Source organism: Chlamydotis macqueenii, chromosome 22 (genome assembly GCF_036417535.1).
Source record: "Chlamydotis macqueenii isolate bChlMac1 chromosome 22, bChlMac1.mat, whole genome shotgun sequence".
Classification (NCBI taxonomy): Eukaryota; Metazoa; Chordata; class Aves; order Otidiformes; family Otididae; genus Chlamydotis; species Chlamydotis macqueenii.
The window spans coordinates 3,626,178-3,691,697 of record NC_141577.1 but is presented as its reverse complement, the minus strand read 5'-3'; the positions used below and the strand labels follow the sequence as shown (position 1 = coordinate 3,691,697).

General features: G+C 55.7%; 1 protein-coding gene across 1 annotated transcript; it reads left to right on the top strand.

The window, feature by feature from the left end:
* The first annotated feature begins 14,658 nt into the window (after nt 1-14,658).
* EPHA10 (EPH receptor A10) lies at nt 14,659-54,181 on the top strand. Its single transcript, XM_086765263.1, has 17 exons — nt 14,659-14,758; nt 15,756-15,820; nt 17,126-17,795; nt 34,425-34,580; nt 35,385-35,726; nt 42,876-43,000; nt 44,597-44,759; nt 45,975-46,083; nt 46,330-46,385; nt 47,803-47,928; nt 49,667-49,852; nt 50,619-50,680; nt 50,781-50,984; nt 52,753-52,902; nt 53,092-53,285; nt 53,382-53,546; nt 54,067-54,181. Exons 1-17 carry the CDS (start codon nt 14,659-14,661, stop codon nt 54,179-54,181), a joined length of 2,988 nt encoding a protein of 995 aa, XP_086621389.1.
* The last annotated feature ends 11,339 nt before the right edge of the window (nt 54,182-65,520 follow it).

Genomic DNA, 65,520 nt, shown 5'->3' with positions numbered 1-65,520 from the left:
TACGGTCATTACTGAGGTAAGCAGAACGTAACGCGCGTCCGGGGCTCGCTTAGGACGTTCTCAGTCAATACTTAATTACTTTACCGCTCTCTGAAGTCTACGTGGCATCTGGCCACTCCGCTCGTGCTCCCCGTCCCGAGACACCGTCAAGTGCTGTGATTCACCTGCAGCTGCTCCTGCAGCGGCTGGCGCGTGAGTGGGACGCCAGGGCAGGGGGACGCGTCTCACAGGGCTGATGTGGCGCGGTGGCTCGCAGCCGGCTCTCGGTCCGTGCCTGTGGTGCGCTGGACCTGCTCCGTGCGTGGCCAGGCTCGTCCGTCCCATGGGTGGCTCTGGGCTCCTCCGGCCATGGACCTGCTGGGTGCTTCCTCCCAGCCCTGCGAAACTCCTTGGGGTTTCTGCTGTTGCTCTGTTCTGCAGGGAGGCGAACACCTGCCCGGTCTGGGCGTTACAGGGTGTGGGTCTGTGCTGGCCGCTGGCAAAGCTTCCCGGCCCCGTGCATGCCTGGCGTGCCCCGCTGAGACCCTTTGCTTCTCCAGCTTGCCGTGATTGAGCGTAATTCCCGGCATCGCGCAGTCCTTACGGTAACACAGAGGAAAAATGTATTTAGCAAGACTTGAGGTCAGGTTTTGAGAGTTAACAGTTACAAGGTCAGGAACAAAGAGTTGTATGAGAAAACAAAACGCAAACCGCAGTCCTACGCTGAGCGCAAGGGCCAGGCTGCTTCCTTGGCTCCGGTCCCGGTGGCACGCGGCGGCACGAGGACGTGCAGCGTCCCGCTCCCTGCCTGGGGCTCTCTGCGCCCGTGTTAACTACACTGCCAGTGTGAAAACCAAGGCAACGTTCCTCGTGCCTTCCCACGGGACCGGGATGGACGGGGAAGTCATCTCAGACCCAGCTGCCACATTTCCTTATGGGGATGTTTGGTGGGGCCAAACCTTTCCGCAGGCGTGTAAACAACCCCGGCGCGCTGCCAGCATTGACCGCGGCCAGCCTGGGGACGTGACGGCAGGCTGACAGCTGATGTGAGCTTAATGACTGGCAGTCAACGGGACCCGCTGTGTGGGGAAACTGGAGGTTGACACAAAGCCAGAGGTGTCTGGTCGGAAAATTCTGGCTTGTTTGAGAAAGGCCACGGCGATGCCACAACACTCCAGCTAGCTGGATTATGGACAGCTCCAAAAAAACAAAACCCAGTGGTGAACGGGAAGTGGGATAAGATGTCCTGCGGGCTCCTCAGCACGTGCTCCGGGCGGGCTGTCCTGTGCGGTGTGGCATGGCGGGCGTCTGTGCGGTTACTTGCCGGAGAACGGGAGCGCAGGAGATCTGACTGCATACGTTGCAGCCACATGTGAGACAAACTGTTGGCTTTTCCAGCAGGCGCACAGTGGTCTCGCAGGGCTGCGCAGCGGGGCTCGAGCATCGCGCCTCGCGTCGCAGGGGCCCGTTTGTCCTCTGACCCTTCGGGCTTGCTGCAGGCGGAGGGCTCGGTCGCGGGCACGGCCGTGGCCAGGAGCGCGTGTCGGAAGGTTGGTGCCAGGAGAGACCCGTCTGCTGCTGAGGGTGGTGGGGGCCGCGGTCCCGCTGGCATCTGCTCCACCTCTGTAGCGGGAGGTGGAGCTGCCTCCGCCCCGTCAAAGGCAAAAACGCTAATTTCTGTCTGAGCAAGAAGAGCCACTAATTGTGTGCAGGCCCCTTCCGTGGTGCCTGATTTGTGCTTCACGCAGCACTCCTGCCAAGGGTTTGACGGAGGATGAAAGCCCTCTTTTAGGAAGAGAGCCTGTATGATTAAGCAGCTCTCTTCCTCTTTGCTCAAGTGCTGCGCTGGCTGGCAGCTGCTCTGAGCCCGCGATAATTATGTCAAAGCCCGAGGTGCCATCGAGGGTCCCCGACCATCTGCGAGCGCAGAGCTGCTTTCCAATGACTCGCGCTGGCATCCCCTGCCCGCTTCGGTCCGAGCTGGTGTTTGCTGAAGGATACTGGAAGAATCAGTAGACGTATTTCTCTCTCATCCTGTCCCAAGCGACAGCAAAATCAAACTACGAAGCCCCAGATCACGTGCTGTTGTTTTAGGAAGTAGCCCAGTGGTGTTAACGAAGGATTTTATCATTCTGGGGGCTGCACTGATTTAGAGAATGAAATAGGTAGCAAAGCTGGATGAATTAAAAGCTTGACAACATGGAGAAGTGTTACAGCACCACAAATTCTTCTGGAACTTGTCTGGGCTATCCCACTCCTCCTCGAGACCGGTGTTCGTCCAGCCAGCGTTACCTTTCCCTGGGGTTGTTCCTGGCTTTCCTCTCCGGGAAGGAGGCTTTAGGGGAAGGCAGGCTGTGGCCGTGCTGCCGCTCACCCCGTTCCACGCAGGCGGCAGCGGCCTGGCTGCCACGACCCGTCGGGCGCGGGGATGGGACCTGCCCGTCCCCTCTGCACGCGCGGAATGGCGAGGGCTTGCACGTTGTGTTTGGTGTATTTGGCAGGGACGCAGCGTGGTGGGGCTGCTGGGGGGGATCAGAAAGCCGGGAGGCCATTTGTCACTGTCTGTGTTTTGGCTTATATTTGATGAGCCAAATAATATAAATAAATGGACTGTATTTGCAAAGGTGATGCTTCTGCGGTTCTGACGGGCGTGAACAAGCAGCTTGAGGAAGAATAGCAGGGCGTGGATGTTTCTGAGAATCTTCTTCAATCGTTGCTCTTCTTTCCTGGCAATATCAGCGAGCTCTCAAGCACCTCTGCTCTCTAATCTAATCAGTCCTAGGGAAACAGGATTTGCCGCAGTGTCTGACCACGGAGGTACCCACCGGCAGAGTAAACACCAGATGTGATTTGTGAGAACGGCCAGAAGCTACCCCAGCACCTTTCAGCGCAGAGGCAGGGTCTCCGCAACCTGGACCTCTCCCTGCTTTGTGCTGCTGCTCCACATTCCACCGCCGCTGGCTTTGAGCGAGACCCTGGCAGGCAGGTTCGTCGACACCGAGGAGGATACGTAGGCGGGGAGCTCCAGTGTTGGGAGGTGATGACCGTCCTCTCTCAAGCCCGCAGGTGAAGAGCTGTGCTCCAGACGCCCGCCTGCTCCAGCTGTGTTTCCCGTTTCTGTGGCTGGAGCTGATGAGGAGGTCACGTGCATCCCTTGTCCTCAGCCCGTGCCGCAGCTGCTGTGTCTGAGCTGGCCACGGAGGTTTCTGAGGGCTGTGGGGAAAAGGGCTCTCCCTGGGACGCGGAGCGGTCGGATGAATCGGAGCAGGGGGTGCGCAGCCCCTTCCTCCCCACAAGCCAGGGGAGCGGCTGGGTGTGGGGCAATGGGCAGCTGTGCCGAGGGGTGGGGACGAGAGGCAGGGGCTGCTCGGCCAGAACCGGCTGGTCCAACTCTGGCTTCCACGTGGCAGGGAGAGCCCGTGATGACCACGGAATTACCACTCCATTTCTTACAGTCCAAATGCCTCTTTCCTGACTACATCACACGTGTTTTCCAAGCAGCGGCCAGACTGGGTGGTAAGGCAGAGGAGATTTGATTAGTCCTGTCGATGCTCCGCTGTCAAAGCTCAAGTGATGGGAGGTAATGGTCCCACGAGGCCCGTCTAGCTGGGCAGCGCGAACCTGGCAAAGCTCCGGCTCTGGGTCCAGCCCCTCGTCCCAGAGGCAGGAGAGGGGCTTCTGCCGGATGCTCGGCTCCACCGGGCCGGGTGGGCTGGTCCGGGCAGGGCAATGCCGCAGTGTCGCGGGGCACTGCGACACACAGCCAGCATCCATCCCAGCACCACGCATCCCAAGAGCTCTGCTCTCCGACGAGGAACTACCTGGCAGGGATAGGCTACTCTTAGGGATTGTCATGTTGAACTGTCTGGCAGATGCCTCGGCCTCATGGATGTGTCGGTGGGGTCGGCCGGCTGGGATGGCACAGGAGCTGCATCACCGGAGCCATCGCCGCTGCGCCGTGCTGCAAGCTGCAGTGCTGGGGTTTCCCTGGGGATGCCTGAGGGGATTTATGGGTGTCTTCCAAGGTTTTCTCCTTTATGATTCTTGATTAGTAGATAAAAGGCCTATTTCTTCTTTTAATGGAGTCTCTGATGTTAATGGCCTCCCTCAGTCAGATTAAGGTGCTTTGGCCTGTTTTACTCTAATGGAGGATGATTGAGAAGCGTCTGGCTGGGTCGCAGTTGGCTTCTTCATGCGTCTTGCTGTGCTGTGCCGCTGCCACCCCTGCGATGAGAAGCTTCCTGGAAATCAAAAAAATCCCCTCCCTTCTCAGGAGCTCCAGCAGTCCCTCCTCCTGGCCTCTCCCTCACTGCGGACACATCTCGGGACCGTCCCAGGGAGTGCGTGGCCGCGGGATGGGAGAGGGGAAAGGGCTGCTCCCACCCTGCTGAGCTCCTGGGGCAGCTGGTGCCGCAGCGACTGCCCCGGCGTGCGGTGGGAGCAGCACTGCCCACCCTGCCAGCCTCTGCCCCCCGCCGCCCTCCAAGGGCAAAGCCAAGCTCCGGAATCTGCGGGATAATCGGAGCTATTAGAGGCGCTCAGTGTGCAAGAGGGTGTGAAATGCAGATGGATGGAGGGCCCTGGGGAGCGGGAGAGAACAAGGCGGGACGTGCCCGTATCCCTGCCGGGGCCAAGGGGAGCGCAGGCTGTGGGAGCCGGCATGGGGGTCGCGGCATCCCTCACGGCCACGGGCATCTCCGAACCAGCACAGAGAGCTCCCCAAGCCGCAGTCTCGTATCAGCAAGGCACCGTTCCTGCATTTTAAGCGCGTGCTGCTTGGTGTTGTCCTGCCTCTAAATGATCCTGGAAATGTATCGTCTACTTAACTACCTTTTAATTAAAAGTCAGGGATATTAGAAAAGAGAAATCAATTCCTGTCACAATTACGACTTGGTTTGAACAATTGCGGTGTGTTTCAGTGAAGGATCCTCTCTGGACTTATTGATCTGTATTGTCATAATGCCTGCTTTATTACCGCGGCTCAGACGCTCTTAAATGAATATTTTGCCTGAATTATGCGTGTCGGCTGGCAGGCGGAGGAGGCTGCCTGCTGCCAGTCAGAGTCTGCAGGGCTTCTGGGCCCCCGCGCCTGCCAGCAGGGATTGGGATTGGGATTGGGATTGGGGCTGGGGCGAGCGGCCTCGTCCCCTACGGTGTAGGGCTTGTCTAAGGGCATGATGCTTGCACTGAGGGACCAGTGCCCGCTGGACCGAGCCAGGGAGTCTCAGCCCCAGGAACCGGCTCAAAGCCTGGAGGCAGCCGTGGCGAGTGGTACTGGGGGCGCAGGAATCATCCACCGGCAGCACCCGCCGGAGCATCCCCGCCAGAGTGGGACGGGGACCGGGAGGCCAGGCTGGCACCGAGGCTGGAGCCTTCCTCCAGCGAAGCCCTCCTCTCCCTCTGCAGAGAGGGGCTGCCGGGAGGTCTCCAGCGCTCTCCCCTGTGGAAGTGATGGGAGAGCAGAAGGCTGATTAATCGAAATCTAACATGATGAAGGACCTTTTTAAAGGTAGAAGATGTCCCGGTTATGGTTTCTCTGCCCTTTAAAAGTTCTTGAAAACTAGGGGGTCTTGGAGGAAAGGAAATTGATTTCTCATGGTTTCTTCTGTACCTCGGGGCAGAAAGTAAATTCAAAGGGGCCCTGACATGAAAGGTCAGTCTCTGTTGCTGCAGCTGATAATGAGATCTCTCGCAGATAAATCAAAACACCTGGATTTCACCACAGAGGAGCTACTGGTTTAACCCAAAACACTGGGATTAGGAAGAAGAGAGAGCATGTGCTGAAGTCTTGTCTGCTGTGGAAGCAGACTTGGCAGCGGGAACGCCGCAGCCCCGGTTATCCCGGGGTCAGGGCCGCATCCCGCTGCCCGGTGATGCCTGGCGTGCCCCGTGCTGCCCGCGGTTTGTGCAGCCTCCGCCAGCTTGCCTCTCGCCCCGCCGCCGCTCTCCCTCTCACCGTGGCCCACGGGCAGCGGCTCCTGTAGCTGCAGCCTGCTAGATACCACTTGCTTCGTGATAAATAGGATTCACATCATAATTTCTGACTCTTATTAATGCTTTTAATCTGCAGACCTCGGGAGCACTCGGGCAAGGAGAGGTGAGCCAGAGAAAACCAGGAAAGATGCTCAGAAGAAAAAAAAAGGAAAGACGCAGAGAAAAGTGAGTAGGATGAACTCTTTACCTCTCTATCCTATTAGCACATTCACTGCAGATTGCAAAATCCTGTGAGGAGCAGGCAGCTGGCAGAGCTGGAAGGCGCTCGGTTCCCGCTGGCCGGCAGCTTCGGCGGTGCCTGGGCTCTCCCCGCTCGCCGGGGTGTCGGGGCTGGCTCCAGCTTTGGGCTTTCCCCCTCTTCTTTGCGGGTTCAGTGGCTCTCAGGCTCTGCGTTGGTGCCTTTGGTGTACGACTAATTGGAGAAGCGTCTAATCTTGTCCCGCACCAATGTTACACGGCCTGTGATTAAACACGCTGTCAGCCGCTGCTGCTTACAGATAATAATGCTGCTTTCTCTCTGTTCCTTCACTGTCAGCCTCGTTAGGACAGTTTACGGATAAATTAGTTTGCGATTGAACAATGTCTCCAATGCATCACTCGCTCTGGTGACCCTGAACTGCAGTGCGGGGCAGAGACCCGGCCCCACACCGGGGTGACCCCCAGCTCCGCAGCCGAACCGCTGTCCCCACGTTGGCTCTCTTCACGGAGACCCTTCCAGGGGTGCAGCCCCCGCTTCTGCTGCTAGACTGGAGACAGCAGCGTCTGGGTTGATAACGTTCTCGCTGATGCTTCATTACAGCAGAATCTGCAATACACGCAAAAAAAAAGATGCTCTTTTTCCACTCTGGCTGAGTGCAACAGCCATACATTTCCAGAGAAAGCTCCTGGTACAGACGGTGCACGGCCGTCCAGATACGGTAGGAACAAACTGCAGCTGCAGATGGGAACAGGTTTTTTTCTGCCATTTGTTATTCTTTCCCCTAATTATAACGCAGATTGGACCCTCTCTCCAGCATTTCCTCCCTTTCTGTTCATTTAAGCAGTATTTTTGTGAACCTACATGGCCATCTTGCCCAGGGATGCCAGCGCACCGTTATAAGGAAACCAAATTTGTCGCTTCCCTGAGCTGCAGGGCTTTTCCCCAGCGCCCCTTCCACCGGCGCCCACGCCGAGCCGGTGGCTGGGAGCAGGGCTGGGACACACCGGCCGGGGAGGATCCCTCTCTCCATCATCGGGATGGAGCCGGCAGGACCCCCATGGCGGTCCCTCTCCGGGGGGCCGCATCCAGCCCCGGCGCGGTGGCAGGCGGAGCAGAGGCACCGCAGGCGCGGGAAGCCGTCCAGCGCTGCACCGCGCAGCGAGCGCTCTGTAATTACCGGAGAGCTTTAATGGGGCTGGACACACCGTGCTGGTGCCTTATTTAGAGTCTGCCCAAGCGCCGAGTCCTGGAGTGCAAAATGCATCTAGGAATTAGCCCCAGCTGGAGTAAATTGCTAATTATCATTTGCAAAGTATATTACCCTCTTTTATCACGGACAAATGGAAAAGACTCGCTCAGCACGACCTCCCTGTCACCCTCAGCCGTGACTAAGGGATAATTGGTGAGTGGCTTGTGGTGATTGAGTTACGCTGAGCGCGTCCCGACGTGTCCTTCTCCATCAGTGCGCCACGCAACTGGCATCTGCGATCGCCTAACGAACAGGAGCCAGAGCAGCGTTCACCCCGAGGAAATCGCCGTAGCTCAGTGCCCTTGTTCTTACGGGACGTTTACCGCTCCTGTATGGAGGGGCCGATGAAGCTGTGCCAAGAATTAAAGGTAAAAAAGCTCTTAAATAGAGGAAACGCTGAAACGGGGAAGTGCACACCTGAGGTGGGCTGGCGCTTCGGGGTCCCTCCTTGGGGGTGCGCGGGGACGCACGCGCAGAGCTGTGGGTGCCCTGGGGAGCAGCGCCTGCTTAGGCACTTCCTCAGTTTTCTGATTTAGGAAGGTTCGGGCAGCAAATTCAGCACAGAGCTGCTTGGAGCAGGCAAGGGAGGTGTGGGAAGGGCACAGGCTGCGGGAAGAGCTCGACACCGGGGCAGGCGCCGGCCTCTGCCGTAGCCGCTCTGGAGCGTCCTTCCCCGGCTCTTGAGGCCGGACCCGCGTCTCCGTGGCCGTACGACGAGCAGGACCACTCTGTCTGAAACACCTCTGACCACGAGTGATGGCCACACGCTGCAGGTCCCTTTGTAAAACATAAAGAGCCTGCTGTGAAATTATTTCCGATGCCACTGGAAATGAAAATCCTAATGACAGCACTTCAAACAGAACGCCTGCAAATGTCTGTAAGTGATTTTAATGAAACCATCCAGGAATACAAGGAGAGCAAATCAAAGCTGGGACAACTCCTTTGTTCAAATTACACGTAATTGGTATAAAAATTACCATAATGGTTGTTTGCACCATTATACTTGAGGTCTATCATCATTTCTATCGCAGACCTCGGCTCTCAGAGGCTCAGTCTGCAATTCTGCCTTTCAGCCCGAGGAAGACGCGGCAGAGGGGCTGTTGGAGTTGGAGAAGCCATCTGTGCAAAGACCGGAGCGCCCAAGTCCTGCCCCGCGTTCGGCACCACCGGCAAAGCGTTCCGGCAGGGCAGGATCGGCCTGGGCGGGAGCTGGGGTGTCTGCTGGTCGGGAACCCCCGGCAGCCCGGTGACGACTGCGCTGTGCGCGCCGCCACGGCGAGGGCCTGCGCTCGAAGGGGCCGCCACGGAGGCTGGCCGGGCAGCGCGGCTCCGGGAGGCTCCGCAGTCCAGCCGGGATGGCGTTGGCCCGGCACGTGTGTGCGCCGGCTGTGGGAGCCCAGGAGGTCGGGGTTTCTGGTCCTCTTGCTCAGAAGGGATAGAATGGGTGGAGACAGGACACAGTCCCAAATTCAATATTACTTTAAGTAACTGGACATTAATTAGCACGAAATTACAACTGGATTCCTCTGGAGCTCTAAATGAGTTTTCCAATGGCACCAAATGGTTTTCTGTTGATACAACGGCACCCAGGTGAGTGTCAGAGCCGTGGTCAGTCCCTGTCAGTGGTGACCACCACGACATTCCGGGGACGTCCCCGTTCCCTGGCGTGCGCAGGACGTTCGGGGAGGAGCGGTGCTGTGGCCGACGGAGGGCAGGGTCCGCGCAGGGTAGCAGGCTGGTGGCTGTGCCGGCCACCACGACCGCTGTGAGAGGAGCTCCCCTGCCCCTCTGCTGGCGACCAGCAAACCCCCACCACTCCGCGCGAGATGCCGGAGCTGCTGGGATGCCAGGATGGTTTTGCTGCAGTCTTCCCGCATTTTTTTGCAGGTGATGCTGGGTCTCTGAGCCTCCGTGCCGCCTTTTCTGTGCGCTGGCCAAGCAACGCCTGGGCTGGAGCGACCTTTGGGAACAGAGCCAGGAGCACCAGTTTACCCAGCAAGGAGCAAAACGGACCGAACCTTCGCCACGCTGGGACAGAGCTGAGCAAACGCAAACCATCGTTTTCTCCGGGGAAAAGAAAAAGTAATTCTTTCTGCTCTCTGCGTTCCAGTCCCGTGTCGGCCCCACGCGAGGCTCTGAGCGCCAGTGTGGGCTGGGATGGGATCGGATTTGTCTGGCTTTGTTACAGCCGGGGCTCGCTCAGCTCTCCGGCCTCAGTAATTTATCTGCCATGTGCGACTCTGACTAAAACCTCCTATCAGATAATTGATTCCCTTTGTTTGTTTGTAATCCTTTGATATCTCCTTTCTGATACTAATTACCTGTCCGGGGCCCTTGCCGGGCATCAGCCCCTCTCTGCAGGTGGGTTTCTGCCTTGCCCCCCCATGCCAAGCCCCCTTACTGGGGAGCCTGGGCAGACCCTCGGGAGCTGCCGGGCTGTGGCTGCCCCGGATGCCGCTGAAGGGGAGCCCAAGGTGCTGGGCTCGCCTCCCCTGGCAGCCCGTGGCTTCGCTGGCCTCCTGCTCCTGCCCTGCCGTGCACGCCCGTCCCTGCACAGCCCCGACACCGAGGCGTGAGGGTGTGGGGCTGAGTTCCCTGGGAACAGCACAGGGAGTCTAATTAATGCATGTAATGAATCTGCAGAATTAGATGACCCATCTGCACTTGTGCATCCGTTGATTCCTCCTCCACAGAGATAATTATATCAGACAGCTCTTAAAAGAGGTGCTTTCTGCTTTACAGGGGTTTTGCGGCTGCGGCTGACGGCGGCACGAGGACTCGCGCGCAGCCTGGGCTGGGGCGCCCCGGGACGGCCGGGTGCTGGGAGCGCGGCTGGGCGGGCACGGCATGGCTGTGGGCCCTTCGTGACCCCTCAACGTTGGAAGAGCTGAGACAGCCTGCCGCTGCGAGACGGGCCCCCGCGCTGCTCATCCCTGAAGCGAGCGGGTGCTCGGCGCCTGGCTTTTCGCAGCGGGGCTGGGCAGGTGGGTGGCTTTGGTCAGCAGCAAGTCCTGAGGAGCAGCTGTGCCGCTCCCACCGCATCTGCCAAAGCCACCGGTGCAACCGGGAACGGAGGCAGCAGGGCACTGCTGCCTGCCGCCTCCCGGTGCGCCGGGGCGGTGGATGGAGCACGAGGAGAGCTGTTGCACACAGATGCAAGGTGACAGCAAGAGAAAGCATGAGAGTTTTGCCCAGGGACCATTTGCTTGCTGTTGTTAACTGGCCGGCGTTGCGTTCCTGTGGGGTTTTGGGCTTCGCCAGCTCCTGCTGCTCCCCAAGTGCCATTCGGGGAGGCAAGAGGGTGACGTTTTCCACGCACAGCTCCTGAGCTCCGAAAATGCCTTGGCTTGCCCTTCAGATTCTGTCACCAGATTGCAGTGCCTGGATCCCTCCTGTCTGGCTCTAATTAATAGCGTGCGATAATTTGTCTCCGGTCGCGTTGGAAATTAACGCTGAACGGATCCTCGCCCTCAGTGAAGGGCTGGGTTTCATACTGATGATGACAGAACGGAGTATCGCTTGTGTGGTGTAATGATCTTATGCTGCCTGGAGCGCTGGGTTTTCTCAGTATATGACGAATGTGAGGCATTTAAAAAAAATTAGACACTTACTATATTTTACACTATTTTCTAGAGCAGGGATCTCTCCGTGGGCTGCCTAGAAATCCATTAGCAAGAAATGTAAAGATGCTTAAAGGCATTTACCCAGATTAGCTGCCTTTATGTAGTCAAGGATCTTTTATGTGATTACCTTAAAAGCTGCTGCAAAGCATTTATAGTACAGACATCCTGAAGCAAAGAGTACGCATCAGGCAGAAAAATTAAGCCGTTAAAAACAAATGCCTTGTTCTGGTTGCTTTTATTTTCAGACAAACAGCATGGAAGGTAAAAGGAGTTCACACACAGAGTGTTTTCCTTCGGCAGGCCACGATGCAGGGCTGTGCAGCCCTGATCGTGAGATTTACAGGGAATCTTTACATATTAACTTTTATTTTCGCTGCAATTTCTACCAGTTAGCAGCGAGGAGATGGTGCAGGGACGAGACGGCGCTGCGGGCAGCAGGCTATGCAGGCACTGGCTGCGACGGAGCCCGCTCCTCCTGGGAAGCGGTGTCTGAGCCCCGGGATCAGCCGGGGACGGCGGATCGGCGAGGTGCGGCGGGTACCCGGGGTGGGTCGTCTGAGCCGCGCTGGCTCTGCTGCTTTCCAGTGTGGGATATTTACCTGATGCCAGCTCCACGTCACCTGCTCGGCTCCGGTTCCAGCCTCGTCACAGCAGAAGCAGCAAAACTCACCCTGGAGCATGCTTTGTGACGTGCCCGAAACAGCACAAAATTGCACAAATGCCTTGTTTTCTGTTGTAAGGAAATCCTTTCAAGTGTGGAAGAGGAAGGAGAGGGGCAATAGCTCCTGTGAGGCGTCTGCCTGCTCCTTCTTTCTTCAAGGGCAGCTCTCAGCCACATGCCAAGGCCCCCATCCTCCTCACTCCTTTGTCCTTCAGCATAAAAAGTCATTTGTCAGCAAAAGAAACCAAGTTTTGTTTTTCAGTCCAAATCTGGCTGTCCTCCCACTGAGACTTTCAACTCTTTATCTCAGGAATTGATGGTCTCGGATTCTGATCCTCTTTCCTTGGTGTTTGCATCGATTTTTTTTTTTTTTTTTCCAGGAGGGTAATTTTCACTGTGGTTTCAAAACTATCTTTCTGTCTCCACTTACAGCAGGTAATAGCTCAGCTCGGAGAATTACATGTTTTCTGGGCCGCGCTGGCCCCAGCTCTTTGCAGAGGTTCCCTTGGCAAGCTGGAGATGGGATAACTGGGAGAGAGCTGGTGTGCTGTGCCATCCTGGGGACAGCATCCCGCACCGCGCTCGCCGGCCTCGTGGGGCCGGTGCCCGTCCGTGGGGCTCGGCTGTGCCTGGTCACGAATAAACCCAGGTCTCAGCCTAAAAGGCTGCTCCGTTTCCTTCACCCCAGCGACAGCTTTTAGTCATCCAGTCTTGCCCAAGAAAAATTCAGGAGATCATTTCCCCAAAACACCACGATACTTCAAAGTCGTAATTAAAATACCTCTGGCTGTTCTAATATTAAGCTTTTGCAAGTGCTTGGAATAATATTTCAGATAAATGGAAAAGCTTTGTACTCTGTTAGCGTGACACACCCTTCTAGTGAAACCTCTCAGAGAGCAAATCCTCCCCGTACGTTGGAAATACCCTTCCCTGCTCCGTCCCTCGAGGACGTGACGGTGTGCGGCTCCCGTGGGTCTCGGCGGTGAGCGGAGCTGTCCCAGGGGTCCGCGTCGATTTGCTTCCCGACGTTAATACCTCCCAACGCGCCAGCTGCCGGGTGTGTGCCCCGGGGGCCGGCAGGCAAGATCCCATACATTACACCGTGTGAGTGGTGTGTCGTATTAGAGCAATCTGGTTTTAAAGGGCATCTTTCAGGCGCAAACTAGCTTTTTCCCACACTTGACTGATCACACAAATAACTGTGATTAAAGGTCAAGTGCTTGGGTTTTTCTATTTTACTCCTTAAAAATTTATATGCGAAAGAAAACCTGGAAGTTAACATAGCATGAAATTGTTATGCAGTTATGAGCCTTTAACAGCAACTAAATATCACTTTTCTTCCTGGGTGGCTTGAAAAATCTCCACTAATAATGGGTCAATTCTTCTGGTTTCCACTGCAGGAAGATTATAAATAAACCCTGCCTCCTGCTTCCCTGCCCTGTAATGTGACGGAGGGGGACTTTTTCTCCCATGAACTCATGAGCCCGGTCACCGAGCTGTACCCCCGGGGTCGCCGGGCTGTACCCCCGGGGTCACCGAGCTGTACCCCCGGGGTCGCCGGGCTGTACCCCCGGGCTCGCCGGGAGTTCCCGGGCTGTAGGCGCGGGGCGGGAGCGTCGGCCGGGCTCGAAGCAATGGTGCGCTGTGGCAGTGATGCGCCGGCTGACGCTGAGCTCTCCCAGTGCAAAGGGCATTGATAAATGGATGGGGATTTTTTCGCTGGTCAAGATAACATGAAGAAAAGGCAGTAGCCGTGTTTCCAGAGGGGCTGAGAAATGGAAGGAGAGCTGGAAACAGCCTCTGGCTTTGGGCATCCGGCTGGGCTGTCTGTGTCCCCTTAGGGGTCCCTGCCCCGGGCTGTGCGCAGGGTGCCACGGCCCAGCCAGGCTGCGGTAGATGGAGGCTCAGTATTTTTATTCCAGACTTGCAATGTTTTACATTTGGCAGCACATAATCGCAGCGAAGGGAACATCCCACAGGAACAAGTGCTGCTACACAAGCAAGCTTTGGCATCACGGTATCAGCCGCCAGGTGGGAAACTGGCGGGCGTTCAGCCGGACTAAATTTTGCAGGGACCTGCAACACCTACAATTAGCGATAATCAAAGCTCGTCGCGTTCCTCCCCCGGTGCAGGAGGCTGTGGGCTTGGCGGCACACACCTCGCCTACAGCGTGCTGGGAATGCGTCCCCCAGCCCAGCCGGCGTCCCCGCAGCTTCCCCGTGCGGCGCTTGCCACCGCAGCACTGCCCTTTGCGTGGATCTGTCAGGGCCTGTGGCCGGGGCTGCCCGTGCCCGGGATTTCTGCTTGGCCGCTCTGACTTCTACGGTAGCCACTGGACTTGGAGGAGCTTGGGACGTGGCTGGGAATCAGATTTCAGCCCAGAAAGGCAGGAGAGAGGGTTGACATAAAACTGGCACTCCTGGGCATGGCTGGCAGGCGAGGACAGTAATGAGTCCCCGGGCCGGGGTACAGGACTCAGGCTCTGACTCACCACTGGCTGCCTGTTAGTGGCAGCAGGGAGCAAATATTATCGGGGTGGGGGCGGGGCTGTTAATTATGGCTGTGAGCACGAGCCCTGGTGTCTCGACATCAGCAAGGGCTGTCCTTGCCCCAGCAGTCCCTCGGCTTCCACAGCCGGCAGCATTCCCTGCCCTCGGCAGCGGTACCAGGCATCCGAAATCTCTGCCCCGCTGCGCTTAGCCCGTTCCAGCAGGAGCCTGCCCCACAGACCGCGCAACGAGCCACAGCTGGTCAGCAATCGGCTTGCAGCTGCCGTCATTAGGCTTCAGAGTGAACAGCGCCCTCGCCCCGCCCTTTCCCAGCGGCCGCCGCGGATTCGCCGTGCCGGCCCTGGGCCACGCCCCGGCGGCGGCGGTTGGCGGGGCGGGGCGGGGGCGGGGCCCGGCGGCCGGAGCTCGGCGGCGGCGCGGGGCGCGCGGAGTCGGGGGCGCCATGGCGACAGCGCACGGCGGCGGCGGTGGCGGTGGCTTCCCCCGGGCGCTGCCGCTGCTGCTGCTGCCGGTGCTGCTGCCCCGCGCCGCCGCCGAGCAGGGTGAGCCGGGCCGGGGGCTGGACGGACGGGGCTCCGGTACCTCCGGCATCCCCATGCCCCGGACCCGTGGCGGGTCCGGCCGCGCGTTGCGGTGCCCGGCGCCGCCGGGAGAGGCTGGCGGGTCCGCTCCGCTCCAGCGCCGACGGGGCGGGCGGGCTTCCCCGCCCTGCTCCCGGGGTTCCCCCGCGGTAGCTCGGCGGGATGGACGTGCCGCTGCTCGCCGGGGCGCGGGGACCCGCGGCGCGGCCGGGCCAGCCCGGGGGTCCCGGAGCGAGGGGGGCTCCGGTGCCCGCCGTCAGCAGAGGCGTTCAGAGGGCCGAGGCGGTACCGGTACCGTCCCGGGCCGCCCGGGGGTCCCACGGGGAGGGGAGGGGAGGGGCGGGGTTGTGCTCTCCGGTCCCCGGTGTCATCTGGCGTGGCCGGTCTGGGGGAGCCGGTTTGTGAGGGCTTGCTTCTTCCTGGCGGCTGTGGAAGGATCGTGGAACTGTGAATCTGGGGGAAATCCCGCTTCCTGAGGAACGGAGAACTAGCAGTTTTGTGGAAAAGGGATGTACTCCTTCAAGGAAATGCGTGTTTGGAAGCGGCCGCTGGTGCCGTTCGGTTCCAGGAGATGCGGGCACGGCGTGGCCGCGGTGTTGGCCGGTGGTGTTGGAGGGACTGTCCTGCGGAGTCCCTCGGGAAGGACAGCAGCCTTCCCCGGGATGTCATCGTTGTCAGGTTAAGGTGCTAATGCCGAACTGTGAGGTCGGCTCTGGATTGCAGCCGGGAGCTCTGCAGCGCGAGTCCTGCTCGGCGCGGTGCTCCTGGTGATGAGCCGGTGACGCGATGGCCGGTGGGGCTGGGGTGCGAGCTGCTCCCCGTGCTCCACGACCTGACTCAACGCTCGGGCGGGCAGGGGCGCGCGGCTTTAGGCGTCCCAACGGGCGGGCCACGTGGACGTTTCCTGGCGTTTCCTGGGTTGGTGAGTTTGCTTTCTAACACGCTGTCTTCCCTGCAGTTGTCCTGCTGGACTCGAAGGAATCGCAAGCGGAACTGGGCTGGACCTCGCACCCGTCGAACGGGGTGAGTGTGGGACTGGGCTGTCCCTCTGCGTGCTGGAGGGGGTCTGCCTGTTGGCGCTCAGCGGTGGTTGAAGTCCATGCGTGGAGCGGTGGAGGGGGCCGGCGGCCGCGGGGTCTCTTTGAGCTGCGGCGAGCGGGCAGCCTGGCATACGGGCAGTCGTGTTGGTCAGCGCTGGGCAGCCCGGGGAGCGGAGCGAGAGGTGAAGCACTGGTTGCGTGAGGGGTGCGACCAACGTGGAGCGCTTCCTCAAAATGAATTTTACACTCCTGTAATAAGCAGATGAACAGCAGCCAGTGGAGGCCCTGTGTTGTAGTCTGCGTGCCGGCGTGAGCTCCTGGCTCTCGGCTCAGCGCTTGGAAGAGGGCTGTGGCTGGGCTGGGATCGTCAGCTCTGCATCTCACGGGGTTTGTTTGATCGGGTCCGTGCTTTGCTGCCAGGGTCAGTCTATGGCCGCTTCCAGGAGAGCGTGTTGGGACAGTCAGAGTTGTGTTAATTGCTGCTTTGGGTTCATTTTCCAGAATGGAAACAAAGCATTCAGAGGGAATAGTGACAGATTTTGGAGTCATCTGCGTTGCCCAGCTGTTAGTCTGCAGAAGAAACTCTGTTTTGGGTACATTTGGCAGTCTTGCATAAATTTACCCCCAGAAAGTATTGCTTTGGGAAGCTGCCAGGTCATCCTTAGGGCTGTGAGGGCTGGATCATCGTTTCACTAATCAGAATCTCTGCTGGTAACTTTGAGGGAATACCGTTTCACTTGCAGTCAGAGGATTTGTCCTCTTCCAGCTAAAACTTCTCCTGACAGAGGAGCTGCTGCTGCTGTCCATGAAGATATTTGTCCTTGTGTGATGATGTGACTGGCCTCGCATCTCCTCAGCCGTCTTTGACTCCTCAGGGTAGCCCAGCCCCATCTGGCATTGCGCTGTGTGGTAACACCGTGCAGATTCACCTTCCCAGGGACAGAAGATCCGAGGCGCGTGTGGGAGATAAAGGCCCTGGCTGGACAGATGGTGTGTCCGGTTTTGTACTAGACTTTGTTTTAGAAGGTCTGATGCCGGTACCTTCTTTCTGGTTTTATCTCCCCGTTTGCACCACTGCAAAGGGCTCAGGTGTTAGGTGGTCCAGCAGCACCGCTGTGTTACTCTACAGCTGTGGTTTTGGTGGGCTAAGGACTTCTCGTGCCTGTGACATAATGGCCTGTGGGTGGAGAGGCTTGTGGCGGTGATATTTATACGGATCGCTGTGTTTCTGCCAGGCAGGCTGATGGCAGCTCTCACACTCTTACAGCCCTTTGTGTTCTTTCCCCAGTGGGAAGAAATCAGCGGCGTGGATGAGAATTACAAGCCGATACGTACGTACCAGGTCTGCAACGTCATGGAGCCAAACCAGAACAATTGGCTGCAGACGGGCTGGATTGCCAGGCGCGACGGCCAGCGGATCTTCATCGAGCTGAAGTTCACCTTGCGGGACTGCAACAGCATCCCTGGTGTGACGGGCACCTGCAAGGAGACTTTCAATCTGTACTACGTCGAATCTGACTCCGACCTGGGCCGTAGCGTCCACGAGAGCAAGCTCACCAAGATCGACACCATTGCTGCTGATGAGAGCTTCACGCAGGGGGACCTAGGTGAGCGTAAGATGAAACTGAACACTGAGCTGAGGGAGATTGGGCACCTGAGCAAGAGAGGCTTCCACCTGGGCTTCCAGGACGTGGGCGCCTGCGTGGCGCTGGTCTCCGTGCGGGTCTATTACAAGAAGTGCCTCGCCACCGTGCAGAACCTGGCCGTGTTTCCGGACACGGTGGCGGAGACGGCCTTTGCGACTCTGGTGGAAGTTAAGGGCACTTGCGTTGCTCACGCCGAAGTGGACGTGGATAATCCCCCCAGGATGCACTGCAGCGCGGAGGGCGAGTGGCTGGTCCCCATAGGGAAGTGCACGTGTGGTCCCGGCTTTGAGGAGAAGGACGAGGGATGCAGAGGTAAAAGCGGCCGTCGGTGTCCTCTGGCAGTTTTTTGTCTCTGTCGGTCTGTGTTGCTGCCAGCCTGCTCCAGTCTGCCTGGTGGAATTGCCTGTTGTCAGCAATACGATTCTCTTAGTTGATTGCGGCTCCCCAGCTCGCAGCCAAACCTTAATTCGAAGGGTGGCAATTGGGTAAATGGAGCGTGTTGCCGGTGGCCGCTCTGCGGCGTTGACCGGGCAGATGTGCCAAAGCTCTGAACGCAGCCAGGCGCTTCCCACAGCTTTATCTGTAACTACAGAATTACTCTAGAACATTAATATGCCCATTGTCATGCCTTAGACACAGCTTAATAATTTGATGACTTTACAGCTCGCAAGGTTATGTTTAATGACGGCTGTAAAAACAGATATAACCTCTACCTTAATGAGTATCCCTCTAACGAATTGGGTGCTGTGACTGCTCGGATCTGGCTTTCAAAGGCAGGATCAGCCCTGAGAGCGCGGGATACGGGCTGCTGTGCTGCTCCTCCTCAGAGCGCGTGAGCCTCTGAAAGGAGAGGGCTGCTGGGTTAATTCCTCCTCCCGGGCGCCTTCCTGCTTCGGGCCACGGTCAGGACCTGGTCCCAGCTCAGCGTGGTCTCAACCGCCTCTGTGCCGAGTCGGGCGCCAGTGTGAGCCTGTGGTGGTCCCGGGCGAGTGGAGGCTGCTCTGTGTGCGGCGCGGGGCGACGGGTGTGCATCTCCTACCCCAGGTAGGGGGTCCGTCAGCAGCCAGGGGCTTTTCCTCTCTGGAAGGTGTAATTGGCTGTCAGTTGTTAACTGGCAGTGAGCGTGGCTGCCCCGTGAGCAGAGCCCCTCTGGGGCGGAGGGGAGGTCAGACCACCGGCTGGGATGTGTGAGAGGAGATACTCCCTTCAGTAAGATGTGCCTGAGAAGACCCTCCAGTGCCTGAGCCTGATGTCCACGTGATACCTTGGACCTTCACGTTTTCACCTGGTAGAAAATGGATTGAGAGGAAAATAGCTGAATAAATCCCAAGCGGGTACGGTTCCCCCGTGTGTGAGGTGTACGGTACGGAAGGAGAGTGAGCTTCTCCTGAGGAATCAGGTCTGGCCTTCAGGAGCTGCTCGAGGCTTTCCAGAGTTAAACTGTGCCAACTGTGCCACCTTCCTCCAGGAGGTGGGAAGCCTTTCCCGGTGCTCCGGGTGGTGGCTATTCTCTTGGTGCCCTTCTTAAGAAGACCTTATGAAAACTATCAAATTGAAATCTCAGCGCTGTTCATTGCTTCCGTGGCTGTGTGGCAGCTCGCCATGCTTTCCCCATCTGTTTGGAGTGGGAATTTACATAGCGAGTCCCAGAAGGCTTTTGCTAATGTTTCAGGTTTCTCTGTGTTGAGTTTAAATAATTCATATTCTCTAAGGAAAAATATTTGAAGTAATTTAATGGACATAATTAAGTTTTTTCCCCCCTCTCACAGAAAGCAGGTCATTAGTCACTCTCTGTGGAACAGCGTCTGATGTCTGGTCAAATATCAGAAAATAGTTTTTAAGAGTTGAAAGTTTTTTGGTTTTTTTTTTTTGAGAGACTTGCATTAGCATAGCGCTAAGTGAATAACTTTAAAAGATTTCTGATGAAAGCATCTGGGGCTGCGGAAATTCTTCAACAAGGACAAAAGCCCTCAAGCTGGAGGCAGGTAAATATGGTGGGAGTTCGGGGATGTTAAAGCAGCCAGGGGATGGCACAGCAAATGTGGCTCTGCTGCCGTGGCCCTGTGGCGGTGGCTTTGGAGGGCTCAGCAGGTGTGAGTCTGCCGGATCCTCCTTGCCCGTGAAACTTCTTGGCCACGGTCTCCGTCGCAGCTGTTGTGGCTGTAAGAGGTTGGATCCCGAGTTTAAGGGCTGCTCTGGGAGTAGGGACAGCGGAGAGGGCCAACCTCCTGTCCCGTGCGAGGGGGCGGCTGGCAATTCTCCAGGATGTCTCAGGTGCCACTTCCCATCTTTGGGTCCTCTCCCTTATCCTTTGATCTTCTCCAAGGACTTTCTGGCCGCGCCTGCAGCGTGCGACGTGCTGGTGTCTGAAGTCAGTCGCCCGTTCACCCCGCTGACTGCCAGGGTGGCTGCGTATCCGGTGACACCATGAGGCCTGGCCAGCGGCTGGATCCGGTACGGATCCAAGGTGGGACTTAGGGCCAAGTGTGCGGCGTGGCTTCTTGGGTGTGTATCACAAGGAAATCAGACAGCAGACGTGAAGGAGAAGTTTCTCCAGGCCATCTCATGGCTGGGTACAACCCTCGGAAGCTGGGGCGCCCAGCCATGTCCTCCGCGGGGACTGGCCGGTGCCCTGGGGCCACGCTTGCCAGGCAGAGGGGCCGTTGGAGGCCCTCGGCCAGTCTGACCCCAGCCCAGCTGGCTGGGGGCGTGGGGGGCTTCGCGTTGCTGGCACCCTTGGTGTGGGGCTGGGGTCGGCGCCGCGGGCGGCAGCGGGCAGCGCTGGCGTGGGAGGCGCAGGCTTTTCTGCAGGATGAACGAGCTTTGTTTCTCGCTGAACTGGTGAAGCTACTTGAACTAAATCACAAAGCTACTGTCCTTGTAACCCTGATTTAAGTGCTGAAATCATCCTGCTGCTGAGAGAACATTTGTATCCTCTCACTGAAATTAGGACTAATGGGATTTACGGTACTGCTAATTACTGCTGCAAGAAAAGCCGAGCCTTTTTACTGTCCGTCTTCCACCGCTTCTCTGAAGAGACCCCGGCGCACTGACAGGCTTCCGTGGGTTTGCACGTTTCTGATGAATCATTTCGGTGACGGTTGAAATGCAGCCATCTCTAGGGTGGAACCCAGCATCTTTAGCATCTGTTTAACATCCACTCCCAAATAAGAGGAGAGATTCTGTCACTGGAAATGCGTTCAGACTGTTTCTGGTCTAATATATATCCACAGCCAGATGCTGCTCTGTGCTTACTCTGATCTTAAAACCGAGCTCCGGCAGATGCGCGGCGGGCAAGTGAGGAGTCCTGCTGCGCTGCGGATGATCACCTGTCCATCCCTGTTTTGTTTTCAGTAGGCTCCTCGGCACCATGGCTTTTCACCCTTAATTTTACCGGGCTTGAGCTGTGGCCCCTTCACGCCGTTTACTTTGCGGTGTATTGCGATAGCTTTTGTGTAAATGAAACCGTGATGTGGAGGATCTGCCTGACATTTGCTGTAAAGTTGTCTCTTTCTGCTTCGTCTTTTCCATCCAATCCCTTGTAATAGCTGCAAGGAGAATTTCAACAAAGCCCAAGGTTAATATTTACCAGCCAGATCTGTTGCAAATGAGACAACTTCAACCAGACATTGAATTAATATGATGGAGGCCAGTTTCCAAAAATAGCCGTCAGCCAGTCTTCTTTGACAGAAACGTAAATTTGTGCTGTAGCTGAGTTTCCTTCTCAATTTGTTTCCCTCTATTTCTGACAGCAGGAGCCAGCTGCGCGCTGCTGTTGTGCTGGAAGTGCCCCGTGCTCTGCTCGTGTTCACCGACATCGCCCGCGCAGGGCGGTCTGGCACCGCGCTCGTTCCGGTAGATGATGGTCTAATTAGCAGGTTGTATCCCTTGCCTATGTAGGGATGACGTTACCGAAACCAGTTTTAGGGATGAAATAGTTTCTAGTGCTTTGTCAAGATTTAAAAAATGCATTTTAAAGTGAATTTGATGTGGGGAGCTGCTGTTTGTGGCAGCCCGTGGGCGTGAGGAGCTGCTGCCAATGTCTACAGTGGCTGTTTGAAAAGGGGAATTAAGGAAATTCCCCTCTTTTCTGCATCACTGAATGGATTTTTGAGCATTGTGTTGGATTCAGCATGCCATGGACTGGATACGAGGAAGATTTACTGTATCTCACTTAGGGAGAAAGCTGGAGGAAATAATAGCCATTAGACTCATTTTTTTTCATAGAATCAATTAGGTTAGAAAAGATCATCGAGTCCAACCGTAGAACTGTTTTGCACCTTTGCTTGCAAAGCATTTTGGTCTTCTGATCTCTCCTGAAGAAAAGCTTCAAGGAGAGAGAGGGGAAAGGTGCTGCTGTTGTGGGATTTCTCCTTTTCCTACCCGCTTCACGCACACCGGTGATAAACCAGCGTGAGTTGCCAGGCTTGGCCAGGTGGATTTGAACCCTTTGTCCCAGCGTGTCAGGTATTCCTCTACATTTCTCTTGCACAGCTAACCTTTCAGCCGTCCTGCCTGTGCGCTTACATGGAAATGGGGCTTTCTGGGGAAATGGGGCTTTCTGAGGTCTGAAGGCACGGCCGAGGCACGCTCCGTGGAAGACCCCGGCGCACTGGGATGCTGCTGTGAGCCTGCGCCTGGGCTGTTTTTCCCCGGCTGCAGCCTGTGCTGGGCTCATCCCTGGCCGAAGGTACTGTGAGGGCTTTTCGAGGCGAGCTGGCGCGGCTGCGGGTCTCAACGTAGGGACGAGGTGAAAGGCACAGGTCAAGGCTCGTTAGAAGAAAGCAATCTGTGCTAATAGTAACTGCTAGTGACGCAAAACGTGGAGCACGCTCAACGCCGCGCAGTCGGCGGGAAATAACTTCTCTGATCCACTGTGGGATTTGTCAGACTGCTGAAAAACGGGGGATGCCAGACGGCAAGTCTGCTCTGCTCATCAGGTTGGGGTGCGTTATTAATCACTGTGATTGCCTGATGAATCTAACACTGTGTGTAGCATAATTATGCTTTATGGCAGCTTATAGTTGTTGCTGTTAATGAGGAGGCAAGATTTGTGACAGCACAGGCTGCATTCTAACTGCCCTCAACTGTTGCTGGTTTCTTAACCCGTTTTCAGCCCCCTGCCAGTAATTCCTTAGGGAGCTGTGCCTGTCCAAGCCGGCCGGGCTGCTTCCTTCTCCTCTGCCCGTTCTTCCTTCTGAAGTTCTCCCTGGAATTGGCTCTGGTGGGTGTTCTCCTCCTCTCACAGCCTCCGACGATGGCTTTGCTGTCCGGCTGGGCAGTCTCAGCGATTGCTTTCCTTGCGTCCTGCCGCGGATAGTATGTCGGGAAAGGCAGCGTTCTCTCTCCTGTGCTTGGCTTCTGGAGCGGTAGGGGAACAAGCAGATAAGCGAAGCATTTGGGAAGATGACCCTGCTTCTTGTGCTTAGTAGGTTTGTGGATAAAATCACAGCTATAAATGCTGTGAAATAGAGTCGTTTCTTCGTTGCTGCCAGGCGTTACTTGGATGTAAACTTGGTCAAGGTTATGGGTGAATATAAAAGGAAGTTCTGTAAAAAAAGAGGATTTGGATAAAGTCCTTGATTTTTCTTTTCCAAAGGGAAGTGCTACCATAGAGAAAGTGCTTGCTTTTTAAAAAAATAGTCTTTCAATTTGTGTCCTGTGGTAACTCTCCTGTTAGTGCTCACCTTTTTGCTGCTGAGCATCACAAGCTGAATGTGGGCAGCGAGTTTTCTTTGGTGTTGGACCCCTGCGTTTTGCCCTCGTCCACTGAGACTTCCCCAGTGAGCATAATTGCCTGGCTGCTGGCGTCGGATGGCAGTGCCTGTCTCTACTTGGGAGAGAGAAATACACTCGTCCGGTCCCCGTGCCCGCGGTGGGGAGGTGAGCAGGGATGCAGGTAGAGAGGGGGCTACACCAACGGCGGGAACCCCAGGCCGCTTTGGCAGAGGAGCACGTGCCCATGTGTCCTGGGCCGAACTTCTGCTTCGGGAGCCGGCAGCGCGTGGGCTGGGGTCCCGTGGGGCCGTGGGCAGCGGCCGTGCGTTGTCCTTGCTTCTGCCGATGAATTGCAGAGATCAACTTGAAAGAAAGAAGCCCCACAGCGGTGACCTGGCCCTGAGAGCTCCTGACACCATCTTTCTCTTAACGACAGCTGTGAGCGGGGCTCGTGTCCTTGTGCATCTCAAGGGCTGCGTCGCCGCCTGGCGCATCAGCAGCTCTGCGGCTGGTGATGCTCCGCTGTGGCTGGCGGCTCGGCGGGGCCGCGTGAGAGCGGTCTCTGGGTGCAGGCAAAGGCTGTGCTCCCTGCGGTCCAGGGATGCCCTCAGGGGTGGAAACGCGATGCCCTGCACCACCCCGAGTCCCTCCTGTTCTGGGAATCGGCCACTTCGCTTGCCTGGTCGCAGGGACGGGAAGGAGAGCATCTGAAGACCATATGAGCCGGACACCTCTCGAGCAGGCCATCTCTTTCTGGAAGTCGAGTGCGTGTGGGCTCTGCCTGGCTAAGGCTCGCTCTTGCCGAGCGCGAGTTTTGGGTGGGAAGTGGTGTTGGTAGGATGCTTTCCTGCTCATTGCATGTATGAAGGCATCATGTCACTACGCTGTCCTTAGATGGAAAATAAATAGTTCAATTGAAAGTCAGAGAAATTTAGAGTATTAAATTACAGTATTTTGTTATTTACTGCAACAATACCTCCTGAAGCCTAAGGTCTGCTTTTGTTTAAATACAAAAAGATGGATCCAAAGTACAGCGCTTGGGGCTTTGGATTTGTTTCATCTTTTATACATTAGCTTACAAACCTGTATGTGCTTCTGGAATTTATTTTATCTTCTGACTGATGCTTGAGTATTACGCATAATGAGTTTATTTTTTCTCCTGGGAGAAAGTAAGTTGCACAAAGCACCAGGTTTTACTTTCATGGCTGGTGCAGCCACCTGCATCCTGCGCAGATGCGCGCTGCGCTTGCGGGACGGTGCTGGTGCATCAGCGCTGGTCAGGGCTGGAGCCAGCCACTCCATGGCGGTAGCGGGATGGAAAAAGGGGGCTACACGTCAAGCGGGGGCTGCAGGAGTAAATCCATGCCTGCTGCTGAAGGAGTAATCGCTGAGGAAATTTATACTTCAGTTTCCTTTCTGACTTATGGTTTGGCTTTCTCCTCCTTGTCTTCTGGCAGGACATGGCTGGAGCACCTCTGTGACTGGGCAAAGTGGCAGTTTGAAGGCGTGGAGAGCTTTGTACTGAATGTACTTGGAGCGTCCGCCTCTGTCCGCGCGCTAGCAGGCTCCCTGGTAGCCGTTAACGCCTTACGGTAGACGCTGCTTTCCATCAGTCGTGCAAATGAGACGCCCATGTAAAATATGCTTTCTCTTCAGTCTCTTTGTGGAGTGATGATCAAGCTTGGAGATATTTATGATTCGGTATTGCATATTATATTGCTGGTTTACGGTGTGTCTGAAATAATTATGGCTATGGAAATTGTGGCAGAGCCAGACACAATTTACTCTATGACACTTAATTTTAGAGCAAACTACTCAGAAAATTACAAGCATCACAATTCGTTTGCAGAGTTCTTGTCTGGCTTAAGGTTACAGATCCCTGGCTGCTGGATGGGCTTGCTGGTTATCCTGTGGAAATACAGGGGGAAACGTATCCTGCCCGTGGCTAGGGGAGTTGGCGTGGGTTAAAGCACTTGGCAGGAGTAGGGTGCGATGGGGGTGCGGGTCGGTCAGCCCTTTGCAGGGAATAATTTGGTAGATACATTAGGGAACTGGAAGAGACCACAGTAAATTGCAGTTGGCTCCATGGATGAGCCTACTTTTGTGTGTCCTTGAGGAACGTTCCTGCATAAATAGCAGTGAGGCTCCATTCACTACTGCCAGAGCACTGAATTCAAGCAAATTATTTCTTTTGGATATTTCAAGACCGTCTTACTGAATATTCTCGGGTATTTAATTTACTTCTGGGCTAAATCACTGAATTTAATTTTGGTTGTTAAGAGCTCATTGTTGGAGATGCACAAACATCTAGCCTCTGGACACAGGTTTTCATTTCAGTGATCTTCAAATTGTTTAACAAGGACAAAAATTATAGAGTGTCCTAAAGGTTTCAGAGATGCTGGGAACATATTGGACTGTAAGCTGCTGAAAAGTATTATTGAAAACCAGGTTTTTTTTTTTTATATATGTTTGTGGAAGACAAGCTGCTTTTGAATTCTCTCGAGTGGCGCAGCCTGAAATACCCACCCTGGCAGGGAAGGCAGCGAGGTGAGAGGAGCTGGAGACGCGATCCAGTGCTCGTATCGATCGCTCCCTCGCACTGACTTTGTCCCTCTTGTACAGGCGCGGAGATTGGACACGATTTCTTTCCCTTCCTCACAGCGGAGCTCTGTAACGGCATCGCTCTCTGCCTGCAAGGTATTGATTACAGTTTTTGCAATAAGACAAGGCAAGATTGAAAACCCAGCAGGCAAGGGGGAGACAGGAGCCTCTCTATTACCCAAGGAGGTTTGTTGACAAGGCTCTTTCACCAGCTCAATACACCGCTGAAGCTTTATTCTGTCAGTGTGTTTGGCACAAGGTGCCCTGGTTGGTTTTGGGTGACTTGTCCTTGTCAGCTGACCCTCTGGGCTACCTGCTCCGATGCTGTTCTTTCCGTTCCTCCTTGGGACCGGCTGCCCTGTCCCTCCGGCTCCTCCTACGCGTCGATGAAACGTTTGGAGTGTAATAAACAGTGACTTCCTCGGCTTGATAATGGAATTTAGATGGAGGCTGGATGTGCCAGCCTGGCCTGGGAGGGGTCAGCAGTAGCTCCCGTGAGAGATGTGTTGAGAACAACTTTATATTTGATACGACTGATGGTAACAGAGGGTTTGTAGAGACACCAGAAATGGATGTCGGTGCGTCGCGTGTGCTGTTTACTGGTGGCCCGTGTCACGGGGAGCAGGGGACTTCTTCCCCTTGGCGCTGGAAGGGGCTGGTGCGGACCTGTGGTGTGCCTCGAGCTGCACGAGTCGCAGGAGCAGACACGTTTGTTCTCTGTGCTCCCGGGGTAAGCCCCACGTGCTCCAGGCAGAGGCCTGCCCCGCTGGAGGTGGGGGGCTCTGGCGGGGGGACTGGTGGGGAATTAACATTTCTCGAGTAAAACCCGACTGCCGTGCGGGAAGGACGGACCCCAGAAAGAGTGACTCCAAGACCCGGAGGGAGACCCCGGCAGAAGCCCAGGGCTGATGTGAGTGCAGAGGGGCTCGGAAGAGCGATGCTCCGGATCCCGCCCGTGTTGGGTGGAGGGGCGGACAGACCTGCCTGCGGGAAGCTCTCGGAGAAGCCGCTCTGCCCGGAGAGGGGTGGTTTCCAGTGTGGACACCAGCGCAGCAGAGACCCTGTTAAGTGTGATGTAGAGTTTTTTATTGTGGTTTTTTTTCACCCCATCCTATTTGGATGGTTCCAATTGCAAGTTTGACCATTGCTAGGTGTGGGCTGGATGCCAACCCAAGAGCTGGGGGGACCCGGTGCTCCGAGCCTGTCCTTCTCTGGGAGGGACTTTGGGGTGCCTCGAGCCCCGGGTGCTGTGCTGGTTCTCGCTGTGGCACCCCCTCGGCGCTGGCTGCTTGTTTTCCCTGGCTGATGTCTTTCCTAAATGGCGTTTTTATGAATGCCTACTTCAGCAGAGAAAATTAACACACGTTAAAAACAGATGAACTTTGTCAAATACAATTTCATGACAAAAAATGGAAAGGAATTGATTTTGGAAGACAACTGAGTTGTAGTGTTAATTATAAATGACTGTATAGGCGTTTTGGGTGAAACTGCGGGCGTTATTGATTCATGCTGGCACGCACGCGGCTCTGCCGCTCTCTGCAGGAGCTCAGCAACGTGAAAGAGTTCAATAGTGCTAACGCAGGCGGTGTCCTTCATGGCTTTTTTTCCTTTCTTCGAAGATTTCTGCAAGGTTTGTGGGTCAACAAGCTGACCTGAGACAGTTTGAGGAGAGGAAAAAAAAAAAAAGGCGGAACCCATCAAAAGCATTCAGACTAAATGCTGAGGAGGGTGCAAGGAAACCAACAAAGTCCAATATGAAGAAAATGGTACCAGCAACAGACACGGCCTTGCTGGAGCTCGCTGCTGAGACAGTGAACGCTTTCCATGGCCAGCGCGGGGTTTAGTCCTGCTCGTGCCCGGAGGAGCCGACCCAAGGCCGTGGCCTTCACCAGGCGCTGACGCTAGCGTGGACGTGCTTGTGCAGAGCTGTGACTGCGCTGTGTGCCCCTTCCCGTGCCCTCTGCCTGCAGCCAGGTCGCTGCTGGACCCTTCGCCCGGCTGCCCCGGGCTGGGTGTTGTGTCTCAGCGTGGTCACTCAACGGAACCTGCGCTGGTACATCCAGAATCGTTAACAGCACTTTCGTTAGGAATCGTGTGTCGTGGCGGTCCGTGTTCACATCCAGGTCTGGGAGGGGAATGGGGGGGGTCATGGCCGAAGGCGAGAGGAGGCCGTGCTGACGTCTGTCACTGGTTTTGTGCTGCTGTGCTGAGAAGCATCTCCCCAGCGTGGCACCCAAAATGGTCCGTAAAGCGTCCTCCTGATCTGCACTCCCGTGAGTCCTCTGTAGCGTAGCACAGCGTGACTGGAGAAGCAGGGAAGGGAGCACACCCGTGCACACATGTTTTTTTCAGCTATGGAGACGGGCAGGAAGTATGTTTGGTAGGTTTTGCCTGATTTTTGTGTTAACATCGAGATGAAGTTGTCTGGGTTAAGTAGCTTTATTCCAAGATCCGTGTTATGAAGCAATTTCAGCCTAGTATTTAATCTTCCATCTGCGCTCATCCTCTTAATATTTTATGCTAAGCCTCAGTATTTGCTTAAGTCTCAACCCCTTCCTCTCTGCAAAATGAAGATTTTTTTTTTAATTAGAAGAGACTTGTAAGCTGCAGGAAATGGATTTTTGGTTTTACTGGACCCTGCAATGTGTCAGGGGCAGTTTTGGTGAACGCTCCGATACTTCTGCTCGCATTTGTCTGTTAAAACCTGCCGGATAATTTACGGAACGTTTTGCAGCTGTGTTGTGCAGAGGAGCCGGACGCTCGCACAAGCCTGGGGAAGGACAAACAGCTTCAGGGCGTGAGCCGGCAGCGGGCCCAGCGGATCGACACCCTGCGTGGGTGCAGGAAAGTCACGTTGGAGGAGCAGTGATGGCCGAACGGCTGAGGGTCACGTAGCCAGGATGGAGCTGCAGAGCCTCTGCTCTGGCTTCCACCGTGGAAGCAGAATTTGCGTCTGCAGTGTGACCATCACAGGCTTCTCCCCAGAGCAGGCACTGGGGGGATGCTGCCCTTCCTCCCACAGCTGACGATGTCTGCAGCATCTCCTCCTGGGGCACAGCCACAGCTGCGTGGCCACCTGGTCCCCAGAGTGGGTGGCAAAGAAAGGGGAATTTCCTGTTAAACTTGCACAGTTACAGGATTGCACCTTTGCTTGCTCACCCAGGCTGTCTGCTCTTCTAAGGAAGATTGTCTTTTCCCCAGGAGGATTGTTGCTGGCAATGCAATTACGGTCAGAGGCGCGCTGCTCAGCCCTGCTCGCGATAAGATTGCACGTGGAAGCCATGGCTCTGTGGGAAGGGGAGATGCTCTCTGGACAGAAGCTTTGCGTTGAGCTTAGCTGCTCTGTGGGAGAACGCTAGTGGAGCAGCACCTGCCTGAGAGGCTGCAGGAAAAGGATTCGGTCTGCTCTCCCTTAGTTAAAAGCCAATTTTGTGTGTATGTGTGTGTAAACCTCAGAGCATTTGCAGAGGAAAGCTGTGAATCCTTAAGGGTCAACCGTGGTGATAGGACGAGGGGTAATGGTTTTAAAATAGAGGGAGGGAGATTCAGACTGGATATAAGGAAGAAATTTTTTACACTGAGGGTGGTGGAGCACTGGAACAGGTTGCCCAGAGAGGCGGTGGATGCCCCATCCCTGGAAACATTCCAGGCCAGGTTGGCCGGGGCTCTGAGCGACCTGATCTGGTTGGAGATGTCCCTGCTCATTGCAGGGGGGTTGGGCTGGGTGGGCTTTGAAGGTCCCTTCCAACCCAAACCATTCTGTGGTTCTAACTTCTGTCTCTGAGCAATCAGTGTGGTGGCTGGATCTCCAGAGACCCAAGCCCTGTTCTTGCTCCTGTTTGTCTTTTATGACTTTGTGCAAATCACACAGTTGTTCTGTCCCAGTTGCCTGCTTGTCAGTGTGGTTAATGTTTCTGTACTTCAAAAGGAAAACAAAGGTTAGCTTAATTGTTTGAGGTAGTCAACTGTTGCAGTGATGGGTATGGAAGTGCACAATGTAAAAGGCTGCTGACCAGCTGGTAAATACTGCCAGGGTGATTAATAACTGCATTTTACTGCTGCGTGCAAAATCTTGGCCATGCTTCACTTGAACAGTGACTGTGATCAACCCTGGAGCTTCCACAGCCTGTGTCCTGCGGGCAGGTTGTCCTGCTTGATGCACATAGCAAGTCACTTTTAGTTGCTGTTACCAATTAACAGACAAAGCTGCTCAAAATCTGGTGCCCTTTTGCTGGTTAATCAGGATTTCAGCCAGGGAGCTCTTCTGCCATTTTTAAGCCAAAACTTGTATTTTCAGCTAGCTGCAGCTTAGGAAATGTTGAGATCCTTGCTGGTGAAGGAGCAGCTTCAGCATCCTTGGAGCTGTGACTCCCAGTCCCTGGCTGGAGCGGAAGGTTGTGGCTAGGAGCTGGTGGAAAAACCTCATGGTGCCGTGGGATGGAGGTGTCTGAACTGCCTGCTGGGGAGGGAGAACTAAAGCTGTCCTGTGCTGGTTGAGTAGGAAACCATGCGTTTTTCAGCTCTGCATCCTCAGTTACCTCCGCTCTCCCTATGGCAAAGGCTGAGCCTGAGAGAGGATGTTGCACCTTTCGACAGAGCCGCCCGCTCTTGTCCGAGGAGCGGTGGCAGATGAGTCGGGAAGAGGAGCCCTTCTCGTGGGTGCATCGTGCCGGGTGATCCGCCGAGCTGCAGCACCCGTCAGTGTTGCTGCTTCTGCTGCTAGTCTGATCGCGTGTGCGTGCGGTGTTATATCAGGGAGGGAACACGTGCGCTCCGTCAGTGAAACGAGTGCGGCAGGCCTGGTGAACAGGGAGTAGCTTGTGTGGGCAGCGATGGTGGAGCTGGAGAGAGGCGGTTGATCCGTCTGACCCATCCAGCTGCTTCTCTTCGGCTCGAGGAGAATGCATCACTGAATTTTATTATTTAATAATTCCGTTGTGGTAGTATCAGAGGACAAGCAATAGGATAGAAAATAATGTACAAAAAAAAAAGAGAAGTTCATTCTGTAAATTGGTGGCCTGATCTTTCGAGAGCTGTCACATACCCACTGCAAAAACAAGCGCTGTGAAATGACAGGGACACCTAAACCAGCTGGGGACCAAGAGGAACACTTGTAGGATGAGGTGGAAGAGGGTGGGAGTTTATCTGAGAAAAGAACGGAGGTGCACACGGGATGCGTCATATGTTCTGGTCCAGTTTTGGTGTTCTCAAGTAAGATTCAGACAACCAAGGAACAAAATTAACAAGTAAGCCCACCGCCTGAGCTGCGCCCGGGCTCCTCGTGGGACGTGCTCACGCAGGCTTAGGCTGCCTGCGTCTCTGGGAAATGCAAATTGAGGTATTTTGTACAGTTATTAACTGACGTACCCTATAAACTTCTAGCTATTACAAAATGGGGAGGAACAGCCTGAATGATGCCTCTCATTGGAAACACTCAATTTCCTACGACGAGATGTCAAGTCTGTGTGCCTGTCGTGCTCGCCCCTAAATCAGAGCTGTGGCGGCAGCGTGCTCTGGGTTTAGTGCTCAAGTCCCATGAAGTTTGTAAACAAGATTGATTTTTCTGTTCTGCCTGACAGAGGGTGCGCGCAGGAGTCTCACGCCAGCGTTCAGGCTTTGATGCCGTAACGAGGTAGGCTTCTCCCCGCGGGGAGGGATGAGCTGGAGCTGGGGCGGCCGCAGGCGGAGGCTGCAGGCGACGTGCAGCACCCAGCCGTGAGCCCCCGTCCCGCTCTGCTCCCGGGGTGCGCGTCTGCCCGTGCCCTCCGGCCATGGGGAGAAGGGCTGGAGCTGTGGCCATGTGAGCCCCAGCTCACTTGGGTCTCTGCGGAGCTGGAAGGAAACGCTCGAGCGTTCGGGGAGGTGCAAACCGTGTCCCCCGCGTGCGGGGACTGTGGGATGTGGGGGTCTACCCAGTCTCTGCCTCTTCGCGGTGGTGCAGCAGGCGTTCAGCTCGCTGTTGGTGGCTCCTTCAGCAGTGACCTCCACGTGCTCGACGCTCGTGCTGGGTTTCTCTGTTCTGCTGGGATGTGCTCTCAGGCATCCGCTCCCTGGAAGCGGCCCTGCGCTGTGCGTGCGGGGCGTTGGGATCTCGAGCGGGCCGCTGGTGATGTTTCTGCCCTGTACTGTGGTCAGTGCTGCCTAACTGAAGGAAAAAGCAAACTATGTCTCCGTTATATGAATGTGACGCTAGTTTTGGTGTGGTTTCTCAGATATAAGGGGGAGCTGGAAGTTTTGGGAGTACTTTAAACATTTGCTAGGTTTTCCTGTTTTATCTAGCACCCTAGGTAGGGAATGCTATTTACTGTCCATCGTGGCTGACTGGCTTAATCTTACCTCTCTGTTGTGTTTTGTCAAGTCTGTGCTTTCAGCGGTTTTATTTATCGTGCAGACTGTGAGATGGGAGAGGAGAACGCAGAACCACAAGCTCTCTAGTCCCATGCTAACAGCAGCTGTTGCTGAGAGCTTGCAAGATCAAGGAGCAAACGTCAATTCTTCTTCCTAGAAACATACCGTTTCCTAGAAATCCCGTCTCCAGCACCTGTCAGGAGAGGATGCTCCAGCGCTCCGGCGGGCACTGACAGCCGGTGAAGGTGTCTGGGCCGCCCTTGCAGCCAGCGAGAGCAACGGGGACTTTTGGCACGCAGACTGTGCGAATGTCGCAGGCAGGCTGGGCAGACAAACGCCTGCGTGTCTCCGGTGACCGCTGCGGGGTCCCGGTGTCCAACTCGTCACCAGCTCGGCTGGCCGGAGCCCGCCGATAAGGCTGCGTTTTGTGTCTGGATGACCGCAGCATGTGCTAAAATGCTTTGTCTTGACTGGTTCAGCTAGGACAACCAGGAGCTGCCCAGGAATAATCTGCTGATTTTGGTTCTCTCATTTTCTAGAAAGTTTTGAGTTTTTAATTCTCCATTTTAACAATTTAACCTTTCTGTTTTGCTGTAGAAATGTAACACTGAGTCCACATCAGTTGGAAAGTTGCAATTTCCGTTCCAGATACGAGGAAGCCTCTTTTCCTTACGTGGGCATGACTGGAATGGAGGCCGCATCGGTTGCTTTTTGCGGGCTCTGCTTGCGCTGGGTGACACGACAGCTCCTTGTCTGGCAAGGAGCAAGGCTTTTAGGCAGCTCTTGAAAGGCTGTATCTGTTGGGTAGGAAAAGCAAGAATGTCTCATGTGCGTTGCTGCTCCCGGCTCTGCCAAGCCGCTGTCTGGGCAGGGGGATGAAGGGACGGCTGGGAGTACAAACCTCGGCCGCGGAGCTGCTGTCTCTCCCCACGTGTGACGGCAGGGCGCTGAATTTCTAAAGACCTTCTGGTAGATGAAATCACCTTCCCTGAAAAGTTCACCCGTTTTCAGCGTCCCGGGAAAGGATCCGCTCTGCCCCGTGCGGTGTCTAGTGCTTGTCCTCAGATCACAGCCGTAGCTGCCAGTTTTATATCATGCTAAAAAATAATGAACCGGAGCGAACTGGAATAATCTGCTTTAAAAGGAGCAGTCTCAGCAGCCAGCTCCTTAAAAATGATAAGAGAGGGGACTGCATTAGCGGAGCGTTCATCTCGGGATTTTACAAGTGCTTCAGTTTAAATATTCAGGGAGCTGCTGAAGGAGTAGCAGGCAGCAGCACCACGCTGAGAAGATGAAGAAGCTGAGCAAAACATGAGTGCTTCTCTTTGGCTTGAAACCCAGCTGAGCCAAACTACTGCCCCACGGGGTCACCGCTCGGCGCGGAGGGGCTGCCAGCCTGGGGCACCCCTGCGCGGGCGGGAGGTGTGCAGGGGCACCCAGCAGTGACAGACACACATTTGTTTGCTGGCTGCTTCCTTTTCAGATGTTTTAGGACCTTTGTTGTTGCTGTAAGGTAATAAGTCTTTCACGCAGAGCTGGGTGTCCTGCTCGGGGCATTGCTTGTAGGCTGCCTGCTGCTTGTCCTAAAGATCAAGCAAATCCTTGACCAGCAAGTGAGTTATGTGTTTGTGTATCAAAGGTACTTTTTAAAGGATAAGGGAAGCCTGTGCGTGACCTATAAAAACAAATTTATACTACTGTTCAACTTCAGTCCGTACCTCGCTGCCCGCAGTGATAAAGCCGTAGCTGCTGGTGACGTGGCCTTGGGGCTTGGGTTTGTACTTGAAACTCTGGTGACGGATGAGGTCTCCAACTTCTCCGTTTTCAATATTCCTCCCCTTCTGGGGTTGCTGCTGAATCTTGCTGTGGCTCCCATGTCATTTCTGCTCTGCTCACCTGACTCTAAACCCTAAACCTTGTGTTTTTTGTATCCTGCATCTTTCTGCAGCCACCTCATCCCCCGTGTCCCTCCAGAACCTCCCGCTCCCTTTGCGCATTGCTCCGGCTGATGTCTGACCATTCCTCCTGCCCCTCGAAGGAGTCCCACAGCCTGGAAGTCAGTGTAGAGCTCCAGTGCCCAAACGTCCGTTCTGGGTCAAACCAAAGGCACATCTCTCTTGGTGCCGGGATCACGCAGGCTCTCAGGGAAGGCAGCTTGGAGGGTGATATCTGCTGGCCAGTGGCAGGCAAAGGATGTCCCAGGAAATGGGGAAATGCAGTCCTCAAACGTGTCCCCCATTTCACCTTTCAGTCACTCTCTCTCTGTCTTTTCAGCTTGCCTTCCTGGATATTACAAGCTTTCCCTCCGTCTCCCTCTCTGCTCCCCTTGCCCTGAGCACAGCTTCGCACATGAGGAAGCCTCCACATTCTGTTCATGCCAGAAGAACTACTCCAGGTCCCCGTCAGACCCACCATCTGCCTCCTGCACACGTACGTCTCGCTGAAACGGCGGCTCTTTGTAAAGCCAGGGTACGAGGATCCAGGTGCCGCGTCTGTCCTGCGGCGCGGAGCTGAGCGGGTGTGCGGGAAGCTGTCGCCCTGGTAGCCTGTGGGAGCTGCACCCGGCACGCGTGTCCCTGTGGGAGCTGCACCCGGCATGCGTGTCCCTGTGGGAGCTGCGCCCAGCACACGTGTCCCTGGGAGGACCGGCCCGCGCCAGGGCACTGCTGCGTGGGGAGGGGATGGAGCTCCAGGCTGAGGCTGCAATTTGATGAGAGACGTGCAGCTGGGCTTGCAGGCTCCCCGGTAAAGCTAGGGCACAGTCATTTAGTCAATATAGTTCACAGATTTTAATTAAATGGCCTCTAGTTAATTGGATTGGACCCCAGCTGCTCCAGTGATGGATGCTGTGGAGCTGCCTGCACAGCGATGAGAAACCCTCCTGCTTTGCCTGACGACGCCGGCGGCTGGGCAGTGTCCGACCAGCGGCGAGGCTCCCGGCTGAACCTGGGCTGGCACGCGGAGCTGCTGTGTCTGTCCCCAGCAGGCGTGCTGCGTGAGCCGCTATGCGTACACGTCCCTCCAGTGGGGATTCTCCATCCGATGTCCCCACCGTGCCGCGTGCATCAGTGCGTCCGTGTCCCCTTTGTGCTGCCATGTGCTGTGGCTGCCCAGGACCGCGCTCTCTTGCTCTGTCACCGATGCCGCTGCTCCCAGAGGGAACCCATAGGTTTGCCCTCCTCCCCAGAAAGTCCCGCACCCGTGGCCTATGCACCAACACTCTTCTGCTTCCAGGTCCGCCCTCCGCCCCGAGGAACCTGGTCTACAGCCTGCGGCAGTCATCGCTGGTCCTGGAGTGGAGTGCCCCTGCCGACGCGGGCGGCCGGAGCGACCTGACCTACAGCCTGTGGTGCGGCCGCTGCCCGGCAGCTCTGCGGGGCCGCTGCGAGCAGTGCGGCAGCGGCGTGAGCTTCGTGCCGCAGCAGACGGGGCTCGTGGACCGGACCGTCACCCTGGTGAACCTTCTGCCTCATGTCAACTACACCATCCGCGTGGCGGCTGTCAACGGCGTCTCGGGCGTCAGCCCGTTGTCGGGGCAGCAGTACGCCGAGGTCAACGTCTCCACTGGCCTCTCAGGTATGGCCGCTGCGTAGCGCACGCAACTGCTGAAGGCAGTTGGTGTCCCACCCCCGTTGCCCGCACTGTTTTGTGCTCCTTTGTCACCTCTGGGGTGTGTGGGTCTGCTCGGTGGCCAGGGCTGTGGCTTTGTTGCTGGGGGGACCTGGGTTCTAGACGTGGTGTGGGCACCGGCCTTGGGCTCGGCACGCCCGCTGCTGCGGCAGCGCCCCGATTCCTCTCGGCTTGCTCCGGTGGTACAGACATGGTGCTCGGCGATGACGGGCAGTGCAGGCAGGAGCGGGAGGTGGAGACCGGCCCGCGACACCGCCAAGGGGGTTTGGGTTGGTGCTCCGGGGGGGCGAGGAGCCCGTGGCCCCGTTGTCTGCCGTTGTGTTGGGCCACAGTGGAGTGGCAGTGAGCGTGGCGACAGCCTGGGCCCCTCCCCGGGGGTGAGCCTGCTCTGTGATCCGGCTGCGGTTTGAATTCACAGATCACGAAAAAACGTCTTCAAAGAAGCAACACTTTCAGCCTATTCACAAGAAAACCTCCTTGAAATAGATAATTCAAATATTGGTTGTCTTTTGGAAACAGAAAGATTGATTTCATTTCTTCTATGCTGGTCCGTGGGACAATTTCTTACTGCAAGTGTCCCTTTCTGCTCCACGTTTTGTGTTTCTATCCCCTTACGTGAGGGGAGCGAGCATCCAGCCTCCCGGCATCCGTGGGGCCCCTGGCCGGCCGGAGGGGTTTAGTCCCTCCGCGGTTGTTGGCTGTGCCTAAGGGAAATCAGCTCTGGCTGCTTGTGTCCTTGTCTATTCCTCTGCGGTGAGTTATTAATTTGCATGAAAACCCTTTGCCAAGCCACAGTTAATGGAGACAGATGATCCCCACGTACCTCGTGGCAGGAATTGGCCAACAATCTCATCTGAAGAGATTAAACTTTGATCTTGTTACAGGTCATTTTCCCACCATTTGATCAAATATTTTTGCGTGTGTTGTTGCTTTCTCTTCCCTCATGTCCTGGTTCTGGCCAGGATAGAGTTAATATTTACCTGAGCTGGGTGAAGAACTGAAGCTGGTAGCCCCTATGGCTGGGATAGTTAACTAATTAGCTAACAGCTGGGGTTAATTTACCCAAATTAGCCAAAGGGCTATTCCACCCCATCTGACATCATGCTCAGTATCTAAGTGAGGAGGGTGCTGAAGGGAGGCCCCCTGCTACTTGGAAGAGACTGGATGTGGAGATCTGTTGTGAGCTATTGTACTGTATTTGTGTTCCATCACTCTCTTGTTTTCTTCTGTCATTACTGTTAAATTTACTTTTTGTTCAATCTCAACCCGTGTGTTTGGTTTTTTTCCTGGTTTTCTTTTGTTTGTCAAATCTCCTCCTATTCTCTCGGAGGGTGGGGGGAGTGAGAGAGAGACTGCGTAGTCTGGTCCCCGTTGGGGCTGAACTACGACACCTCATATAATAATTCCTGCAAATCTGTTGGGTGGATGCTGCGCCGCGAACTGCTCTTTGGTGGAGGTGTCATTCCTCGTTAGGATCTTTGCAGTTCAAGGATGGATTTAGCTCTGGGAAGATCGTCTGTCTCCCGAACTCAGGTTATTCCTGAGCTAGCATACAAGCTAGGGTGGGGTGAGCTTAATGAGGCCTGATAACGAGCCGTTCCTCCGGAGGCTCCCGCCTGGTGTGGGGCAGAGGGCAGGAGATTCCAGCTCAGGATCTGCCTCCTCGCCTGGAGCTTCAGGTCTGAGCTGGGGACAAGGGGCGCCCCGTCCTCTGCAGAGTGAAGCGACAAGTCCGCAATACCAACCCTCGCCTCAGCCGTTCCTCCGTTTAATGCAGCTTTTCTTCTGGGTGAGTGGGGATCTCAACACTGCGTACTCCTGAAGGAACTGAGATGCACATGAAGAATATGGCGTAATTAATCTCGTTATCTGTTCCAAATCAAGGTCTCTTGTTGAGCTGTCAAGTCTCCGGATGCAGATGGTGGCTCAGAATTAGCTGAGCAGCTGAGGCTCAGGAAGTTTCTTGAAACACACTTTTTGCTGGAGAGGGTGTCCCCTCCTGAGGGCAGTGCCGGGCTGGAGCCGCTCCTTCTGCAGGTGCCCGGTTCCTCTCGCTTTGGCACTGTGGGCAAGAAGTGACAGTGACAACTAACCTACGCCTGTGGGGATGGACGGGGAGAAGGTCATCTCCTGGGGTCCGGTTTGCCTGTGACACCCTTCTTGGGCAGGAGACCCCCGCTGCGAGGAGGGCTGTGCGCGGGAGGGGACGGCGGGCACGGGCGGCTGGTGGAGTGTGACACCTCCAGCGAGTCCCCGGAGCCCCTCGTTGTGGAAGCCCCTCGCAAAAGTGCTGGAGAAAGGGAGACTTCAGGGACGCATGGAGCAGCGGTGGCTTCCTTGGCGGCTGCGACGCGATGGTCTCCAAGTCATTTGCAGCATCAGGGAAGATCTGGCTGCAGATATGCAAATTCTGAGGAAAAAAGTTAAACAAAGAAACAATTAGTCTGTCAGATCCCTGCTCCTCTAAATATACCTCTGAGTGCAGCTTTTGCGCTGCCCTTCCCCTTCGGCAGTCGCGAGAGGGAATTAGCGGTCGTTCATTGTATTTGCGGGGAAAAAGAAAATATGCTATTTAGTCCGCGGGAGGCCAAATTAATACTGTGTTTTTTTCTAATCTGGCCCCAGCGTGGGACTAAATAAAAGTGTTTGAGGAGAGAAGGGAGCTGTTTACCTGCAGGAGCCGGAGCTGCATTAGCTGTGTAAATGTACGCTCTGGGACGATGTCATTTATATTCCCGGCAGGGATCGGCTCCCATCCTAAAGGGCTTTTAAATCCGTTGTGGATTAATAATGCAGCCAGTGCCGAAGCGCAGTCTCCTTTCTGAGACTGGAGAAGAAGTTTGGGCTGAATTAGGTCCTCTGAAGTAGATTTCCTTGCGCCTGCTTGTTGCCGGTGCAGCACCAGCCCGGCCCCAGCCAGGAGGGCAGTGGGTGCACGGCACGAGCGACGCTGGGGTGAGGGTCCGCGCTGCGGGGTCTTTGCCATCCGCGCGGTGAGAACTGGATCTGGAAGAGCCACGGGGTAACGGATGAGGCTGAAAGAAGGACCCTGGGGCAGGGGTTGCCTGGGACGGCGCACGGTGAGTGTTCTGTGGTGGGGCGTTAACGGTGTCGGAGGGGAGAGGCTGGCTCTCCGCAGCGCGAGCGGCGCCGTGGGGCAGGGCGGCAGTGGTTCTGTCCGTCCGGTTGCCGCTCGCCCGTACGGGGAGCAGCGGGAGCACGAGGGACGGCTTGTGGTCTGTTTGCTGTGTGCCTCCTCGGCCGCCCCGGCTCTGAAACGTGCAGAGATCGGGTTCCTGGAGACGCTGGGTGCTGGGAGCCGATGGGTGGCTCCCGCTGCGTGGCCCGCGGGTGCTCTTGGTTCAGCTCCGTCTTTAAGGACTTGCTTAAAGTCATCCCTCTGCAGCCCCTCCGGCTTTCGGACGCAGTGTGGAGGGAGGGGTGCCCGCACCTAGTTTTACGCCTTTTCTGCTGGTACGCTGGTTAATTAAGAGGAGTACACTCGCATACGACGGAACGGAGCTTATAAAATCGGGCAGAGTGGTGAATAATTTAATGTTTGCTTTTTCAGAATAGAGGCAATGTTAGGGGAGCTTAAAATATTGATGGAAAACATGGGTTGTTTTTTTTTTTTTTTCACGGTGTGAAATGCTTTATAGTCTGTGTGATTTTCTGTAATCCCTTTTAAACATATTGGAGGCTAGTGCCTGCTTTTCCGGCGTGTACCGTGGGTTCTGCTCTGCAGCACATCACTGAGCCTGAGTTTTCCTGCTGACTTTAACAGTCAGGACCACTTGTTGAGGTTTCTTCAGTTGTTTGCTAGATTGAGAGATACGGGAGGGCGTCTCTGTGATATTTTATTGACGGGAATCCTATAAAACAGCAAGGAGCGCCTAACTTAGTTTCCAGGAGCAAAACCCAAGTTGAATGTCAGACTGGCCTGTGTCACTTGTCACTTCCTAAAACACGCGGTGACGCGCGCTCCTGCGGAGGCCGCAGGCTCGTGGCGGGGATAACCCCGCTGTCCCAGCAACCAGAGCTGTGAGCGTGGCCTTGTGCGTTTCTGTGTGTGTACGTGGGTCAGCGTGTGCTTGCGAGACTGGTGAAGGAAGCAGGGAATATTTATCTTTTTTTTTTTTTTTTTTTTATCATCTTATTGAAACACTTCTGACATGTGAAAATCATTCTCACTGCTCTGCCCCAACAGCAAATCATAGAACCACAGGATGGTTTGGGTTGGAAGGGACTGTTAAAGCCCACCCAGTCCAACCCCCCTGCAAGGAGCAGGGACATCTCCAACCAGATCAGGTTGCCCAGAGCCCTGGCCAACCTGGCCTGGAATGTTTCCAGGGATGGGGCATCCACCGCCTCTCTGGTGGTGCCATATTCACAGCCTGTGCCAGTCTAAACCTGGCTCTGGTGAAGCGGGAAAAGGAGCAATTTGCAAGGTTTGGAGCAAAAACGTGCCCAAAAGTCTTTGAAGGGCGGCAAGAGGGCACAGGGCTTCCCGCCCGTGCCGGCGGGGTGAGAGGCGGAGGACGGAACCGTTGCCGCACGCGGCGGCTGCTGGCTCTGGCCATTCGCCGTGCGCTGTCCTGCAGACTGGCGTGAGGAGGATGGCGGCACCGCGCGCACCGTGGGATTGCCGTGCTTCAGGAGTCGCAGGCCTTCCTTGTGTGAAAAGCGTTGGCAAGAAATGTGGGATGTCAGAAAGCTGAGGTGTTTGTCACGCTGCCGTGGGCGCCCGTGGAGGAGGTGGCAGGCCTCGGCATGGCTCCGTGCCGCGGGTTCACGGTGCAGCCGTCCGGGGGGGGTTGTGTCCCGTTTGGCCTGGTGGTCCTTTCTGCCGGGGTGAACTGTCTCCCCTTACACGTGGACAGTTTGATGTCCCCTTAAAGGTCAGCTCTGGGGCCAGTATATTTACTTTGAGAATGATTTTCTTTTTTAAAAAAACCACCAAATGCTGTGCAGCCAGAGTGGAGCAGAGGGAGCTGCGTGCAGGGGGTGCGAGCTCTCGGCTGCCCTTAGGGTCCTCTCGCTCTTCCAGCAGAAGCTGCGGAGGCTTGGAATCAAGGAGCAAATCATCATGAATAAAACAACAGGAGGACTCCTTTCTTCAGCAGAGATTAATGAGCTAAGTAATAAATACCAAATTTCACAGATACTTAAGTTCACTTTCCAGGGACTCATTCCTCTCCGCAGGAGTCTCTGTGGGGTGGTCAGGGTCCAGCCAAGGTCCTGATCTGATGGAGAAGCGCGACAAGCTAGAGACAGCCGGGTTCCCTGTGCAGCTTTCTCTGTGCCTGCTGCAGGGCCACTGGTGCAAACGGGTGAATCGGTGGGTTTTGACCCCCGGTGCTCACCGAGGTGGTCCAGGGACCACCCTTCCCTGTGCCACAGCCGTGTCATCCAGCTGCGGCCCAGCTGATGGCTGCTGAGGGCAGGCTGGGCAGCCCAGAGCCACGATTACGGGAGGCTTTTCTGCCATTCCTCATTCTCCCCTCATCCCGAGGGGAGACTTTCTGCCCCCCGAGCAGGACAGCTTGTGGTACAGCCCCAGAAGAGCCGTGAGGACCCTGCTTGGCATCTTCAGCCACTGGGGAGGTCAGTTTTTCTAATAAAACCTAATTTTCCTCTTTACTCACTCCAAAGCAGAACAAGGGGCTCCAGTTGAAGCTTTTATCAAGGTGCCAGGTACAAAGTTTATTTTCCCTACTAAAATATTTAGTGTCTTTCTTGCATAGCACCTTTGCAGCAAAGACGACGATGTCCTAGCGTGTCCCCAGCAGCCCTCTCCTCCCTACTCCTCCTGGTGAACTGCCCAGGCCGGGGGCAGATCCTGACGTCTCAGCCGCTGCCGCCGCACTCTGGGCGGTCAGCGGACGCCCTGGAGATGCTGCAGACAGCCCGAGGGGTCCAGCTGGCTTTCCGCTGGTGCGGGAGGCAGAGGCTTTTGGAAGAGCTGCGGGGATGCTGCTGCAGGCAGGGAGCCCGGCGCAGGCGGTGCCACTGCCCGTACGGCTCCGGACCCTGAGCGCAGGCCGGAGAGCAGGAGAAGGTGGTCAGAGGAGGAGATGGCCTGGAGCAGGCTCTGGGAACGCAGAGGTGGGCGCAGCAGGGTGAGGCAGGCAGACCCTCCTCTGCTGCCGCAATCGGCCAAGGCATCGGGCGGAGAGCCTGCGGATAGCTGGGAGCCGCGACCTGCCTGCCGCGTGCCAGAGCCAAACGTGGTGAAAACGGGAGCAGTTGCCAAGCGCATCTTGCATAGCGAGATGAACTAAACGGGAGCACGTGTGCCAGGGAGGAAGATTGAGCGTGGAGCGTGTGCTAAGGAGAAATAAACAGCCGGCTCCCGCGGCCCAGGCAGCGGGCAGGGCAGGCGGCTCTCCCGTCTTCCCGGCTGGCTGGGGCGGTGTTGGAGGCGGCTGGAGGAGCCTTGGTTTGGCCTACGAGCCCTCCTGCTCGGAGACTGTTTTGCATTTCCCAGAGATCGTTAGCGGCAGGATCAGAGCACTGGATGTTAGCTGATGCTCAGACTCCTTGCAGCACCGCGGGCAGAGGGTGCCTGCAGGATTTTTTGCTTGTTTTCGGTCAGAGCGTTATCAGCTGCCCACGGATTACAAAACTGTGGTATTTTTACCATTATCTTCTCCCGCCGGCTGATCACCAGCTTGAAGTTTGCCCTATTTCAATCCTGATTCAGAGAGAGGGAACTGGTATCTGCAAAAGAAGCGTGCTCTTCAGCTTTTTCAGCTGTTGAAGCTTTTACTGTGGCACCACAGGGCAGAAGCAGAAATGAAGTAACCGACCGTGTTCATGCTGACATGGGACTCGCAGCTGAGATGAATATGAGTATAGAGATTAAAATTCCCTCTAATGTGATTTCCTGGTTGCACTTGGCTGTTGAGAACCACAGTTACCAAAGCGTGGTGGCATGCAGGGTCACTGGCCGCGTCCCCAGCCGTGCTGGGCCGGTGCGGGGGCTTTGGCCGCTGCTGGCTACGGGGAGGGCGTGGAGCGTGCCGCCGTGGTTGGGGGGTGCTCTACCTCCAGCGGCACCGCGGTCACCCGCTGCTTTCCTCTCTGCTTCTCCAGCGCCGACTCCCGTCACTGACATCCGCACGGATAAAGTGGAGCAGAAGAGCATCTCCTTGTCGTGGCAGGAACCGGGCTTCCCGAGCGCCAACGGCACTGAATACGAGGTCAAGTACTATGAGAAGGTAGGCGCTCTCGGTCACGCCCCAGACTTCTCCAGCCAGTTCCCGGGTGCATCCCAGGCCGGCCAGGTCTGTCCCTCGGGAGCGCGGTGCGCGTGGCCGCGGATGGTGCTGCCGTGAGGATTTTACTGGCACCTGAAAGGAAGAGGAGTGCTTCAAATGGAGACCAGTAAGGTCCTTTCTTCTCCAACAGTGTTTAGCAATCTGCTTATGCAAGTTTTAGGAAATTTGGATTATTTGTAGAATTTATGTTAATTAGTGGCTCTTTTCCCCTGTCTATGCAGCAAGATTTCATCCAGTCATAATGTTGACATCTCTGTGGGAAAAAGAGTAAAGCTAATAATTTTCATTCATTCTCTCTTTTGTTTTGTTTTTATGCGTTGTATGGCTTTTTTTTTCAAGGACATTAGAAATCTGAGGTTTGGGTGCTTGCCATTAGCCAGCTAGACAGGGACTGCTAAACCATACGAGGTTTCTAAATCTTTGACGGGATGACACCTATATTTATAGCCCACTCTCTGGGAAAGCGTGGGACCTTGTGGTCTTCACTGGTCTAGGACTGAGGGCCACTGAAACTTTGACTTCAGTGAGCTGTGAGTGGTCTTCCATGCAGGAGGGGACACGAGCAAACGTTTTTGGGACAGTCTCTTAATTTTAAAAACAGCTGTTATTTGACAGGTGCAGTGGGTTGAGAATTTTAGAAGAAATACCAGTGGGCAGAGAGCAGGGACAATGCTGTACATCAAAATAAATGCAGTTTATGACACACTTCCGCAAATTACCTTATCTGCGTGTGCTCAGGCTCGTTATGAAACTGATTGCACGTCAAGCAGACTGTGCAGGTGACATGTTGGTGTTCTGTATTTAGAAACAAGCTACCTTGAAGCTGATTCATATTAATGTGATTTCCAGCGTTTGATAGATTTGAAAAGAGGAATCTGTGGGTGAGGGCGAACGCTGAAGCCCAAGACAGTAATTCCTGTGCAAATGGGCTGCAGCAACGAGATACTCGGGGTATGTGACATGAGGAAATGTCCTGCTTGGGTGGAGAATTCAAACTATGGTTTAGCAATTGTTCACCGAAATGAGGCTCTTGATGCTGATGTGAAAATCAACTTAGTTCCCAATCTTTGCTTTTAAGAACGTGCTTTAACTGGCGATTCAGAGGGAAAAGCGTATCGGATGGGAAATACATTTCACAGTGATGTGCCCAGCCCTGGGAGCAGTGTGATGTGCGACTGCCGCATGTGCCGAGCTGGATGGCGGGGCTGGGACGCTCATCGGGGGCTGGGACACTCATCAGGGGCTGGGATGCTCATTGGGGCTGCTCCCCAGCGTAACGAGGGTGAGGCATGTGTGGGACCCGAGAGAGGCGATGCTGAGGTAACGGCACGCAGCCTGGCCCTGCTCCTGGTGGAAAGTGGCCCCAGACAACCCCACTCTGTAAATGAGCAAAGGTGGTGTTTCTGTGGGAGGTTTTAGGTTTAGATAGATTGTCCTGATGGGATCCAGAGGCGAGGTGAGGATGCAGCTGTGCGGTGCCCGCTCCGTGGCACAGCCGTCAGTCTAGGTAGAGCTCGGTGTCTCATTATTTCACAGGATCAGAGGGATCAAAGCTACTCAACTGTGAAAACCACATCAACGGCTGTGACGGTCAATAACCTGAAGCCTGGCACCCTCTATATCTTCCAAATCCGGACGTCTTCCTCACCGGACTATGGCAACTACAGCCCCAGTATTGAAGTGGAGACGCTGGCAGAGCGTAAGTGTTGGCAAGGCTCGTCCCTTACACACCTGCGGACAGGAGGCTTTTTGAGCTGAGTCGTCAGGATGCTGCTGCTTGCTGCTCCTGCCCCAGATGCTCACGGTTTCACGGAGCAGCGTCTCTTTCTCTGGCTCTGCCACTCTGGGTCTCAGAGCAGATACTTCCCAGGACTTGCTTTTAATTACATTGCCCCAGAAAGTGCTTAACAGAGCTCAGGTGACCGGAGGGTGGCTTTGCCTTGGTGCAATGTTGGTGCTGGAGCAGATCTCACCAGATTGCTTCCGTGGGGCCACCGGACAGGTGTGGGATGGGAGCGAGTGGCAGTCCCTGCTGGCGTAGCTGCCGAGGGCACGATCCTGCCCGTGCTTGAGAAGCTGTGCAGCCCGCAGCAGGCATTGCCTGGCCGCACAGGCTGCAGCGGAGGAGGCAAGGCTGGAGTTCCAGCTGGCCTTGGATGCGTCCCCCAGATAGATGACTCTTACCCCCGCTGCCATCCTGGCTTGTTAGCCACTTGGCTGAATAAGGTCAGCCAGCATCAGTGCTATTTGCTGGGACTTTTCCTTTTCACAGTTTCCATTCATAACTATAGTCCAGAAGCATCTTATTTCACTGACTAAAAGAGGGCTTGAAGAGGTCGTTGGCCTTCAGCTTAATAGCCAACCCTGGCTAGAAATGAAAGCCCTGAGCTGGCTGGCTCAGTACGACTCTCGCAGATTGTGTTTAACGGGGCTTTAAATTGCATCTGTTTGCCACACAGAAGACATTTTCAGAATGAACTGAAGCCGATAAAAATTTTATATAGAATGTAGCTTTCTAATACCCCTGTTTGTAAAAGTAGGAAGGGAAGGGATTAATGTGATGAAGAAAAACTATTTTTAAGTAATAAATTATAATATGTCCCTCTGATAAAGAGGAACCTTTCCTCAGCACTGGTTAACAAAACCAGGCGCCTGGTGCGGCAATGTTGGCGCTGCTCTGTCCGTACCCGCAGCGCTGCGCCTTGGTCTGGTTGCACCAGCTCGAGCTTTTAAAACCAAACCGGAATGTGAATTGTTGTGAGAATCGTGAAGAGTGGCCTGATGTGGCAGGTGAATTGTCCCCCAGCCTTGCTGGAGAACACAGGCTGGCGCTAGGAGGGAGCGGCCGGGGCTGCCCCGTGCCTTGGACCTGCCCCAGCGCGCGTTACCGACCGGCTCTGCTTCCCTCCCGCAGTGACGGTGGCCTCCAGCGAGCAGAACCCTGTCCTGATCATCGCGGTGGTGGCCATCGCAGGGCTGACGGTGCTGGTGTCCATGGTGATCGGCGTGATGGTCTGGAGGAGGTGAGCGTGGACCAAGGAGGCCGGGGACTGGGGCAGGGGAGGAGGGCTGAAGCGAAGCCCCCGCGGCAGTGGCTCTGCGGAGCACGGGGCAGCGCTGGCTCTTGGCGTGGAAGCTGGGTTGAACTGCCTGCTGACTCTTTGTGCCGTGGGGCTGGACTCTGGTCCTGAGCACTGCTGCTTGAGGCTTTTATACCCAGCGAGCGGCTGCTGCCCAGATAACGGCGTGCATCTTCATTCTCATTGCAGACAGTGCGGGTACAGCAAAGCCAGCCAGGACGGGGACGAGGAGCTGTACTTCCACTGTAAGTGAAGCCTGGCCGGTGTGACTGTGTGGAGATGCCTGTATTTATTGCTATTAATAACCCAGCTCCTGACAAAGCAGCCCTGAATTCTTGCTTTTTTGAAGTGTTGTCATCCTGCATTATCCCAGAGCAGAGGCTCAGCGCAGCGAGGCTCTCTGGGGAGGACGGGCTTGACAGCTTCATAAGCCGGTGTCCGTCCTTCCCGCACACAGGTCACTGCCTGCCGAAGGAAATGGAGATGCTTTCAGCTTTCCATGAGGCATTTGAATTATTCCATCAGCTTTTCACAAACGGCTGCATGAGAATACAGCTTTGTTTTCTGGGGCTACTCTTGATTATTGAGCAGCAATAATTTTACAGACAACAGTTGTCAAAGGAAATTCAAATGTCAGGACTGATGAGTTTATTTGATTCCTGGCATATGCCCGTGAAGCGCGCACATGCTCTTCTGCTCCCCGAAGCACTTCAGAAGCAGCAGAGCCTGCGTGCTTCTCGGGTGCAGCTTGGCCGTTTCACCTGGCTTTGGGGGGCCTCACGCTGCTGAGCTGCCCTGGGAGCTCGCGGGAGGTTTTCCGTGCAGGGCGAGGGCAGCACAGCAGCTGCCCGGTCTCAGGAAGGCAAACGGAGCCCAGGTGGAAGGGGGAAGCATTGCGTGGGGTGACCCCTTCCCAGAGCGATCTGGAGGTCGCAGCAGGGCTCTGCCGTTTGCCTGTGTGCTGGTCCCAGACGGGCCAAGGAGAACATCATCGTCCTTGCCTTGCGCAGGGAGAGGGGGAGACACGGCAGCGCTCTCGCAGGGGCCCGGCGAGTGGCAGAGCTGACGCCCTTCACCTGTTGTTTTGGCTGTTTGTTTTCAGGAAATGTCAGTCAGGGTTTTGAGGAGGTCCCAGATAGCGGGCGGCTGTTTCACCTCCGGAGCTTTGCAGGGGCTCCTGCGAGCCGGTCAGCCTCGTGCCGCACGGTTCTCCTGGACGTGCTCCCCGTGCAGCAGATGGTAGCAGCCTGTGGGAGGTATTTTGCTGCCCGTGCTGCTAATGGAGGGGACCTGGAACATGGCTGTTGGTCATTATTATAATTATCTCTGCTAGGGGTCTTGGGAACGGAGATGATTTGGATGCTCAAGGATTAGCACGGGTGGCAGAGGCTTAGTCTGGGAGGGAGCTGTGCTAGAGTGAAGGGTCTGCTCTCTCTTAACCTGGGGGTTGTGGCAGCGGAGCAGAGCGATAATGTTCATTTAATTCCACAAAAAAATTCCTAGCTACCTGAAAGCTGGGTCTTTTGCTTTGCTTAGAAAAAGGTGGCAAGTTAGTCCTGCCAGCAGACCTGGAGATGGATAACCTGCGAGAGCGTTTCGCAGGACAGGCGGCTGGGAGCTCTGCTGAGCCTTTCTCATGTGCCCTTTCTGCCTGTCCTGCAGTTAAAATACCGACCAGGAGGACGTACATCGACCCTGACACCTGCGAAGACCCCGTGCAGGCCGTGCACCTTTTTGCCAAGGAGCTGGATAACGCTAGTATCAAAATTGAGCGGATCATCGGGACAGGCAAGTTCCTCCTCTGCGGCGGGCGCTGCGGCGGTGGCCATGCCATGGGTGTCCCCGGCCGGACCGCTCCCCTCTCGCCCGCGGCACGCGGTGCTGCAAGGTTGGTGCTGCGGTCCTGCCCGCCCCGCAGTGCCGTGGGCGCGTGCCGGCCCTCCCACCGCTGCCCGTGGGCTCTGCTCGCTTTGCCGGCGTCTCCCAAGGCAGCTCCTCTTTCTCCAGCGCTGCGCAGACCTTTGCTCTTGCTCGTGTCTTGGGGTACGCGCTTGCAGCAGAGAGATGGGAGTGGGGCTGGCGAGTATTTTGTTTGGGAGCTTGATTTCGCATTCCTGTGTGTTTTTCTGAGGCACTAAGTACAGCCAACTGAGTGACGCGGGGACCAGAAAGCATCAGCAATTATCTGCATCTGGGCAGTTTGACAGCAGCATGAAAACTATTTATAAATATGTGAACCTAATGATTTATTGATTTTCATCAACTTCACTGCCTAAAACTTAAAAGCAAATTAAAATCCCCTCACTGGGCCCTAGAGCCTTCATCGCTAATGTGTGCCAGAACATGGGAAACACGACTCTTCTTTGTCATTTCTTTCCCTAACGATAAATTCAGCTGCAGAAAAAGGAGAGGTGGAGGAAGGGAAGAGGGAAAGGCTTGCCCAGCAGCTTAAAGGGAAGAGGCCACTGAGGAGAAGAGGAGGTTGTCTTTGTAGATGCTGGGTGGAGCAGCTGAGACTAATCCCACATACCTCTCAGATGCAAATTAGTGTTTGAAAAATCAAGAAAAATTAGTCAGGAAGATGTTTCGATATAAGAAATTTGGGAGTGCATTTGTCTGACTGCTGACCTGACAAGTACCTGGCTTTCAAATCAGTAAAGCTTTTCATACCTACACATTTTTTCCTGTGAAGCTGATATCGCCCTTTTACGTTATGAATTTGGTAGCTCCTGTTGTCAGGCACGTGGCTGTGAGCAGTGGGGTGCTCTGCCCCAAAGACTGCAGAAACCCTCCTGGCCCTGCCATGCTGCGTTCACGAGAAGCAGACCCGGCCTGTGCCGAGCTGGGAGGCTCGGGGAGCGCGATCCTGGCCGGGGGTTCATCATCTTTTTGTGGGAAAAAGCACAATATGCGCTCGAGCAGAATGGCTTAGAGGTGTAGGAAGAGGAAGAAGAAATGGCATTGCGTTATCGCACGTTTTCGGTATCACGTGCTGATGTTAAACTCGTGTGAAGGGTTGTGTGTTTGGCAAGGGTGGGGGAAGATGGTAAAACAGACTGCAGGGGAAACTCGTGGCTGTGTGGGGCTCCGCGCGTTTCTGCGTTTACGGATTGGCAAATCCTCTGATTAGCAGTGGGAAAGCCTTGCTTGTCTACACAGCGAGGCATATCGCTCGTGCTACAGAAATGCACTTTGTGGTCCCAAAGCGAAGAAAATGTCCCCTAAGGGGAAGCTGACTTCCCAAGAGAGGACTGCTGCCCTTTGTGGGTGTGTATATAACCTGTCTTTATAGTGCAGCTCAGTAAAACATCGTCCTTGCGCAATGACACTGAAAGCTGAGGAAGCCGTAACGTCAGGTAGCTCATCCTTTCCTGGTCTGGAAATGGCAGAGGGCTCTGTGGCCACGCACAACGGAGCGGTGTGAACGCGATCGCGGGGCGTCCTCTGGGAAGGCGCGGTGCCGAGCAGCAGGCTGTGCGGGACGTCCTGCCGCGGCTGCTGTTTGACTCATCTCTCTGCTGCGCAGGAGAGTTTGGAGAAGTCTGCCGGGGATGCCTGAAGCTGCCCAGCAAGCGAGAGCTGCCGGTCGCAATCCAGACCCTGCGGGCAGGGTGCTCGGAGAAGCAGCAGCGCTCCTTCCTGGCAGAGGCGTGCACCATGGGCCAGTTCGACCACTCCAACGTCATCCGCCTGGAGGGGGTCATCACCAGAGGTGAGGGGGGTCCCGGGCTGTACGACTCGGGGCAGCCTGAGCCACGCACGGTGGAGGAGAGCACCGGTCCAGGCAACGTGCCTAGGCTGTGGCTTTGGAGCAAGGACCTGGTGCTGGAGGTGCTAAACTGTTGTCTCTCTGGAAATCAGGTGTTTCCTTATGTATTAGCTATTTTAGCATTCTGATGATTAATACAATGCTTACAGCTAGATTAATAAATCCAGGTAGCAGGACTGGCTTAGCAGCAGAACTGTGCACTCTTCATAAAAACAAATTGAAGTGAGGCTCTGTCGGTGAAACAGATGACTCTGCTCCCGGCTCTCGTGGGAGCGTGTGTGCTGAACTAGTCTGTGGATGCTGTAGCTAAATGGATATTCATGTAAATCCAGAGGAACGGGAGCACGTGTGCTGGTTGTAACTAGCCTTTGTATTAGGTGAGGAGGTATTTCTGTCCCGAGTCATGGGCTGAGCTGGTTGCTTTTGCTTTCACTGGGTAGTGCTGTCCTCCTCTGTGATGTGGTTCAGCATCCTGATAAAGGAACGCCTGATTCAGAGATCCAGTGGAATCCCAGCTGGGAACCGCAGGAAAGCCTTCGGCCCACTGCTCCTTGCAAACTGTCCGAGATAAAAGTCCTTGTCCCCCTGAACAGTCCGGCAGTGCGGGCTGGCCGCGCTGGAGGTCAGCGCCTGGGTTTGACACCCGCGATGTCCGAGCTGCCTGAGCTGCGGGCAGGACTGAGGCGGTGCTCCTTGTCTGTCCGTGCAGGGAGTCCCATGATGATAGTGATGGAGTACATGGGGAACGGCGTGCTGGACTCTTTTCTCAGGGTGAGTGCTGTGGGAGCCGGTGGTAACTGCTGGGGTTTGCTGGTGGTGCCCCCTTGAACTGGGCATTGCTCACCTTTCCCTCCTCTTTTTTTTTCCACAGAAACACGAGGGACAGTTCACGGCCATCCAGCTCGTTTGCATGTTGCAAGGGATTGCCTCTGGGATGAAGTACCTGGCGGAGATGGGTTACGTCCATAAAAGCCTTGCTGCCCACAAAGTCCTTGTGAACAGCAGCCTGGCTTGCAAAATAACCGGTTTCAGACGACCATTAGAAGATAAGATGGAGACCATCTTCTCCACCATGGTAAGCTGCATTTCCAAATTCTATTGTCAATGTTCCCTGAAAGCAAAATGAGGACAGAACGGCTACAGAACCTCTACAGAGGTGGATGTCCTGGCTGCAGTGGCCAGGAGCACTTGGACTGGGGCCTGGCGTCACTGGAGAGGTGTGCAGCCTGCTCTGAAAGCTGAATAAGGATCAGATCCAGAGCCAGCCAGCATCCACGGGTGGCGTTAATAAGACACGTAGCAATTTTTCCCAGGCTCCCGTTTCTTTCCCCGTGTATGAATGCGGGCTCTGCATCTTAACAGCTTCTTTCTCAGCTAGAAATGAAACGCGTTTAGCCAGGGAACTGCACGGCGGCTGCAAGAACTGGCAGGGAGGCGGTGGGTGGCTGGAGGCAGCCCTGGCAGCCTCAGGGTTCCTTGTGTCTGTTTTATCACTTGTAATGAAATTCATGGTTTTCAATTAAGAATTTAAGTCCTGCTTGATTCACACTCGTGCCTCGCCAGCTCTGCTAGCCAGTGTGTCTCCCCAGTGCCTGCGTGCGCTTGGAGCAGCTGCCCGGGAGCCCATGGGTGCGGAGCTGGGGGGCTGTCCCTTCCCGCTGGGCTGGGAGCACCCCACGGGCCCCCACAGCTCCTCGCTGGAGCCGGCTCCCCCACCCCACTTCTTCCACATACTGCTTCGGCGCGTTTCACTTGAGGGCACGTCAATGCATTTTAACTGCAGAGCAATAAGATGTGTTTCGTTAGGTACCCCGCGGCCGCCGATTACAGCCGGGGCTGTTAGAGCATCACGTTAACAAGGCATTCATGTTTTAAAGAGCATCGATTCCTCAATCAAACCAGCACTTATTGTGTGCGGGGAGCACTGGGCAGCGCCAAGGGAGGCAGCGGCTGGTGCGCACTGCCTGCGGGGACCCGCGTGTCCCAGTGCAAGGATGGGTGTCCCAGGGGGAAGAGCCCGTTTGCAGGGTTTGGCCCGCGCTCTGCCAGGAGCTGCAGGTATTTGCCGGCTCTGAGCAGGACGGTGGCAGAAAGAGTCTTGGAAAACTTTTTTTCAACTGTTATCCCTAGCTGCAGGGAAGACAGCTCAGTGTGCTCAGTAAGGAGAGCACCAGCGTCCCGACCGGTCCCTGGCAAAGCACAGCCCCACCGTGCTGGACGTGGCGAGCGCTGCCGGCAGAGCTGCAGCTCAGCCGCGGCTGTCGTGCCGCAGAGCTGCCCTGGCGCTGGTGTGCTGCTGGGGACGGAGCGGCCCGCTGAGCGAGGGGGATGCAGAGCCCAGTGGGAGCCCTGGCTTCTCCCACCGCAGCACAACGGGGCTGTGGCTTTGGGGTCACGGTCTCCCCGCTGTTAATTACAATTAGCTGCGGTGTCTGTCACCTGCTTCCCCTAGTGCGTCCAGAGGGCTCTGCAGATGCCGAGACGAGGATTGCTAATTACAGGAGAGCAAGCCAGGGTGGAGGGACTGTGTGTCTGTGCAGCTCTGAAATGGTTTTCATTAAATATTGATGTATAAAATGCCATCAGCTCTTCCCAGAGGCTTTCTCCTCTCCCGTTAATATTTCAGGACTCTCACTCCCATGTAGTAGATGACTGCATGGCCATTTTAAAGCCAATTGAGGTGAAAGTTTTCTTGTAGCACTAACCCTGCATGTGGCATGCGGACTTGCTTGGTGTCCACCCTGCGATGCCGGGCCGGGCACGGTGAACAACTGCCCGGGAATTGCGTGTCTTGGCTACGTCCCCCTGTGTAAGCACGTCATTTCTCCCCTTCTGCCATCCAGCGTGGGAAAAGCCTGGTGCTGTGGTCGGCCCCCGAAGCCATCCAGTATCACCACTTCAGTACGGCCAGTGACGTGTGGAGCTTCGGCATCGTCATGTGGGAAGTCATGTCCTACGGCGAGAGACCCTACTGGGACATGTCCAACCAGGACGTGAGTCCCCGGCAGCCGTGCGGTAGATGATGTTGCTGTTGCTAATGGTGTGCAGGTGGCTCCGTGGCGCACGGAGGAGCGGCTGCTCCCCAGGCAGGCTGTGGGGAGGGAGGTTTGCCCCAGGGGTTTGCCTGCAATCTGCATCGCTGCGCCTGACCCCGTCCCCTCCACCCTCCTCTGCCGCTACAGGTGATGAAGGCCGTGGAGGATGGGTTCCGCCTGCCCGCCCCGGTTAACTGCCAGCCACCCCTCCACCAGCTCATGCTCGACTGCTGGCAGAAGGACCGCAGCCAGAGACCCAAGTTCTCGCACATCCACAACATCCTGAACAAGATGGTGCAGAGCCCGGAGCCCCCGACGTGCCCCAGCTCCACGTGCACCAGGTGAGTGCCCTCTCGCTTTGCTGCCTGTTGTTCTACCGGTTCCCACCTCAGGCTGCCGTGCCCTCCTCCCTCCTCACCGCCCCATTCTGTTGGCAGGTCCCACGGCGCGTCCATCCCCCTCACCGAGCGTACCTTCTCAGCCTTCCCGTCTTTCAGCTCTGTGGGCGAGTGGCTGGAAGCGATAGAAATGGGCAGGTACAAAGACAACTTCACTGCTGCAGGCTACTGCTACCTGGAGTCAGTGGCCAGGATGACAGCCCAGTAAGTGAACTGGTTTCCTGGCTGTAACCTTGTGTTGCTGGGTGCAGCGTGAGAGCTCTGCTTTGCAGTTGCAGTTGGGCATCACTAGACAGGAGGACAGATCTTCCAAAACGTGTCTGTAGGAGCTTGCTGGGTGGGTTGGGCTGCGTGTTGCGCGTCTCAGTTGCTGGTTTGTGGAGCTGAGGTTTAAAGCTGTAGTTTCTGGCAAGAGTAGCGTTGTCTGTCCTGTCCAGAAAGCAGAGGCAAATTGAATGCGATTTACTGATAACCCCTTGCGCAGGCAGCGCAGGGCGGCAGGGCCGGGAGCAGTCTCGTGCCTGGCGTGCTGCAGGCACACGTTACCCCTGGATCCCCTGTCAGGGTCTGTATTGCTTTGGTTGCGACAACAACCCGAGGATTTCTCACTCCGACAGACCTGCAGTAGGCTGATAGCCAGAAACCTGCGCTGCCCTTGCCTGGGAGCAGTTGGTTTCGGGGCACTTTGCAGTTTTTCACGGCTGACGCGGGGCTCCTTTTGCAGAGATGTCCTCAGCCTGGGGATCACGTTGGTGGAGCACCAGAAGACCATCCTGAGCGGGATCCAGACCCTCCGGGCCCAGGTGATCCAAATGCACGGCCGAGGCGTGCAGGTGTGAAACGGTCCCCGCGGAGGCGCAGAGCACTGACCCGGCGCGCCGGGGGAGGAGACAGCCAGCCGGCCCCGAACCAGACCAAATCCCCGAAACCTCCTAGTTTCAGGTGGGATGTAGGAATTGCAGAGCTGCTGCCAAACAAATCGTTCCGCATGGCAAGAGAGAGAGCGGGGCTTCCCGTCCACTGTGCCGGGAAAGCCAAGGATTCCTGGGACGCGTGCCTAGGTGGATGTGGCTCTCCCTAGCACTGGTTTGTAAGAAGATTCAAACTGTAATGATGCCATTTCAATGGTAATTAGGTCAACAGGGTGGATGGACATTTGTGCACTGTCTTTCTAGAGCTGACAGCGTTTTCCTATCTAGCATCCTACTGGTGAAATCCATGGGTATTTTTATACAAGCTGACATGTTCTAGCAACCCCACAAGGAGCTTTTATTGCTTTTATTTTTAGAGACCAGAGCACAGCTCACACCCAGCGACCAACTTCTGGAAGGTGACTTTCCCCATCTGCTGTGCTGAAAGGAAACTCGTTCCCAGTCAGGTCCCTTCCGCTCCGAGAGTTACTTCACCGAGTCTTGACGCCACAGTGGGTGAACAAAAAAGTATTATCCGCTGAAGTGCAGAGCAAATGGTGCTGAATGTTTCTAAGGCTCTCCTGACAGGACAATTTCAGCGAAGAGATGAAAAGCTTTGATGAAGAGGGCCGTAGCCAAGAGAGGGCAAGCAGTGGAGCCCTTGGGCTGCCCTGCTGATGCTCTCAGCCTTCACTGCCTTTTGTCCAGGTCCCAGTTCCTCATTTTGCTGCTGGAGCCCAGCAGCGGGGTGGGAACTTACAGACCAGAGTAACAGCAGGCGGCATGCTGCTGCCGCATGCAGACTGAGACCTGCCCGCCGTGCAGGACTGATGCTAAAGCCGCTCTTCCCTGCTTCCCGCCGTGCAGTTTTGCAGGCAGAGCCTCCCGCATCTTGGCTTTGTGGGCAGCTGTAATGGCCCTGACTGCTGTCCCTAGGCTGCGGAGCAAAGCAGGCAGAGCTTTGGGGCAAAGTTGGGGCCAGAGCCTGGGGGCTCCCTGCTGCCAGCTGAGCTGGAGCATCCCGCTCGGAGGTGTCCGCTCTGCCTCGGAGCAGTGGATGGGAAAGTGCTCTTTCCTCTCTAGGTCTGGAAGCTTTTACAGGGAAAAAAGTTTTATGAACAGCATTAATTCATCCCGCAGCAGCAGAAGGGAACCTCCCAGTTCAGCCAGAAATGGGATAAAAACCTGGGAATGGTTTGGAGCCAGAGACACAGGCGTGACTGTGCTTTGGGTGGGTTTCTCATGTCTGTGGTGGCCCCTGGCCACTGGAACGGCCACCTCGGCTGCGGTGAGTGCCCTTCCCCTCCTCCTCCAGCTGCCCTGTGCCCAGCTGGGAGCAGGGAAGGGAAGGGCAGGAGCCTGGATGGAGCATCCTGCTCTGTCCTGCCAGGGCGTCCGTTTTCCACCACAGGTTAGCGGCTGGGCAGAGGTCCGTGCCCGAGGGCTGTGGTGCCAGCGTGCCCCACAGCACCCGCACCCTGGCTCTGGGTGCCGGAGGCGGCTTCAGGGGCTGTGCCGAAGGCACCGCGCACCCCAGCCAGGCGCTGGGGCTCGGGCAGAACTGTGGGATCCCTGAAATCCTGCCGTGCAATCCAGGCAAAGCAGGGCACATCAGCACTTTGTTCTGTGGCAGGCAGCAGCGCAGTGCTGCCTGCCTTGCACCCTGGCAGTTCCCACTGATGCAGGCCTGATCCCTGACAGAAGACATAAATAGCATCCGCTTAATAATACAAATTTCCTTGAGGTTAGTTAATTAAATGAGTCTTTGCAGCCTTGTACAGGGTTTTGTAGGCCTTTTATTATCATCTGTAAGTATTGCAAGTGAATTATTAATGATGAAATGCAAAGATTTACAAAGGGAATGAATGCTGTGAGAGATGCGCACAGCGAGGCTGGAAAGCTGTTGGAGCTGGATGTTCCTGTCAGCCTGCTCCGAGACAACGAGTTTCCGAATGATGGTTGAGCAAAGGGCCCTAAAGCAGCCTCTCGTGGGGCCAGCACCTGCCCTGCCTGGGCATCTTCCATCTCCCATGGTCGCGTGGTCAAGCAGAGTGGCCTGACCGTAGGTGCTGGTGGCTGTCCTGGGCCCGCTGGCCTCTGCAGAACGCGTTGCCATAGGGATCCAGGTTCTGCTTCTGTTTCCTTTTCACCAGCCTTTGGGCTCTTCTGGCTCAGCAGCGTGGCCAGGCTGGGTCCAGGAGTGCTCAAGACTGACAAGATTTCACTTTTTTCAGGTATTTTAGCTTGGTTGCATCAGAGATCAGAACTTTTCCTGAACGTCACTGGCCAGTGGTCTCAAGCAGGTGCCAGGTGCTGTTGGTTTATCGGTTTTCCGCCTTCCACCGGCGTTCCCAGGCAGGGCCGTGGTGAGCTCCGCGCGCTCCCGGCCGTGCTCAGATCCTGCCGCCCCGGCCGTGCAGGCTGGCGGGGAGACGGGCACCTTCCCCTGCGCAGGGTTTGAGCTCCCGGTGGCAAACGCGCAGGGGAGTGCGAGCCGGCGCGGACAAACCCGGTGGGGCCAGGAATCTGCAGGCTCTGCGGCAGCAGGCGAGAGCTTGCGCGCTCCAGGGAGTTTGCTGCTCTCTGGGGTAAATAAGCTCTCTCCTTCGTGCCACCTCTGCAGTTTGAACGTTCCCCTGTGTCAGCTGGTTTGGGTTTTTGATGGAAGGAATTTGTCTTTAAGTTTGGCCCGCGTCCGGTCTGGTTGGTCACTCGGCGTTCTGCTGTTTCACGTGCAGACGAGGAATAACGGTGAACCAAACCTTCATTTGGTAGAAATGCCAGATCCCAAGGATCAAGTGCAATTTGTACACTCTTTATGTTTACATTTTATCTATAGAGAGAGTAAGTTATAGTTCTCTAGGCAGGGAGTTGAACCAACTCGATTCCAGAGCCTCTCCCTGCTCTTGTCCTGTCCGCCGGGATTTCCAGCAGCCTCCTCCGTCGGGATGCGGTCCCTGCCCCCCCACAGCCGCTGAGCTCCGCGCGGGGCTGCCAGCCCGCAGGCTCCTGCGCCACTTGCTTGCGTAATCATGTGATGTTCTGTGCTAGAGTCCTCCAAGAAAAAATGAGACCGTCCTTCCATTGTTTGTTGGTGTTTCCCAAGAATTAGGGAATTAGGCTCCTGTACGACATTCTCTAGCACAATTGGAATTGAAGGTGTAATTTCTTCGTCTGAGTCTCTCTAGCTGTTCCCCAAAGAAATTCAGTGTTTAATTACTTTTCTGACTTACTCTGAGGCACTCGGATGTGGTGTTTCAGAAAACTTTTCTTTTAGACTGGTTCTGTGCATGGGACTGGGCTCCAACGCAGTGGAAACGAGGTTTTTGCTTTCCTGTCCTCTCCTTCAAGAAAGAAAAAGCACATACTGGCAGTATGCTTTCTAGCTTAGCGCGTTGCAGCAATAAACACTTTTAATTGATCTCCTCGTCAGCACTGAAGATAATAACCTATAGATTATTGTTATGATTTTAAAATTAACTCGTGTCCTCTCAGCACCTCTCTTTGGGGAAGCAGTCAATGCCTTATAATTAAATTAATTAGCAACATTGTTTTGAGGCTGCTTGACCAAGGGGAATGCCTCAAAACGATTTCAGTCTTTTTGCCCATCCAACCTCTGAGACGGTGCAAGGCTCCTTCCTCCCCCCTTGGCTGCAGGGAAGCCCCGCTCGCATCAGTGCTGGGAAGGGTTCGGGGCCGAGCGGGCCCGCTCGGCTGCTCCGGAGCAGTGTCGGCGTTAATTGCCTTGTTCAAAGAAGAAAAAAAAAGAGCAAGTGTTTTGTAATCTGCAGCCTTTGCTGGAGCTTTCTATGCCTTGTGGGAACGCCTCTGTTAGCTGTTCTTTGCCGGTAAGAAAAGGCACAGCATAGCCTCTCCCGGGGCGGCTGGAGCGCAATTCCCGCTGCTCGGTGCGGGCAGGACACGATTCCCGCTGCTCGGTGCGGGCAGGACACGATTCCCGCTGCTCGGTGTGGGCAGGACACGCGGCTTCCATCACCCGGCAACACCCCTCTCCTGAGAAACCAAAACTGGAATCGAGTTGGTTCATATCCAGATGCTTTTTGATATTCATTGACCATGTGTTACATACTGTAAATATGTACTTGAGAAGTCAATCTATATTTTTATAAGCTTGAAACAAATGTAATATAATATCATAAGGGACACCGTGTGCATTTCATGTTTGAGCTATAGTCAGGCATCCCCAGGGAGTCACTGTTGGTTTGGAATAAGTAATAACAATAATAATAAATGGTAATAAAGATCTATGGCCACTTTTGTTAATTTTGTATTTATTGGACGATGTTTGAAGATTGCAATAATGAGATATCGAAATACTTCAGTAAAAATAACCCCTCATTCTGCCCCGGCTGTCTGTGTGGGTCATTGCAGGGGGGGTCTGATGAAAATTACCGCTTAGCAAGGGTAAGGGGTGTCCGGTGCGAAGGGTTTGAGCAGCAGCAGGCTGTGAAACGCTGCAGGGGCAAGGAAAAACCACGACTGAAGTAGCACAGCTTGCGTGCTTTGTGGACGGCAGGGTCCGGCAGCTTGGATGCCGTGCATGCCGGCAGGAATCCCTCCGGGCACCCTGAGGAGCGGATAACCTTGGAAGCGCTCGCGGCGTGAGCTGTCGATACGAGGGCAATTGTCAGCCTAACGTACGCGTTGCTGTGTGAGTGTGGGGATGCTGCTGAGCAGAGGGAAAATGCTGCAGAGTTACTGTGCTCAAGGCGTGTAATTAATTGTTTAATTGAGTAAATGAAAGCAGTGTTTGGCCAGCATGTTAAATGCAAACACTGCATAAACAATAATATTTAGAAATAATTTGATGCGACACTTTCACTAGTTGATGTTTCTTCCCTTTTTCTTCGGTGCTCAGTGCCAGAGAGCGCGTACCCAAGCCTTGTTTCGCTGTGCTGACACCGGTGACAGCTGCTAGGGGAGAGGAACTGAACGGGTGCTTAAAATGGATGAAGTCTATTTGCCTTCTGTCGATCAATTAAGTCAGCCGGTCTTCACTAGGAGAAGGTGCTGTATTGGCACCATAAAGAAATAATTAGAGCTCTGAAGCGGGGTTATGGAGAGTGGATTGCAAGTCACAGCCAAGCAGATGTGGTTTTTGCCCAGAGTTATCTGCACTCATTCCTCCTGTGGTCCGCGGGTGATGGTTTTACTCCTCTTTTTGTGACCTTCTTGGCATGGCTGTGGGACATCTCCTCTCTTGACTGCCCCAGGGGGCTGGGGGCGCCCAGCACAGACAGCGGTGGAGGACATGGGGGTGATGGGGGTGCTCCAGCTGCAGACACTGGCGGGCAGGGAGCAGCGACGGCAAAGCTGCTGCGCGTTCGGCCGGCGGCACTGCTGTGTGCGTGGGCAGGGGCAGCTTCCCCAGGGAGCGAGCCAGGCAAAGGCTGCGGCTGCCTCGAGCCGTTAATAATTGAGATCATGTCGTGCGGAGACAAGGCTGCCTGAGGCTGGATGCAGCGGCTGGCAAGAAATCAGCCAGAGCACCAAGAAAGGTCAGTGTGAAAGGGGGTCGGTGCGGCGCAAGCGCCAGCCATAGCTCTGTGCCACGGCTCCGTGGCCACGGCCGCCTCTGTGGGGCCAGCAGCTCTGACGCCTCCCCGCCCGGGTCCGAGCCTGGATCCCGGCTTTCAGACCCAGGAGCCCCTCTCCTGTCTGGCTGGCAGCTTTGAGCTCATCTCACTTTGTGCCAAGGGTGGAAAAAAATAAAAATGGGGAAGGTAATTGCCCAGAAATGATTTGTTACACACCTGTATAATTAGCTGGCATTAATTAATGGCACAAAAGGGCTCCTTCCCCTCCTCCAGCCAGGGAGCAGAGTTCCCCAGCTGTCCCACCGCCGGTCCGCACGAGCAGTTCGCTGCATCGCCTGCCACGGAGCGGGTTTTCTGGCTTAGTGGGTCAAGCTGCTGTCCCGAGCAGCATCAGCCTCTCTCTGCCCTGTCTGAGTTGGAAGCTTTGTCCTGATAACTTAGCGCTCGCGGTTTTACGGCCGCCCTGGTGCGGTGATGGATGGCACAGGCTGACGGTGAAGCTGCTGCTCCCTTCTTCCCCCATCCTCTGCTGATGGAGCTGACCAGACTGCGAATATTTTCTGCACAACAGACCAGGGAAAAACTTCTCTCCATCGAATTCTGCTTCCCTGATCTGGAGACTGGAGGGGAAAATTACAGCCTGATCTGTGACTGTGCATATGTCTTGTGTATCCAGCAATGGATTTACCAGCTTCTGACACGTGAGGAAGAAAACTAGCTCTGGAAAATGTCTGGAAAATCACAGCAAAGAGGATGGCTGTCACGCTGTGCACGGCCGGCCTGCAGCTGAGCAGTGCCAGCGTCAGCTCTCGTGCCCTGGAGAGCTTTGCCCCCGTGCACCCAGCACGGGCTCGTGCCCCGGCTCACCGCCGGCGCTGGGGGAGAGCGTGCCGTAACGGCGGATGTTGTTCTCTGGTGACAAAGGAGGATCAATAAGCTGTTCTGGCTGAGACAGAGTCAAACGCGAGATGCAGCAGCGATCGGTTGGGGAAAGGCTGAGCGCTTGGCAGGTGCTGCCTGATATTGGGGCATTTTTTAAATAAAACATTTATTGCGTGGTGCTTGCGAGAGCAGCTGTCCGCAGCGTCCAGCCGGCAGCTCGGCGTCTCGGGGAGAGCAAAGGCAGAGCCGGCTCTGCTCCTCATCCCCCTCACTGCCAATCGTGCCCCTCGTGCCCCTCGCCGGCCTCTGGGACCAGAGCAGGACAGAGATGGGCAGGAGAGAGTGATGCCCAGGGAATATTAAAAGGAGCCTGGCTCTGGAGGAAGAGCAACGTTTGGATATGAACGACTGCTAATTACCAGGAAGAGCTGGTGCCATCTATTATCATAATCAGCGATCTGTCAGCTCAGGTGTCACTGGGATGGATGCATCTTCCTCCTCCTATTAATCTCCCACCGTCTCGGTGTGCGAGAAGGGTGCTGCACGCACTGGGGCACGGCCAAAACCCCCCAGCTCCTCCTGCCCCTCTCCAGCCCCCACCTTCCCCCTAGAACTTCACTGCGGAGGCCGGGTCCCGTCCCAGCCGCTGTGCCGGGCTGCCCGCAGTGCCCGTCGTGGCTGGGACAAGGCCTGCAGAGACCCGGCGTCCCGCAGAGCGAGGGGCGAGGTGTCCGCCCCGTGCCTGTGCCTTGGTACACCTAACGGCTCCGCTCGCTAACCGTCAGCGCGAGCCGGGGCTCCGGGGAAGGCGAAAACCCCGCGTGGGGCTTGTCAGACCTTTCCTCAGCGACATGGCTGCTGAGCATGTACAGCGGCGCTGCGGGCGATGGGTGGGCTGGTGCTGGAGCGACGTCCTGGGAAGCGCTGCCAGCTGTCAGCTCCGGCGGGAGCGGCCGGCACATCCGTCGGGAGAAATGGATGCTGCAGAGCCGAGGGGAGCGCATCCTGCTCGCACCGGCAGGGACAGGGGTGCCAGCCCTGGGCTCGGCCGGCAGCTGTGGAGCACCGGCTCGGCTGAGCTGGAGCCAGTGCTGGGGTTTGCGGCCATCCCGGTTCAGGTGGCCTTGGCGCAGGGCAGGGTGGCCCCGTTGGGTGACCTTCGCCGCCTTTGCACCCACCGTGCTGACAGGAGAGCATCTGCCCAGCAGCCAGAGGTGCCTGGAAGGCGCAGGAGCCATTTACTTACACAATTATTAATGTCTTTGGCCTTTTTATCTTGCGGAGGCTGGCAAGCACCTTCAGCATCAGACAAAGAGAAGCCGTTATCGCTCGGCGCAGCGGCTGCCTTCCTGGGCACCGGCCACAGCCGAAGGGGCACGGACAAAGGCAGAGGAGCAGTACCGAGTCAGCGGCTCCGGAGCTGCCGCCTCAGCACGGGCTCTGCCGCACGGCCGGGTCCCGGGGCGCGCGAGCTGGCCCTTCGCCTGCTGCATCCCCAGCCCCAACAGCAGCAGCACGTGGGCTCTGCCGCTGCCAGCACCCTTTTGGCGTTGTCTGCTGGAAGCAAAACACCCTGGGGATGGGACAGGACGTGTCCTCACCCAGCTCTGCTTGCTGCAAGCTGGTGGCAGATCTCTGGTGGCAAGGCGGGGAAGAGTAGGGATGGGAAGTTGCAGAGTTTCTCCTGTTTCTGTTACAACCAAGAGCCCTTACAAGGTGTTCTCCTCAGGCACCTGCTCCCCTCAGCCTTCTTTTTATTATTATTTTTTTTTTAGGATAGCATCAGACTTAGAGGATGTGAGTGGTTGAAAGGCCATTTTTCATTAATTCTGGTCTATCAGCAGACCAGGCTTTCACGAATCCGTTGTGCAGGACCAGTGTTGCATCACTGTTCACAGAGTTTGTTGCAAGCAGACCACTTCAAAGCGAGCCAGCGGGCTGCTGAAGCGGGCGAGCGGCCTCGGCACCTCGCAGGAGAAGCAGAAGCCCTCGGTGCCTGGCGTGGCGGAGCAGCTGAGTGAGCAGCTGGCATCCCAACACCGCACAGGGCCCCAGTGCCAGCACCTCTCCCCGCCGTGGAGGCAGCCCCGGAGGCTCCTGCACCCAGCGGGGCACCCTGAGCTGCGAAAGCCAGCGAGCCTGGCCGGGATCGGCATTGCATCCGGTAAAACTTTCATTTAGATGAGAGAAACTCCATGCAGCTCTGGCAGCGGTGGGCTTGGGGCCATCGTCACACCAGCTCAGGCACCGCAGCGTGCGGAGAGGTGGTCTCGCTCTCTGCGCAGCGCGATGGGAGCGCAGCTCGCTGCTTTATGTGCAGCCGTAAACATCGCCGTTAACTTGCACAATATTTAAATTCCATAATGGAGCTGAAATAAAGCAGCAGCATCCTATCTCCCTGGAGCCTGAGATCATCTGTTACACAGAGACACGCTGGGGAAACCATGCACGTTTGGAGGCCTTAGAACTGGGCAATTTGGTGTTTTTTTCCCTTGCAAGTCTTTTCTCTTTAGTGAAGCCTGTTCTCACTGACATGTTCCCAGGGGAATACTGCAGCTCTGTGAGCTGGGTGTCTAACAGAGTGCTCGGACGCGGTGGGGCAGTAACGAAACAGCGGTGAGGCATTTACATTATCTAACCAAAGAAGCAAAGGTCTGGAAGGGCCTTCAAGGGCCAAACGAGCCCCGGAGGAAGGACATCACAAACCCAGCCCGGTGCAGGGCAAGGTGCTTGTGTGCTGTGCATCCCACTGCACCCACCTCACGGCTGTGTCGGCCACGCAGGGTGGGCAGAGGCAGCAGGACCACCCAGGGGACCGCAGACCTGGAGTGGGTCTGCTGCTTTTTAAAGCAAAAGCGTGAAGGCAGGAGGAGTCAGGGTGGCGACAGGAGCTGCAGCGCGTTGACTGTGACGGGGGCACAGCAGCTCGGGTCCTGCTGCAGCCTGCAGTGAATCAAACACTGCAACAGTTCGGTAGCTCAGCTTTGTTCGTTCACCACAAGTGGCCATGTCCCACCACGCTGTGAGTGCCAGCTGGGCACCATCCCGCACATGGTTATCTCACACCGCTCCGTGCTGCAGCTCTGGTTGGGCTGTGCCGAGGTGCTGGCAGTGCCGCTCCTGGTCCTGCTCGGGTGCCATCTTCTCTGGGCAGCCCACGAGACGTCCAGAGGCCAGGCTGATCCCAAGGGCCCCATTCAATGGAGCTTGGAACCCGAACTCCGTTGGCCTGATCCTCATGCCAGCCCCCAGCCTTGGCGCAATCGCTGCGAGGAACAGATGGACCCTGCAGGGCTGGTACCCAGAGCATCCCTGCCGCTGCCAGTGCCACGCAGGGGCTGTGTGCCCCCTGCTCCGGGGCTGGGGAACTGGGCAGCCCCATGGCTGCAGGGCTGGGGCGAGAGCACAGCGGAGCAAAGCGCTGCCCGTGTCCCGAGCCGGGCCATTTCTGCAGGCAGGCACAGGGATGGCACCCAGCCGCGAAGGGTTGTGCTGTTAAATATTTTTAAGTGAATTCTACTAAATGCCAGGAGACAAGGAGATTAATAGGGCAATGAAAATGCTTCTTGTGAGATTTAGGTGCCAGCAATTGGTGTGCTGGATAAAGAGCGGTTTGTGGCTGTAAATACACGCTCCCAGGGTAAGTGGTGTGTAAATGGATAATGCTGTGTGTCTCTGGGGAACGCAGGCTCGGGGACCCGGACTTTGGCTGCTTCTGGGGAAAGTTAAATTAACTAAGGATATAATGCAGCTTTGCAGGTGGGCAGAATTCGTTACAGTGGTTCATGTGATGAACAGGAACAGAGTCATTCCCACCCCAAAAAAAGAATCTTGTGTTAGTAAAGATGCTGCCTAATCCTTGCTGGCTGAAGGTTAAAACCACCACGACAACCACCAATTCAGCAGCCACCCCCCAGGCGCTGCCCAGGTCTGCAGGGTGTCGGGGTTGTGAGGAGCCCCCGCACGCTCAGGTGCCCGGTCGGGAGCTGGAGGAGCAGGAGGCGGCCGAGGCGCCCGTCTCACAGACGCACCCAAGCCCTTTTCCCTCTTCAGCACTGGCAATCAAAGCACTGGTGTGAGTGGGGCAGCAAGATGCTTGCAATCCACTCTGCAGCATCCTTGAGTCCCTAAATCGTGATAACTGCATAGCAGGGGCTGCAGTGCCTGCAGCTGGGGCAGGGTCTGGTTTCCACTTAAATAATTCTATAGGGAAGTTCTGTTACGACTGTAACGCCCACAGAAGGATGAGAGTTTTCTCCAGTCTGTTAAAATTGTTGTTAACGGGGTATTGTCTCGCCTCGTAAGAGCAGGGCAGCTCTCAGAAGCCCGCGCGCTGTCTCAGGGCGCAAAGCGGAGCGATGGATGAATCTCTGCTTTGACTTACGGGGAAATGCAAGGTGTCAGGTATCGCATCACGCTGCATCAAGATGTGATGCGGCGTAATGAACCAGCCTGCCAAAAATAAAACTTTCTTCTAGAAATAAACTTGTCACTGTCAATTTAAACTCTTGCCAAAGAATCGTGATGTGATGCAAGTTACTTTTGCCAGCAATTTACAGAAGTGGGAGGTTTTAATTACTATTTATAACTGAGTAGGAGTCTACAGAGAGGGAGGAAGGTGTCTCTATCCAAATACGCATTAGCTGTATGACAGAGAACCCGGTGCCTTAACACAGCTCCAACATAGCAGAGCTTGAGAGCGTGAGCAAAACACAAGGGGATCAAGGAAAAGGAACATTTCCTCCGTTCCCGGTTACCCCAAACACCCACGGAGGCGACGGCAGCTGCCGCTGGTGGGGAGGCTCTGGCCAGGTCTCTCACAGGTCC

Excerpts from the sequence above, each read along its gene's own strand:
- EPHA10 (XM_086765263.1), top strand. The coding sequence starts at position 14,659 with ATGGCGACAGCGCACGGCGGCGGCGGTGGCGGTGGCTTCCCCCGGGCG. Across the intron at positions 50,681-50,780 it reads TGCTGGACTCTTTTCTCAGG|AAACACGAGGGACAGTTCAC; the intron begins GTGAGTGCTGTG and ends TTTTTTCCACAG. Across the intron at positions 53,547-54,066 it reads GTGGCCAGGATGACAGCCCA|AGATGTCCTCAGCCTGGGGA; the intron begins GTAAGTGAACTG and ends CTCCTTTTGCAG.